Source organism: Lupinus angustifolius, chromosome LG04 (genome assembly GCF_001865875.1).
Source record: "Lupinus angustifolius cultivar Tanjil chromosome LG04, LupAngTanjil_v1.0, whole genome shotgun sequence".
NCBI lineage: Eukaryota > Viridiplantae > Streptophyta > Magnoliopsida > Fabales > Fabaceae > Lupinus > Lupinus angustifolius.
In genome coordinates this window covers 16,802,942-16,874,413 of record NC_032012.1, presented here as the reverse complement: position 1 = coordinate 16,874,413, position 71,472 = coordinate 16,802,942, and the positions used below count along the sequence as shown (strand labels likewise).

Genomic DNA, 71,472 nt, shown 5'->3' with positions numbered 1-71,472 from the left:
TCATTTTATTTCCTACAAAATACATAAAAAGGCAATACAAACACAAATATACCAAATTGTGATATTTTATACAAAAAGTATTTGTTTTAAGTTGGTTTTTCTCAATTATGCTTAAGATAAGTGTCATAAAAGTGTATGATTTTTAGGTATGTTTGGCACTTATCAGTAACCTCGATTGTCCTCTCGGCACCCATCTTCCTTTTATTCTAGGCCACTGGTCTAGTCCCCGGGTTTGTTGTTAGTCAGTGGCCAACGACTGACGGGTCGATTCCTGGCATGTCCGCAGCGGACCAGGCGAAGAGGTATTTCTTGGGTTTCAAACATTCAATTAACCTGGACCTTGGAGCCTCACTGAAAGTGCTGTCAATATACACCATATTTTCTTTTGAGGGGATAAGTTGAATAGAAGTTTTATCCCCGTCGGGCTGAGGGTGGAATTCTCCTTCATCTGCTCTAGCGTCCAATTCTACCAGGTGCACACCCCACTGTTGTTTCTTCGAGCGTGGTGTCTGCATTGAAGTGTGATTCAGGTGGAGGCTCATCTAATAACAAATCCTTGTGCTCTGTTGGTCTCCTTTGACAGTACATACCTAGAAGTCGGATGAGAGAAACTTCATGCACATATGTGGAGTGGAGACCACTACTTCGAGATGATTCAATGTTGGTCCGCTGAGGATGGCGTTATAGGCAAAGCTGCAATCAATGACCAGGAAATTTGCATGTATTGTCTTGGTTAGGGGTTACTCCCCGATAGTAAGTCAAATGTCAACATAGCCACGAGGAGTGATCCCTTGCCCAGTGAATCCGACTAGCTGCCCGCCATAAGGCAACAAGTCTCTATCTTTTAACTCCATTTTAGTGAATAAGTCGGAACATGATATCTTTTGAGCTGCCTCAATCGACGAATACCCTCCCAACCTTTTTACTGTTCTTTGTTGCGGTAATAACGAATGGATCATCATGACTACATGTGACACCTTCATAATCACGATCATTGAACGAGATCGGGGGTGGCACCCGATTCTCATGATAATGGCGATGGTTCTGAACAGTTGGTATTCTCTATGTTCAGATGATAGGCGGGTGGGATGGGTTTCCTTTAGATTAATGAACTGTTGGGCCTTGGATCGAAGATCTTACACAGTGAGGTCTGAGTACTTGGCCAATTATTGTCTGAACAGGCCGTCCTGCAGTCCTGTCACGAGCATATGTACCGCGACTTTTGGGCTCCAGGTACCGCGACTTCTGGGCTCAAGGTACCACCACTTCTGGGCTCAAGGTACATACTTGCATGGCTTTCGTGTTAAAATTATCTAGATAAGCCTAGAGAGGTTATCATGGTTCCTGCCGTATATCGGACAGGGTGCATGAAGAGTGGGGTTGTTCTTTGCTTGTTGTGAACTAGATACTGAATCTGTTAGCGAGAGTGGTCCACTAATCAATACTATTTGGTGCCAGTTGTGTAAACCACTATAGGGCAGCGCGTTTCAGAGTAAGAGGAAATGCTTGGCACATTATAAGGTTGGTCGCCCCGTGGAAAAGCGTAGAGGCCTTAAAAGTGTCTGAGTGATCTTGTGGGTCACTGGTCCCATCATACTGGTCGATGTTGTTTGGGTGGGTTAGATGTTTAGGGAGTGCGAAGACATGATTACTTTAGTGAAAGAGTGTTGTGCTCGTGAGGAGCTATAGTAAGAGGGATGAGTTATTTGATGGTTTTTGTGTTTGGGCGGCTATGAGCCTAGAAGCTTCGACGGACTCTGCGGAGTGCTCATTATCAACTAGTCGCGAGGGTCTGTTACTAGGTTCAGGTTTGTGTTGGCAAAATTGGGCTAACAGTTGGGCTTGTTGTTGGATGCTCTAGCCTTGAGATTGGATCATTTGGAGGAGTTGTTGGATAGTAGGTGCTTCTAGGGTGGGATTGGGGGGATGACTTTGTCTAGCTTGTTGAGATGATTGTACTAGTGCTCGAGGGTCAATGGAAGGAGTGTCGTGGTTTGGGGGAATGTTTGTGTTGAGTGGTTCTGCTTGGCTAAATTCCGTACACATCCAAGAATCCAACACCTTTGAAAGTGTTAATTTTTTGAAACTTATTGCTATCCCATAGACTTAAAATCCCCCTAGATCTTCTTGAAGAAGAATTGAAATCCCAAGCACAATTATTATTAGCCCATAATCCAAAACAAAGAGAATCATCATAAACCTCCAACTTAGTTTCTTGAATCCCAACAAAGTCAATAGCATTCTTCATGATAATACCCTTAACCCCTCTCTTTTTCAAACTGCTCCCTAGACCCCTAACATTTAGAGATAAACAAATCATGGATTACCTTCAACATCCCTTTGGTTGGTCTGAGCAAAACCAACCCTATGCCTTTCCTCCAATTCTTCAAATTTCGCAATCAAAGCCTCCTCAGAGCCATCATAAGACATTCCCATGTTCTTACCCAACCTCCATATTTTTCCAGCAGTATGCACACTATTTTCCAAATGTAACAAATTAACTGATGAAGCATTTGAATTGGTAATTGAGTTACTAACCGAAGAGTTTATTATCAGCTCCTCCCTATCACCCCCCTCTACACCTGGCAAAGAATGCATGAAAGGAGCAACTTTGTTTTTTTTTACAATTTTTAATACCTCCCTTTATTCCTTTATTTGGTTTAAACCTGGGCAAAAACTTTTTTGCATCTGTTGGTCGAATGGAAGAGAGCAAATGAGGATGGGGAATAATGGGAAGCTTGCACTTTTTCTTCTTAGAAAATTTAGAATAATTGAATTTAGAAGAAGAAGGCAAATTGCAATCCAATTCCTTGCAAGCAATAATAGAGCCTGGAGATTGTGAAGATCCATTCACCACTTGCTCTTTAAGACCCACGTGGGTCATTGCATTAGAGGGGAAAAATTGCAGCCAAGGTCCACTTGAGGTGCAACTTGGGCTGAAGCTGGGAGGCCCATTCCTTGAGACAGATCCACGTGCTCCCCACGTGTAGAACACAACTTTCCTTCCTTACCTCCAGCAATTTGGCACTATCCATTTTTTGTTTTTGTTTTTGTTTTTAATGAGCTTGGCAATGGGCTCATGTAACAAAAGGAACCCATCATCCAACAGTAATCCATTCAACACTCCTTTCCCTTTTCTATCTTTTTCTCTTTCCCACTCCCTCACCTTCTAACCGCTCCTCTCTCACCTCTTCACCCCTATTTTTAGACAAAATCACGGTTTGCTTTCCTGTCCCATTATTCAACTTAGCCAAATCAATGTTGTTTTCCTCTTTGTCCAATGTGTTTTCCAAAACTTCAACGAGAGAAGAGGATTTGTCATTATCACCTATTCCCCTACTCTGAATGATGTACTGTCCATGACTTTTTTTTACGACCAGCTCTCATATCACAAAAAAGGAAAGCCATGTCCACCTCCTCTTCAACTGAAGCTGCATCACTACCACCGCCTGAGGTACCTTCTGGCCACCACTCTCCATCTTCAGACTCAATTGATTCTGATCCTTCTTCTTTCAAACCCACCACAGTACCACGAACACAAGAGCAACACGCCTCTCTATGGTTCTCCTCAAACAGTTTTATTTCACACGGAGAACCTTCAATCAAGATCTCCAAAGTCATGTTGATTTTGTTCTTTGTTGTTGAAGCCATCAACACCCTTCCAACATCCAACCTTTCCATATTCAAGGTAGTTTCATCCACCTTAATAAAAACACCCACCGAGTCTGCCACCAGTTTGAAGAAGTCCATTGTCCAGACATGGATAGGAACTCCCACACATTTTACCCATGTTACCCTCTCCTTGGGAACTTATGAGAAATTCCATTTTCTAACTGATTTAAAGAACGAGATGCACCCTTTTTCCTCCTCATAGATCAATTTGTTGATGCCTTCCTCATCATCTCCCTTCAAAATGAATAACTTCCCCCCAATAGGAACTGCCTTGACAGAGAAAAAACTTCCTTGATTAGAACTTGTTGAATTTCATCCACATCTACCCAATTTTTCACTTCTCCAACAAACATATTTTTTAGGTAATCCAATCTACTTTGTGGAACCGCGAATTCCAGCATTTTCCTTTCCTCTAGTTCTGGTTGATTTGGGACATAATTCCCATTTAGGAGGACCTCCTTCCAAGATGCCAAACCAAAGTTTTTCATCTTTCCTTGGTTATGCGACAATACCCCTTCCTTAGAGAATTGATTTGGAAGGGAAGCATTCTGAACATTGTTGTGCTTCAGCATCTTGTATTTAGGTCTATTTATCTTCACTTTAAAGTTCCCAATCCATATTTGTTGAAGATCTGTCAATGATTTTTCTCCATCAGCTGTTTGTTTAAATCTAACAAACGCAAATCTATTGCCTCTTTTGTCTCTTTTCAAGGGATGATTACATCGCCCACACTTCCCCACTTTGCAAAGACAAACCACATCTCAACAATCCCATGGCTCTCAGGAAAGTTGGTGAAGAAGAAGGTGGTACTGTTGTTTTACAAAGCCTTCAAATAGCCTTTAGGTTGGAACAATTTTTGGTTTCCAATGTGAAATCCTTGAAACTATTGGAAGCCTCCTCTAAAATTAGACTCATTGATTATACTTTGAGTTTGAGGGGGTCCATAGCTTCTTCCTCTATTACCTTCTTGCCTCCAGCTTCTTCTTCCCTCTCTCTCCCTATTTCTCTGTCTCTCTCTGGCATACTTCCATGTCTCTTTGATGTGTACCACTCAATATAGTACTTAAGTTATGAAACTCTCACCTAATTGATTAGTCTCTTGGGTTGAGTTTTCCTCATGTATTTAAATTCTAACAATTGATGCTTTCATTGAGAGTTGTGCCACATAAAGTGTTACTTATAAGCTAGATTAAGGTATATTACTTAATACTGATAGGTGAGTGGAGCAGCAATGTTAGGAGTCCCATATTAGATAGTATAGCAAACTCAATATGACACTTAAACTATAAGGTTCTTCCACCTAATAGACTAGTCTTTTGGGTTTGAGTTCTATTCATATGTTTAAGTCAGACTCCTGGTCAAAGCCTTAGATACAGAAGATGATGCAGTTATGGGACAAAATCCACATGACAGTGAATATATTATTGTTAGATTTGTTGTTTATGTTAGAGATATCACATGGTGGTACAAACTAAGGATATAATTATTCTTGTCATGATAGTTCATTATATAAATGAGTGTAATATGCATTTACTCTTACTATAAAGATTTATATATAGTCAATAGATTATATATCATTCATTTGTATAATTTATATTTAAGAGTTAATGATTAAATATAAATAGTAGATAATGTAATGATAGTATAAAAAATTCGATACATAATTTGTTTTTTCCGTATAATTTATGTGAAACTTTCAACCATTAGTAGGTCACAAGCATGCTTCATCATTTAAAAAGAACATTATCACATGCTCTTTTTTCCTTTCCTCAGACTCACCTCACTGCTATAACTTAATGTTGGAATACATGCACAAGAGACTCATTATGTGTATATTAAAGAAATAAGATAACTATGTTATATGTTATGTCTACACCTAAAACAAACATCACTCATTTTGTGACATTTTGCTATAGTTATCTTATATTTTTCGTTGATGCCTTATTATGGTCTTTCTACTAATCTTACACAAAATGTCACAAACTGCGGTACTCCCAATTGATCTAAATGATCTACTGATTCATATAGAAGGAGAAATATCCAAATTATTTTAAGGTCTAAAGATTACATTTAGTGCCTGTGTAATTGAATTATCTAAACTCAAAAGTAACTTTCACACAATGTTGTAATGGAAGAATGTGGGTTTGGTTTCAAGAAATATTTTCTGTTTCTGTTTTCTTATTTTCAATTTCATAAAATAATTTTTATTTTCATTTTTTCATTTCTTGAAAACATATTGTTATTATCATTTTCATTTTCAAAATCATTCATTGTAAACTTTTCAAACTATGACACTTGCCTTTATAACTAGTTCAATTCTAAATTTTAATAACTAAAGTAGTAATACCAATTATTTCGTTGGATATCTTCATATTTGATATTGACATTTTCTTTTTCAACGAATTTTATGTCAACAATATATTAATCACCTTTAATAGCTGGACTTGGTCATTAGTTACCACAAAGGCATGTGAAATGTCATAACGAGCATCATGCAGTTGCAAGTGCTCTATAAAAAAATAAAAGCTAACATAAATTAGTAATACACAAATGTTATATTATTTAATTAAGGTTGCAGGAAATTCAAGAGAGATCAATTTTTATACCAAAATCATATATTATCATACTCACCGTCGAACTATTTCAACAATATCATAAAAGATACGAAAAAATTATTACGTTGAGAGATAAATAAATATTTTCTATTATGAGAATGCATGGTGGTTTAAAAGTACTTATCAATTGATTTTAGTGTTTTATTGATAAGTGAGAGAGTAAAATCATTTGATGTTTAAGATTGTATACATACTTTAAGAAATTATTAAATGATATAAAAATTCGATACAATTTGACTAAAATATTCATATTTAATGCACTTTGAAAATTTTATTAAAAAAAGAAATGAAGAAACGTGTAGTGGAAAGAGAAGTAATATATAAGGATAAATTGGAAAGTAAAATATAAATGTGTATTAAAATAAAAAGTCAAAAAATTCAATGATATGTCGTTGCTTCATTTTTGAAAATGTTGGAAATGAAATTTTCTCATTTTCAAAATTTCAGGAAATGAATGTTATGTTTTCTGAAATAAGAAATGAAAACAACAAGGCAAACATGTTTTTACACTCATTTTCTGATTTCATTGAAAATAAAAACAAAAAATGGTTAAAGCAAACACAACTTTTCATTTCCATTTCATCCAATTTCCTAGAATTCTTTTCCTTCATCATTAACTAATTATTACTAAAAAAGTCATAATTATCTATTAAAACTAACTCCAGGGACCATGGAGTATCTCTCATATCAAATAACTAATAATGGAATTCTATATGACTGGAACCATGTTGTCTGAATATATGTAGATACAAGTTATTAAAAACATAATTTTGAAATTCACTATTTCCCATCATGTTATTTCTACTTAATTTTTTCTTTAGATTTTTTTCTTTTCATTTTTTCCCATAAAAACAAAATATTAAATATTATCTCTAGACTTTAATCCTTTTTATAAGATACATTTGGATACTTTCATGTAATTAAGTAAATAAAAAAATATGGAAGTATAATTAAATTTGTTAGCACTAGTCACATTTACCAAAACTGATTTTTATTAGTAGAACTAAATTATTTTCTCTTTCTATTCAAATTCTTGAAGTAAACAAAAATATTTTGCCAACAAATTTATTGGTTATACATAAAACTAGAAAATTATTGTTTTTATAAATAAGATCAAAACAAAAGCCTCGAAAGGGTGAACTTAGTAGAGCAAAGAATTTCTTGTATAGCCTCCCACTAGTGACACAATAAGGACAGTTGAACAATAATTTGTTGTGACATTACCATCCAGAACCCAAGTTTGGGCCCAAACACATGTTCTCCAATATCAAAGTACCTATCAAATCTCTTCACTAGAACAAATTCATGCATTTCAATAAGTTGTTACAATGAATAAAATGTGACAACCCCTGACAATAAGGTTCCTAAAACACATGGAAACCGACAAATCAGCCATAACGAAATGTGTCCACGCTAAAGTTTCAAACACAAAGCACTGATTCAAGGCTTTCATCATAGTTTATGGTTGAAATATCATAACCAATAATTATATATCCTGCATCTGCATGTTCCTCCCTGGATAAATCTAGGTCGTTTCTAGCTTGCCTCGGGTATGAGGGCATCATCAAGTCATATTATGTTTACCTTCCTAAGACGGGTCAGACCCACGGCTAGTGTCATAAATATTTTTGACACATCATTAATGTCTATGACATATCATTAATACAACTCTGACCCCTCCATCAATGCGCCGCTGACTCGCCATTAATGTGAGCTGACATTCCACCTGACACCCCTCTTGCACATCCCATCTATCCCCGACAGTTCGACAACTACAGACTGTTAGATATCAGTGACAGAATATACCTAGAAGGGGGGTTGAATAGGTGTCGCGATTCCCAAATACCGCCATTCACAACAAAACCCTATTCTAGAAAACCACTCAGTTAATCAATTAAAGAACTGTCTTAATTGATTAAGTCGCACAGAATAGACAATTGCTGAATGGCTCGATTGCACAATCACTCACCAATTATACATAAATCATACAACAAATATATTTGAACAGAAATGATCTTTATATGACAGAATTACAATATTCAAATTATCAGCTAAAATAGACAATTAAAACAACTTTAAAAGATAAAGAGATAAGGGTAAGAAACAGCCTGTAACAAAGTTTTTATACTGGTTCGGTTTGCGGTCCACTGTAAAACTACATCCAGTCCTCTTCTTCCAATCTCGGGAGATTTTCTTCACTAAAACTGAAACCAATGTATATTGCATACACACTTCCAATTACAAGACCTTGGACGCTACCTTCTTGAAATCCTAGAACCCCTACCTTGGTTTGACCACACTTATCGCCTAGGAAAACATTTCCTACGATCCAGCCCTAGCCAAGAGTATGTTCTAAACTCAAGACCTCCAAGTCTTGGTGAAGACTCTCTGTATCTCGTTGGTGGTACGACACCAAGATATGACTTTCCTTGTTACAAAAACAACACAAAAAAACAGAGTAATGTGAAGCACAAAATGACTCAAATATTACAATTAAGAACAAACTATAACCCCTATACAAATCTCACAATTTATCAAGAATATGTATAAGATCAGAATCATGAAGAAACATGTAATTTCTACCCTAAGAAATCTCTAAAAGTAATGAAAGAATCATGCAAGAAAAGATAAAATGATGAACACATTTAATCACATGCAATGGATGACATTTTAATCCCTAAGCATGATACTATCTCTCACTATTCTCACATGCAATTCTCTATGCCTCTATGACATACAATGAGCACGAAAATATGCAACTTAGCAATTCTACAAATGAATGAATGAATGTATGAAGCATGGTGTAAAATCACAGTTTATATAGAAAAGTTGTTTTAATCTCAGTTAATCGATTAAGTGCCCTTTTAATCGATTAACAGACTGTTTAGAGTAACTGAATTTTGTTTTTCAATTATCTGTTGAAACTGATTAAAAATGATTTCACGTTAATCGATTAACGCCTTGCTTAATCGATTAACTAACATATTTTCAGTTAAGTGATTAAATGGTAAACTACCTATATATTGTGTTTATCAACTATACATGTTTTACCATTATGTTATGCCTAAAATGCACAAGTAGCATGTATGATTAATGCATGAATATATAATAATCTAGATGACATGTCTCGTGCAAATGATATGATAGTTTTTAGAACTTGTGAGATTTGCATATAGGTTTACCTAACCTAGACTCAATAACTAAGACACATATCTAATACTCTAGTTTAGACATGAAGCTCTTGAATCTTTGACATGTTGATTTGTTGAGTTATCTTTAAGCTTTCACTAAATCTTTTGTCTTCATCAAAACATAGGCAAGCTAATAGTGCTATCTTGACACTTTGCACTTTCACAGACCTGCAGCCTGAACAAGGACAATCCGGCAAACCTCCATTGTACCCACCATGTACTAACCAATGGTCAGACGCCACATCAGCAACCTCAAACTTTATAAATAGAGGATCCCACAAAAGGAGTATAATTAATTCTAATTTCCCTCATTTATTGCTACACTTATTGCTATTGCTCTAACTTCTCTCTTATTTATTCTCATTCTCTCTCTAAAACACTTTACTGACTTGATTGTCGGAGAACCTTTTCAGGTACCTCCCCTAGCGGGTCCAGACGATATTCCGACCAAGACTTCCGATCTCCTCCATTCTATCGGGCATCCGATACCAACCATCCCTTCTTAATAGCAAAGCACATTGGTGTCGTTTGTGGCTTACCTAAACCATGGTGACCACCCGTAACCAAGCTCTATCTTCACAAGTTACTTGTTGTATTGTGAATATTTACTCTCCTTGCATTTTTGCTCTGGAAAAAAAATGTGGGAAGAGTTAATTTGCTTGAAAAGAGCTGTTGGAAATGGTCTTTGGTGTTGTTTTGGGGATTTCGATGTTGTTAGAAGTGCTTTAGAAAGAAAGTGCGATGCAAGTTTGTTTTGTAGAAGAGAAGCCATTATTTTTAATGATTGGATTGGAGAGATGGAGTTTATTGATATTCCTTTAAGAGGAAGAAGTTTCTCTTGGTATCATCCAAGTAATGCTTCTATTAGCAGGTTTGGTCGTTTTCTCATTTCTCCTGAATGGATAACGGTGTGGCCTGATTCTTCTCAATGGGCTCTTACTAGAGAATTTTCGGATCATTGTCCTGTTGTTTTGAGATATAAAAAGTTAGATAGAGGACCTAGTCCTTTTAGATTCAATAATTGTTGGCTGCAACATCATAGTTTTGAGAATTTGGTTCTAACTAATTGGGATAATTTGACTGTCATGAGATGCAAAGCTTTTATAATCAAAGAGAAATGAAATTATAAAAGAGGCTATCAAATCTTAGAACATGGACACTTTTGGTTGTCTTGACACAAAGTTGGGTGATTTAGCTAGAGACATCCAAGCTCTTGATATTATTGGTGAGTCTACCTCTCTTGATGCAAACCAAGTCGTTGAGAAGATGTTGACTGCGGATTGGTGGAGAACAACAAACTAGAAGGATAGCATTTTGAGACAGAAGTCTCGGAACAAGTGGTTAAAAGAGGGGGATGCTAAGACTAGCTTCTTTCATGCTTGTATTAATAATAGAAGAAGGAGAAATCATATATTGGGGGTATGGATATATGGAGTTTGGTGTGAAGAGGAAAAGCTCATTAGGATCGGTGTGTCCAACTACTTCAAGAATTTGTTTACTCATGTTCCTTAGCCAAAACCTACTCTTGCTGGTGTTGAATTTTGTAGGTTATCTGATTCTCAAAGGGCAACGCTAGATGTAATTTTTCGGAGGAGGAAATTAGTTTGGCAGTGTGGAGTTGTGCTGGTGATCAAAGTCCTGGTCCTGACGGTTTCAACTTCAAATTCTTTCAGGCTTTTTGGGAAACTATCAAGTTGGATGTTTTCCTTTTTGTACGGGAATTTCAGCTTTCTGGAAAGCTTCCTATGGGGGTAAATGCTTCATTCATAGCATTGATCCCTAAGAATAACTGTCCTAGTAAGATCCAGGACTTTAGACCCATTTCTTTACTTGGCTCCTTATACAAGAATTTGGCAAACATTTTGGCAGGAAGATTGAAAGGGGTTATAGGTTCTATTATTAGTTCTTCTCAATCAGCTTTCATCCAAGACAGGAACATTCTGGATGTAACTGTGGTGGTCAATGAAATAATTCACTCAGCTAAGAAGAGTAAAGATGGGTGTCTTTTACCGAAGGTGGACTTTGAGAAAGCCTATGACTCTGTTGACTGGAGCTTTCTCGATTACATGCTGTCTAGGTTTGGTTTTTCTGATAAGTGGAGGAAACTGATAAATGCTTGTCTATGCTCTACTTCTATGTATGTGCTTATCAATGGTACCCCTTCAAAATAATTTTCTATGTCGAAAGGTATTAGACAAGAGGATCCTATGGCTCTCTTCCTTTTTCTTATGGTGGCAGAAGGATTTGCTGGCTTAGTTCGAAATGCTAAAAGGATAGGGTTGTTTGAAGGGTACAAAATTGGTAGTAGAGGGGTAGAAGTGTGTGACCTCCAATTTGCAGATGACACAATCCTGGTGTGCAAGCCCACTATTTCAAATCTTTGGTGCATCAAATCTATTCTAAAATGCTTGGAATTAGCTTCGGGTTTAAAATATGCGTATCTCATCCAAGTGGATCAAACTCACTCACCTTATGTAATTCTTTGAAAAATTGTTGGATTAATTGTGTCCCCTCACAAATTTGTTGTTTTGTTTGGAAGTTAATTAGACAAAGACTACCTTCAAAGGTAGAATTATTCAAAAGGAAGGTTATTCAGAGGATTGATGATATTAACTGCATTATTTGTAAGAATCATGTGGAATCTATTGAGCATCTGTTTCTCTCTTGTGACTTTGCCTCTACTATGTGGAAAGGATTCTATTCATGGTTACAAGTCTCAGCTCAATCACCTACTTCAATTGGTGAGTCCTTAGTTTTGCATGATGTGATCAGGCCGAATGCAAAAGGAACAAATTTATGGAGGATGTTATGATTTACTATGGTTTGGTCTATATGGATTATGAGGAATGACATAATATTCTCTGAAAAGGCTATCAGTTACGTGCATATTATAGATTTGATCCAAGCTAGGTCTTGGTTCCTATTCAAAGTTGCTCCAACTTCTTTGGTCTTTGCTAATTGGTGCAATGATCCAAAAACTTGTATTATCTTAGTTTTGAATAAGATCAATTCCTGATCTTTCCCCTATATTGAATTAACACTCCTTGTGCTGCTTTTAATACAATTTGCTTATAAAAAAACTATCTCAACCTAACCTGGGACTCCAAAAAGTCTTTTTGAGTTTTTTCACAAGATTCATGATTTGTTGTATCAGCAAAAATGAAATTATTCCTTTTCTAATTTTCTAAGCGGAATGTTATTCTAAGTTGATCTTAGCGTATAGATACATAAAATGCTTCTTGCATATTTATATGTTGTTCACATGTTTTACATTTTACTAGGTGAGAAAAGCAGATATAGCTAGTTAGCTACATAGAAAATGAGGTTAAACCAGTTAGGTTAGAAGAGTGTTTTGGTAAGGTTTCTTTTAAACAAACTTGTACTATATCATTTATGTACACAATTCTGACACCACAATCAAGAATCACAATCCTAGAATAAAAAGTGATTTCTTGAAGTAAAGATCCTACAATCTCAAATGTAACCAATGTAAAAAGAAGTAAAGACTTATTCTCTCAAATTTTTTATTTGTACCAATTTGGTCTCCGAAAAATTGGAAAATCTAAAATGATCATCAAAGATCTGAAGTATTTTTTTATTAACACTTTTTATGACTAATTTATGGGACATTTTAGTTCTCATCAAAGATTCGTAATGTTTAAAGCCTAATTTGTATTTTTACCTTTTTAGTGTCCAAATTGGTATACACAGAAATATTCACTCACCGAATGTGACGCTAAATTGAAATCTTAACATATTATACAATAAAAATGGAAGAACATTGAGAAAAAATATTAAGTATTAAGTATCACTCCAATGCTTTGGAATTGATCATAAATGACATACTCAAACAAGAGCAAATGCCAAATACAACTGATAGTGGAAATAAACACTCAAAGAACCACACAATTTGAATATCAACTTGATCCCTCAAGATGCATAAATGGTCAATAGAACTAAGCAATGCCTTCAAGTACAAGTCCATGTTACTTACCTTTCCTTTTGAATGGTCCTAACATGGAAATAAAACATTAGCTACTAATAAGAACTTGCTATCATTTCTTCTTCAATCCTGCAAAGGAAAAGATACAAACTTATAGCACAAGCAATGAAGCAAATACACTAAAGAATATGCAGAAAAAAGAAATTATTGGCCTGCTTTGTTAGATATTTTCTGTTTAATTAGAAAAATTAGTTCAAACTACAAAAGAAGTTAACAGCTGCTATTATAATTGAGCTGTCAAAACTGCCAAGGAATTCCAATTCAACCATGCCATGAATAGAAATGCAAGCTGGACTTAAATATAAGAGTGATGTTAATGATGTAAATGTTTCTAGTAATGAGTTGTGTAGAGTAGAAGCTAGCAATAGTAAAGTGAAGTAAGTTTGTTGGTTATTTGTGTTAGTTATTTTCAGTTAGTTAGTTGCTTGGGGGTTGCTACTTTTAGTATATAAACAGCTTTGTATTGTGATGTCAATTCAATGAGAATTATTCAGTGTATTCCTCCAAATTCTCTCTCTATATCCCTAACTTTCTTCTTCATCTCTTTCTCTCAATCTCGCTGCATTTCTTCGTGATTCTCATTCCCCAAACAGAGAAACAATAGCTTACTGATATTCTTCCTTCACTCACACCCTTATTCTTCAATTCTTCTCTACCATGGATGCTACCATTTTAAGATGGTATTAGAGCTTCTTTTAAATCATAAATCCTCTCAATGATCCTGCATCTCCTTTCTACATGCATCCCAACGAGAATCCAGGGGCTATGTTACTTTCACCTCCTCTAATTGGGACAAATTATCATTCCTGGAGTCGAGCTATGGCAATGACATTGAAGTCCAAGAACAAACTTGAATTCTCCCTTTGCTATATGGGACAGGTGTAACACTTTAGTGCTTTCTTGGATCAATCACTCTCTTGATCCAACAATATAGCAGAGAGTATTTTATGGCTTGAGACTGCCTTGGAGGTGTGGATGAATCATCGAGAACCTTACTATAAGGGAGATGTCTTCAGAATTTGTGATCTGCAAGAAGAGATTTATGGACACAAGCAAGGGAATATCTCAGTGTAAGTTCCTATTACACTCTATTAAAAGGATTATGACAAGAGCTGGATAATTTCAGATCTATCCCCTCTTGTAAATGTGAAATGCAATGCACTTGCACTCTTGTCCCTATTATAAAGTCTTACAGAGAAAGTGATTATGTGATAAGGTTTCTTAAAGGGTTAAATGAACGGTAAGTGCAGTGAGATCCCAAATAATGTTGATGGATTCACTACCTAACATCAATAAGGTTTTATCCTTATTGATGCAGCAAGAAAGACAGATGAATATGATCATGGATGAGCCCAAGATTCTTAATAACACTGTCCAAGATTCTTCTCCAGTAGGAGGTTATAGACGAGGAAGTGTTAGATATTTCCTGATGATTGGTGAAATATCAATCTTAGGATCACCGTAATTAGAAATTATGAATTTCTAACAGGAAGGTCTTCATCAATTGGAAGTGGTAGAGGACAATTTGGTAAGGGATACAATGTCAAGATGTGCACCTATTGTAATAAATCTGGTCACACGGTAATTGTTTGTTACAAGAAGCATGGTTTTCCTCCTCAATATAGGAAAACAAATGCTGCAAATAATGTGACCACTGATCACGGTGAATTTGAGGATGAAGAACTTGTGGATGAATCAGTCAAGAAGGGGGTTAGAGAAGGAAATCACTCAAGGTTCTTCACTCATGATCAACACCAAGCTATATTAGCCATGTTGAAACAGTCTAATTCACAAGGATCCAATACTCAGGGTATGCATAGTATCAACCAGTTAACTTCCAAAGATCATGAGGACTCCAAAGGTATAATTCTTTCTATGTCTTATGTCTCTAAATTGCTATCCAAATCAAAAGATTGGATTCTTGATACTAGTGCTACTGACCATGTATGCCATTCTCTATCTGTTTTTCAGTCCTTTAAGAGAATTCCTTCAATTCTTGTCAAACTACCTGATGGCAGTGAAGTTAATGCCACTGTCTCAGGAACTGTCATATTTTCTACACACTTCTTCTTGACCAATGTCCTCTACATACCTAGTTTCAGTTTTAATCTCATTTCAGTGTTTAAACTAACCTCTAATCTGGGCTGTCAGTTACTCTTTTCTAACCTGAAATGCTTAATTCGAGAAGAGTTTACTCTGAAGATGATTGGAGCAGCTGAAATCAGGGGAGGATTGTATGCTTTGTGTGGCAACTTGTCTCTGCAAACTCTTAATTGCTCCAATCATGTCATCACACATGGAAGGATCTTTGGCACAAAAGGCTTGGCCATCCTTCTTACCAGAAGCTTTTCATTTTAAGCAAAAATTTCCCTTTCATAAAGTGTAATCCCAATCTAATCCTTATAATGTTTGTCACTTTGCTGCACAAAGGAAACTACCTTATCAATTGAGCATTATTGAGTCTGTACATTGTTTTGATATAGTGCATATTGATGTTTGGGGTCCAACTTCTATTCCTTCTATTTTTGGCTACAAATATTTTTTAACCATAGTTGATGATAAATCTAGACACACTTGGGTATTCTTAATGAAGCTTAAATCAGAAGGTTCAATTCTTGTTAAGGAATTTGTGAATCTTGACAAAACACAATTTGGAGATTTTATAAATGTATTAGAACAAACAATGGTCCAGAATTCATGTTGTCTGAGTTTTATGCTTCTCATGGGATCATCCATCAAACAAGCTATGTTGAAACCCCCAAACAAAATGGAGTGGTTGAGACTTGAGAGAAAACACCAGCATATCTTAGGTGTCACTAGATCCTTATTGTTTGAATCCTGTTTGCCCAAATATCTGATAAACAGGCAACCTTCATTATATCTTAATAAACAATCTCCATACCAAGTGTTGTTTAATCATGAACCCAATCTTGTCATACTAAAAGTTTTTTTATCGCCTTTGTTTTGCCTCTACTTTGTTAAGACATAGAAAGAAACTTGATTCTAGAGCAAAAAGATGTGTCTTTCTTGGTTTCAAATCTGGGACAAAAGGGTATTTGGTGTTTGACATGAATTCAAGGGAAACATTCCTATCTAGAAATGTGGTGTTTTATGAGAATGTTTATCCTTTTTCTGAAACAAAAGAATCTGAGGACACAAGGATTTCTATACCTACTTCTGACTATAGCCATGATGATCAATTTTTGGATTACCCCTAACTTGATAATGAACAGCAGCAGCCTGTTGAGTCTCAAGCCAATGAACCACAAATTATTGAGTCTATGTCCAATAGTAATGCTGAAGACAGTGCTCTTAAGAGATCCAATAGAATCAGACAAACTCCTATTCATCTGCAGGATTATTATTGTCTGTTAAATTCCTCTAAATCCAAGTATCCCTAGTCTAGTTATCTTGGTTATTACACGTTTTATCACAAGCACAAACAATTCATTCTAGGTGTGTCTAGCAATGTTGAGCCAGTCTTATAAAGATGCTATGCAGAAGGAATTGGCAGCTTTGCATAAGAACAATACTTGGGTATTGACTCTTTTACCCCCTAATAAAAGGGCTATAGGATGTAAATGGGTATTCAAGGTTAAGCATCATGCAGATGGATCTATAGAGAGACTTAAGGCCACGTTGGTAGCAAAAGGGTATACCCAGGCAGCAGGAATTGATTACCTAGAGACTTTTAGCCAGTTGTGAAGATGACTGCCATTAGAGTAATATTGGACTTGACATCTATTCATCATTGGGTATACCCAGGCAGCAGGAATTGATTACCTAGAGACTTTTAGTCAGTTGTGAAGATGACTGCCATTAGAGTAATATTGGACTTGAGATCTATTCATCATTGGCATCTACATCAGCTTGATGTTAATACAGCCTTCCTACATGGAGATTTGATTTAGGAGGTGTACATGAAACCTCCACCTAGATTTGAAATAGTAGATCCATCTCTTATTTGCAAGTTGGAAAAGTCCCTCCATGGACTTAAACAGGCCAGCAGGCAATGGAATACAAAATTGACAGTTGTGCTGATAAACTTTGGGTATACTTAATCAAATATTTACTAAGACTAATTTGTTAAAGTTCACAACAATCTTGTTTATGTGGATGATTTGGTGTTGGCTTGGAATGATTTAGAAGAGATTGAATCCATCAAATGTCTTCTCCACAAGAAGTTTAGTATCAAGGATTTGGGTGTGTTGAAAATTTTCTTGGGCATGGAAGTGACTCGTTCCAATTCAGGGATATCTTTGTGTCAGAGAAAGTATGCCTTGGATTTACTTAAGGATACAGGACTCTTGGGTTTAAAACCTTGTTCTACTCCTATGGAAAATTTGGCTAGGATTCATTGCAAATCAGGCTCTCCTCTGCTCGAGCCAAACTCTTATTGGCAACTGATGGGAAGACTTGTGGATCTTACATACACAAGGCCTGATGTAGCTTATGTTGTTGGGCATTTAAGCCAGTTTCTGGCTGAACCAACCACTGCTCAATTTCAAGTTGGGCTTAGGATTCTGAAGTATGTTAAAAATGCTCCTGGTAATGGCTTGTTCTTCTCTGCTACATCAGAAATCTGCATAAAAAGGTATATTGATTCAGACTTGGGGTCTTGTCTTGACACTAGAAGATCAATCATTGATTTTTGCTTCTTTATGGGTGATTCTCTCATTTCCTAGAAGAGTAAAACACAGAAGACAGTGTCCAAGTCTTCTGCAGAGGCTGAGTATAGGGCATTATCCTTGGCTGGGTGTGAGGCACAATGGTTGACATATCTCTTGAAGGATTTGTATATAGTTCATAATAAGTGTTGTATTGTGATAATCAATCAGCACTTCATATTGTAGCAAATCCCATTTTTCATGAACGTACTAAGCATATAGAGATTGATTGCCACTCTATAAGAGAAAGGGTGATTGAAGGAATTGTTCATCTTTTGCCTATTGCTTCTCAGTCTCAAGTGGCAGATGTTCTTACCAAGCCTTTAGCACCTGGATTATTCAAATCAAGTATTCAAACTACAAAAGAAGTTAACAGCTGCTATTATAATTGAGCTGTCAAAACTGCCAAGGAATTCCAATTCAACCATGCCATGAATAGAAATGCAAGCTGGACTTAAAGATGAGAGTGATGTTAATGATGTAAACATTTCTAGTAATGAGTTGTGTAGAGTAGAAGCTAGCAATAGTAAAGTGAAGTAAGTTTGTTGGTTATTTGTGTTAGTTATTTTCAGTTAGTTAGTTGCTTTTGGGTTGCTACTTTTAGTACATAAACAGCTTTGTATTGTGATGTCAATTCAATGAGAATTATTCAGTGTATTCCTCCAAATTCTCTCTCTAAATCCCTAACTTTCTTCTTCATCTCTTTCTCTCAATCTCACTCCATTTCTTTGTGATTCTCATTCCCCAAACAGAGAAACAATGGCTTACTGGTATTCTTCCTTCACTGACACCTTTATTTTTCAATTCTTCTCTGCCACGGATGCTACCATTTTAAGAGTTTTAGAAAGTAGACTCATTTTTTAAAGAAAAAAAAATCATCTTTTAATAATAGATTGCATACAAGAAATTATTCACTAAATTTTATTCCCAGCTTTATGCCAGACAAGAATTGTAGTTTTGAATTAAAGGCTGAATTTTGTAGCAGCTAAAAATATTTACAGGTTATGGAACTTCATGTGGTGTATTATATGTTTTGCCATGATGATTAAGTTTCAGATAGAATAAGATATAGCCACAAGAATTTAAAAAATTTGTAGTCTCAGGGCACAAATGCAAGATAATAGTGAGTTGAAATGTAAAATGTTGATGATTGCCACAATTCATATTATCATGAATTCAGGATTGGGGCCTAACAACCTAAACATGCTTACAAGCTGAAGCATCAATATTTGGCCTATTAAATGTAGTTCTGAAAATGAAAATTTTCAGTATCAACAATCAAAACATAAACATAAACATAAATATGCATGCACAAAAACAAATAAGAAAGATTGTTCTATGTTATCCACTTTTGAAGGATTGGATTACACATATAACATATAAGCATGTAAAGACCATATACAAGCATACTAATATATAAATATAAGACATTATGATGCATAAAAGAACATAAACGAATTAGAGTAAATAAGAAACATAAAGAAAAGAAGTTAACAAACCTCATCGTCATCATCACCACCATCTTCAGTCTTCTTGAGACGGGTAGTACCACCTTCTTTGCTGATGGGCAATTTCATTGCCCCAAAGGGAGTGTCAACATCAATATGTCCTTTCATGGCATAAGCTGTTCCCCTTCCTCTAATCATGTCCCAAAGTGCAGAGCCGAAATCCTTAGGCCTGAAGGTAATTGGAATATCAATGGAACTGATCCCACTTTTCTCAAGTTTTGCAGATTTTGCAAGTTTTGCACCTCCAATTCTAACATCGCCAAGCCAGACCTCATAATCGAGTGCATTGAGGTCCAGGTCAAAATCATTCTTGTTGTCCAATTTCAAATGAAGAAGAGCAACAGTCTCTTCAAAAGAGAACCTCTCGAACTGAATTTTCTCAAGATCAATATCAGGCTTGTAAGGTATGGGGATTTCTCCGGTTTTCTCTAAAGGTATAGTGATCCTTCCAAAGACAGGAACATCAACAATGAGATCAACCTTCACTCTGTAAGGAATGATGCTCCCGGGTTTAATATCAGCATATGTGTTCTTTACGTCATCATAAATCAAAGTAACAGGAATTTTGACTGTCTCTTCTCCATGTGCATGGATTGTACCTGAATCCGGTATCAATCCTGAGACAAGTTTCCTCCCATCACTCTCAACCAAGTAGTTTATGTCAATTAGAGGGATTGGCACAGGATTGGGGTTCTTTATGAGAATTTCAACAACAAGGTCAGCCTTCTCAAGATTGATTGACGGAATGTGTATCGTTGTAACATCTGCAGTTGGCTTCCCAAACCCAACTGCTTCCTCGATCTTCTCGCCAATGTCTTGAATGAAACCCTTCACAGTACCAAGAAATCCACCCTTCCCATCTTCCTCGTGCTTTACGTCCTTAGCACCCCTTTCAACAACTTCTGGTTTATCAGATGTCGACATATCTAAATGGAAAATGGAAAAACAAATTAGCCTAGGCAAGAGAAAGCTCGAATCACAACAAATCAATGGCAACCAAAGTTACAAGTTAAGCTTGTACATAAATAATTTGTGAAGTCATGTTTTTTATTTTAAGATGTGGATCACATCAGGCTACAATATAAACCAAAACTGCAATTTAAAACCCTGTTGCAAATTGCAACAATCGGGATCACTAGCACTTAATAGTATACAAAAAAAAATATGGCCTAGTGCACGAGGCTCCACTTAGTAGTGTTTGTTGGCAGTCTTATCCTTGCAAGTGGAGAGGTTGTTTCGAAGATTTGAACCCGTGATGACATGATCACTAAGCAACAACCCTATAGTTGCCGTGAACTTGATAGTATACAGATACATATTATTACAACAAAAATTAAATCTTCAGATCACCATCACCGATCTCCAAAAAATAAAAAAAATACCCAAATCAGGAATAACACTTCACATTTCTAGGCATGTCCTTTCTCTTTTCTCCATGATTTCCCCCCAGTTCAGGGACAGATCCAGAAATATATACTATAATAAATTGCATAAAATACCTTAAAGGATGGACATAATGAGAATATGAAAATCTAATCAACGATCACAATGTAAGAGAAAAGAAAATAATAGAAAAAGGTCAAAACAAAAATAAGCATGGTGGAAATGGTGTATAAAGAGAATAGAGAAAAATAAAATAGTGAAATAATTGGAAAAATGAGAGAAAATAAAGTACCTGAGATTAATGAGGAATTGAAACTGAGAAAGAGAAATAAAGAGAGGAGGAGAGAGGTGTTTAATGGAAGTTGAAATTCCTTATTATGGCAGTTGGGGATCTTTCTTATGGATTTTTTTTTCCATACACAATACTCGAATCTAAGACCTCTTGTTTAAGAGGAATCAATCATTTACGACTTGAACCAACGGGCGTTGGTAGATCTTTCTTATCAATGTCATGACGTTATAATATTTTTATCATAAAAATACTGTGTTTATTTATAAAATGGTCATTGGTTTTTCTTTTATCTCTTCCAATAAATATTATATTTTCCAACTGATTTCTTAATTTTTTTAATCATTTATATTTAGTAGGGCCTTATCTCTAATATCAATAGAGAGTAACACTTAATTCTTTGCTTATCATTGATTTTTTTATCTAAATGAAACTAACTTAAATTTGATTTAGGATTCTACTACTCTCATCCACATATCTAAAAATCAACTACTAATTACTCCTCTATTATACACTATAAAACAGTATTGTGACAACCAAACTGCACTGAATATTCCAATCAGTTTGACCGCTGACTGGACTTGAAAACAGTTTTAGTTTACTGTCTTAACTGACTGAGGGTTGAACCGCTTTGAACTAGAGAAATTCTGGTCCGACTGTGTTAAAACGGATTAACCAGGGAAGTAAACCTGACATTTCACTCAAAAATTAAAAAAATTGAACACTACTTTACTATTTTGTTTTACTCTAATCCAAAAAGAGGTGAGGAAACCTTATTTTAATGTAATTATATATTTATAGATAAAATTATTAATTAAGTATGAAATCAACCAATCAAACCAATAATTTAACCATTTAAGTCAGTTAAACTTAATATGAGACATCTTCCGGTTTATTTTCCAGATGGAGTTTTATAACAATGCTACAAAGTAGCAATTATGTGGTTCTTGGTAAAAATTATAGTAGTCTTTCCATGAATGATAAATGATATATAGAGAAACATGTAAAAATATTAATTTTTTTATAAAAAATATATAATTAATGGTTTGAAAGTGTATAAAATAATTGGTCATGGAGCACGCAATAATTGAGAGACGCGTTAAGCACTTGCGTGTATGAATGATATAGTTAGAGGTGAGTGACGATCAAATATCCTACGTTTTATGGCTTATTATCAGTCCAATGAAAAATTATCATATATTTTAAAAGAAAATTAAAAAATATAAAATAACAATTTTATGCTATTTGGTAGAATATGATTGACTTGAGATACGAGGACATGAAGTTTTCGGAGAGGATCGTGGTTAATTAGAGGTCCACAATAGCAAACAAAATTTCTATTTTTATTTGGGTCTCATACATTGTTTTATAATTTATTTCAATTACTCGTAAAATAAGAACAATATATATATATTTTCTTACAATAGCAAACACCATTCTTATTCTTATTTAAATCTCATAACATCTATATTTTTCTCACAACATTTATCTCTCTCATCACTTTCCATTAGTTAAGAACAACAGAAAATTGTTCTTTTTTAAGAACAAAAAAACAGAAAATAAAAAATAACACAGTGAAAAACAGAATAAAAATATTCTTATTTCCTTAAAAATAATCTTAAGAACAACTACTATAGTTGCTCTTATATCGCAACTCAAATGATTTGAGTCCACCGTCATTACAAAATGCTCAATTCATTTCATTTTTAAGAATAAAACTGTGTCTGTTCAGATTAATTTTGCTTTATAAAAAGTTGTTCGGTTGTTCCAGGTCTAAATAAAAGTGATTAAATTTAGATCCAAATGAGACAATTTCTTTGATGCTTCCAAATGCAAAATGCACATCCTTCTCATCCTTGAGGAGGTAATATAGTTGTTGTCGAATAGCTCCTCCCTCAAGAGTTTCAAACTTTCAATATGATAATTAAATGAACTCGAATATGTAAACTTTAATATGGAAGATTAAGAATTAGAACCAATAAAGTTGATACTATGATAAAAGCAATTGTTGGATGATGCATTTTGATGTATTAAAAAGTGAACCTGAATCTGTTATTAAAAAAGTGATACTAAATTATACGCCTAACCTATGATTTTAGATGTAGAAATTCAGAGTGATTTCTGTCATGGGCACTTTTGGCAGCGTGAAAATATAATAATTTCGTACAGCACCTCAGAATTGAAGGTTTGTATAAAATTTAGATGGTCCTAATTGTTCTGACTCAAGTTCCACACGAACATAAAAATTGAACTAACCCAATGCAGTTGAACCAATTCTCATGCAATGCTGATATCAAAACTGGGGAAACAATTGTACAAGTTCTAAATTTTTTTCAACCTTATATGCATACAATACAATCAATTAATCAATTAAGAATTTACCAACAAAATTGAGGAAACAATTGTACAAGCTCATTTCACAAATTGTACAAGAGAATGCTCAAGTAAAGTGGACATGTATAGGTTTAGTGTGATATGTAAATTATATTATTATGGTTATGCTTACTGTTTTGGTTTAATTGGAAAAATTGAATGGTGTTGTTACCATTTTAAATGTGTTTGTGTTTACAAATTCTTTTAATGTTCGGTATTTGTTTAATTATTTCATTATGGGGTGATTAGGTCTATTGTGATTGCATTAGTGATAACCACTGACAAATCTAGGATCTGGGGGCAGAATGTGTAACATATGTTAAAAATTAAAATAATATATATCATCAATTATAAAAAGATAAAAATATTAATGTCAAAAATAAAAAAACTAAATATTTTTAATCAAAAAAATTACATATTTCATATTTAAGTCACTGTTGTTGAAATTATTGAATAATCAATTTATTATCACTGTTGTTGAACACTTCTCGCTAAATATAAGTCACTAGATAATCATTCATCCATACATCTCCTATTCGATTACTCAACCTATTTTTCACAAGAAAATAAACTAACAGATAATAATGTGTCTTCCACTTTCAATTAATTTATCTTAAAAATTATTGATTCCTTTCAAATAAACAAATTCAAATTGATATGCAAGTCAATGAGCAGGTCAGAAGTTGATTCAAACATCACTAAATCAGTTGAACAAGAAACACATAAATAAAACTTTACATATTCAATCAATTTTGTCATATCAAAAAATTAAGAAGAAATCAGGTAGACTAAAGCAAAACATACAAAGAAGCAATTGAATATTTGTTTCGGAGAAACAATTATAAAGTTCCTTAAGATGCATATCCATAATATTATAAAATAATTCAACACAATAATGATTATTTTTTTTTCTTGAAACATGTCATTTACAAAAAAAATTATTTTGAAGGGTTGTTACTATTTATGTTTTCTGTTATTTTCAAGAACACGTTAATCGATTAAGATTAAGTATAATCGATTAAATGCAGTTTAAAACAAAATAGCGTTTTAACCCAAATTTTTCATATTGCTTCACAATAACAATAATGGAGAAAACTTTTCATAGGGTTAGAACACGTTTACGAAATAAAGGGTTTACACATATTGCTCAAGAAATCTAAGGCTCTAACTTTCATATCTTAGAGAAATTTCAAAGCGTCAGATATCGTAATAAACTACGGTCATTCAACAGCGCAATTTTGAACGACGTTGTTGAAAACGGGGCGAAAGGATATTGACAATGCATACTAAAGCATGCGTTGTCAATGTGTGTAACTTCAACAGCGTATTCTGGATACAGGGCTGTTGAACATCAGTAACGTTAGTGTTGACTTGAATGAGTTATGTTTAACAACGTATTTGATAGAAAACGTTGTTAATGTTAATCAATGCCACAATGCATAAATAAGAAAGCGCTATTGAATATGACATAGTAACAACACTTTCTTAATTATGTGTTGTTGATTTTATACGACATTTAGTGTCAGAGATATTAATGGTTGAGTAGTTATGCGTCTCTTCATTTGTTGAAATAGTAATGGTTGAGTGGTTATGGGTCTCTTTGTCTGTTGAAATATTAATGGTTGAGTAGTTATGTGTCTCTTCGTTTGTTGAAATGTTAATGATTGCTCATCTATAAATATTGTGGTCCACTTCATGATATATTTCATCAGTAAGAGTATGTGTTTCTATAGGAGTATGTTCAAAATGTTAAAAGTGCTAAAGTTGTGTTTCTGTTTCAGAATCATGTCAAGGAGGTCTTAAACATCTTTTGATTTGGAAAAGGACCCAGATTTCAGAAGGAAACTGACTGTTATATGTGTTAGATGAAGATTTAATTTGTAAACTATTTAGTTTATTGATCTCTTTCAATTCATCCAGGTCATTGATTTCCCTCATTGAAATCTTTTTTATTTTCAAAAAGGGCCCAAATTTCAGAAGGAATGTGGCTGTTATACAAGATTTGTGTGAGATAAAGAATTAATTTGTAAATTATTTAGTTCATTGATTTCTCTCATTCAATCAGTTCATTAATTTCCTTTATTGAAATTTTGTCAAGGGGGTCTTTAACATCTTTTGATTTTCCAAAAGAGCCTAGATTTCAGAAGGAAAGTGGTTGTTGTACAATATTTGCGTGAGAAGAAGAATTAAATTGTAAATTATTTAGTTCATTGATTTTCTTCATTCAGTTCTTTATAATCTACCAAATCATTTAGTTCATTATAATGTATTTTGTCTATTTGAATGAAAAATGAACAATTATTTTAGATGTTAATTTTTTTGTTATTTATTTGAATTATTATTTTATTTAATATTTTTGCAGTTCCATATTAATAAACACAATAAATATATTAGCAAAACTTAATAAACACAAAAAAAAAATTATAAATTATTTAGTTCATCGATTTTCTTCATTCAGTTCTTTATAATCTACCAAATCATTTAGTTCATTATAATGTATTTTGTCTCTTTGAATGAAAAATGAACAATTATTTTGGATGTTAATTTTAATTTTTTTTGTTATTTATTTGAATTATTATTTTATTTAATATTTTTGCAGTTCCATATTAATAAACACAATAAATAAATTAGCAAAACTTAATAAACACAAAAAATAAATTAAAAAAACTTAACATTTAATATTTTTGCAGTTTCATCTATATCTATACTATATATAAAGGCAAAACATGATGTAACTTCCACTATGGTGTAATTTCTATTTCCTATTTTACCCTTCACATTATTTAATTTTTACAAAAAGACCATATAATCATAAATAAACATCACCAACATATTAATTAACTATATCTTTCACATTAAATTGAAATTATCATAAATACATAAAAATTATAACAAATACGTTCTAATTCTAAAAATAAAATATATAAAAATTGAATACGTAGTACCATATAATATTGACCGGCAGACACGAAGTGCCTGTACACACTAGTATTGATAAATACAATAATATAGTAATATAATTAATGCCAACTTCATGTTAATTATTAACGTACATTCATGTTGCATATACTGTGATTCGTAATATAAAATGTTAATTTAACAACACATAATTATGAATACACTGTTAATTTGGAAAATGAGTTATGTTTAACAGCACATAATTAATATAGCACTGTCAATATATTCTATTCAATAATGCATAGTTGAAATATTCCTGTCAATTAGATTCTAGTCAATGACGCATAGTTGAGATAACGCTGTCAATTATATTATATTCAACAACACATCATTCAGGAAGCGTTGTTGATGTGTTCTGAAAATGAATAGTAAACAGCTGGATACATAACAACAACGCAACCCTTAAGAAGCGTTGTTGAAGATATCAATATAACAATGTTATCATTAATATGCGTTGTTGAATATGTAAACACAACAACGCTATCTTTAATATGTGCTGTTAAATTGTTACTACAATTTAAATATCTAAAAATGAATCAGTTCCCTCTACGCTCTCAAACTTAATCGGAAAAAAATCCTCATACTCTCAGCAAACCCTCATACTATTAGATACCTCAAAAAACTTCATCAATGGCTTCCCAAAGTGGCGATCATGGTTCTCACAGTGGTGACGAAGCTACATCGACTCCACAAGAAAAGCAAATTGTTGTTTGAAAACGAACTCCACGTGGAATGACTTCCATGAAGAATGTCATTCGGTCAAGAAGTAAGGATGTGAAGATATATGTTAAATGGAACTCTAAAGGCCAACCATTAAACTCGAAGGGTGGAAACTCATTGGTTAGCTACATTAGGGTTGTGGTTTGGCAAAATATGAAGCTAACATTCAACAAATGGGGTGATGTAGGAAATGATGTGAAGGAGCATATTTGGAATGAAATAACATTAAGTTTAATTTTCAGTTTTTGTGTTTTTGTGTTTTCATGCATTGTACGTATATGTGTTATGTTTTCATGCAATGTACGTATATGCATGTGTTTGCATGCAATATAGTTAATGTATATGGGTTTTCAGAGCACTTTTGATGTTGGTGAGGAGCATAAGGATTATATCCTTAAATCAGCTGGCAGGGCTCTCCGGCAATTCCGAACTGATGCCAAAAATTTACTTAGAGATGCTGATGGCAATGTCAACCTAAAACCTCCAACTAAATATGTAAATATTGTTGATGAAGAGGATTGGAAGACTTTTGTCACCCCACGCACACAAGACGAGTCTTTCTTGGTAAAATCATATTCTTTATATTGACTTTTGTATATATGCTTTTATATATATATATACATATATATGATTATTGATATTAATGCTGTTTGTTTTTTCAGAAAATAAGTAATGAAAACCGCAAGAGGCCATCCAAGCCTTTATATCCATACCGAGCTTCTCGAGCGGGGTATAGATGAATTGATGAAAAAATTGTAAGTATTGTTAATTTATAAATACATTATTCGTTATGTTTTGTATGCATATATATCTAATTACATTATTATTGGTTATGTTTTGTTAGTTGGAGAACAAAAATGATACACCTATGACTCCACATGGAGTAGAACTCAATGTTCTATGGGTGGATGCACGTAAGAACAAGGATGGTGTCATCGACAATAAGCAAGTTCAAGAAGCGGCAAGACGTGTTGTAAGTGCTCATTTTGTGTATAATCGATTAAACAATGTATAATTTTGTGTTCTCTCGTTATTTATTGAGTGACGGTAATCATATACCGTATCACCTTCTCAGCCTCCCTCTAAGTGAGTGACAGAGACTTGTGGGACCCAACAGTCTATAATATTTACTAAGCAACCTTAGCTTCATAAGATAAGTGTAAATGTGGTCTTTAATAAGATTTAGATATAAATATCTAATATAAGCAAGTTAAACATTAAATGATGTCAATATAATTTTATTAAATATCTATTTTATTAAATGTGGGAATGTTTTTAGTCAAGTCAATGAAAAATAGTTTAATGTTTATGAACTGATTGTTAGTGTATAAGAGTTTTTACATTGTTAATACTTCTAATAAAATTAATACAAATGAATAGTAGTTAATGCACTAATACTCTAATTTTTTACATGATTATTAATAGATATTAAACTCTTTCACACATTTCTTTAATATCCAATGTGATTATAAGATGGCAACTAAGATGGAGAAATGGTCAATTTTCCTGCGAATATCAGAATGTAAGAGCAGCGAAAATTGTTGCAGAAATTAACCACGTTAAACTCGAAATGTAAACACAAGAATAGGGTAGAATAAGAGCATACAGAGAATTTTTATACTGGTTCCTCTTCTTGTTTACCGAAGGTTGCATCCAATACTCTTGCCGTATAAGAGATTTTCCCACTAGATACTTTGAGTTGCAATTACAATTTCTCTGAAATGCTCGTACCTTACATACTCACAAATATCTCAACCTTGGAAATCAATATTTCCAAGTCAATTCTTCCCCTTACCAACACACCCTTGTGTTGTCAAGTTTACAATGAGATGAAGAATAATAATATGGTTGAATTGCCTTTACAAGATATAACAATGATATAACTTGAAATTATTTGACTCTCAATATAATTAGTAAACAAATTCTTTTGAACAGAGTTTAAGAAACTTTAAGGACTTGCACATTAACTTTCTTTAGGATTATAGTTCTTTTCAAAAATACTTTTAACTTTCTTTGATTATTGTTACGAACTATACTTTAAGTTATAAGGATAGAAGTACCTAAGAAGACTTAGTATATGATTAATCATTGAAGCTTGATCATCTTGTCTTCATAGTCTTCTACCCTTTTCTTCTTTTGTGATCTTGGTGTCTTCATCAAAATCACACCAAGGTCAGGAGCAAGATCTTCTTCACAATCTCCCCTTATGATGATGATAAACCAATATCCTTTGAAAGTTGTTTTTTCTGATGTAGCATACTTCACAAGTAATTACTTTGAATATTTTCAGTATGCTCCCTTTATCTTGTAGAATTTCATTTGTTTTAATATATGTGTCTGAAAAGATATAACAGAAAAATACATAATCCAACTTTTCTCCCCATTTTGACTTCTTCGAAAAGAAGGAAAAGCGAAATTTCCAGCTCAATATATACATATAAGGTAACAACAAATAAGTATAAATTTGTTAAAATCCAAGGTTAGAATCTGATTTGATCATCCTTAACAATTGCGAATGCTATATAAGATGGATAAGATGTTGAAAACACAAAACATAACATTAATCATAAAATTCAGCATAATAACCACATGTTGAAAACCACAAACACATAACCATGTTCAAATGTTAACAACATAAAATGAAATTCAAATCCAACAAGTTTTAACAAAAAAACATAAAAACATCGATACTGATATAACAACTAATCCTAGACCACTACTCTAAGAATCTGGTGCAGGCTGCTCAACTTTCAAATTCATGTAATCCAAACGATTAGAAAGTCTATGAAGCTCTTCTTGGACTTGTCAATTTGAAGCATTAAGAGCATCCATCCTGGTAGAGATGTAGCCCCGAAGAGAAGAGAATTTTCCCATGATCATCTAGTTGGAACAAAATTAACTTGATGAGGATGAATTAGTTCAAGTAGGCAGATTAGAAGAAGGATTTTCAGAAGGAATGTCTCGAGTCTCTCCATGATGCTCAAAAATCATGTTAGAGGTGTCTCGAAAGAAACCCATTTTGTGGATAACATCCACATCAAATCGATTCCCCGAGCATCGAGTGGGAATTTGGACTCTCCAACAAAAGATACACCAAAATGCTCTAAAATGGCAGTGAGGTTGATGGCATAAGGCAATGGTCGGAAATCATCTCTAAAAGTCCAAATTTGCCTCATTATTGTCTTAGTCCACTTAATAGGAACATTATGCTTAATAGCATACAATAGTTGTAACTCCATATCACTAAGTTGCGAATGGTTTGAAAATTTTGGAATTACATCATAACTCAGAAAATAATGAATCAAACAACCTTCTAAGTTTAATTTTCCGAAGATAGGATATTGCGGTTTTTGACTGAGTCACCAACAACCTTTGGCTTACGCAATTCTAATTCCCTTTTGGAAAATCTAAACATAGATTGGTAGAATTCCTATTTGTCATACCCCTCTAAGTCACTTCGGAATCCTGACTCTACTATCATCCCTGTAAAGGGTATGTTACTATAAATAGAACTCAAGGTTTTTTAGTCTATGATAATGTCTTTGACTTTGATATATGAAAATATCATATTCTTCTTAAAACAAAGATTGTAGTAAAATACTCTAACCAGATCAGGATAATAACCACAGTGCATTCCACAGAAATCAAAAAGTTTTGGTTTTCTATGCCCTACCCTATTTAAGCAACAAAAACTTTTTGATTTATGTGGAATGCACTGTTGTTACTATCCTGAACTGATTAGAGTATTTTATAAACATGCTTAAGACATATATGCTTCATCAAGAATGCATAATTCACGTCTAATCTTACTGAAAGAATCTTTAACCAAAGGTTTAGTGAAGATATGAACTAATTGATTATGAGTATCAACAATTTCTAAGAGTACATCTTTATTTTGTACATGATCCCTAAAATAGTTATGTCTTATATCAATATGTTTGGTTTGGAAATGCATAATCGGATTCTTTGTGAGATTTATAGCACTAGTATTATCACATCTCAAGGGAATGCATCCTAGGTCCAATCCATAGTCTCGCAATTGTTACTTAAGCCAAAACACTTGGGCACAATAACTTCCCGTTGCTATATATTCTATCTCTACAGTACTTAGAGCAACATATGCTTGCTTCCTACAAGACTATAAGACTAGAGCATTTCCAAGGATATGACATGTACCACTTGTACTTTTCTTCTTAGTTTTGCATCTAGCAAAATCTGAATCCGAGTATTTCACCAAGTCATATAGACTTCCTTTAGGATACCACAATTCTACATCCATAGTGCCTTTAAGATATTTCATTATCCTTTTTACGACAGTTAGATGTGACTCTTTGGGTTTTGATTGATACTGAGCATATAGACATACAATAAACATGATATCAGGTCTACTTGTGGTAAGATAAAGAAGAGAACCAATCATACCTTGATACTTAGTGATGTCAATACACTTTCCAGTCTCATCAACATCAATGTATGTTCTGGAACCCATATGAGTGGAAATTGGTTTCCAGTCATCCATTTCAAATTGTGATAATAAATCCCTATAATATTTAGATTGACTAACAAATATACCATCATTGAGTTTTTTTATTTGAAGTCCAAGAAAGTAATTAAACTTTCCCATCATAAACATCTCAAACTCCCCTTGCATAATTTTACTAAACTCACTACACAAAAGATCATTAGTAGAACCGAAAATTATATCATCAACATAGATTTGAACAAGTAAAGTGTGTTGATCAATTTTCTTAATAAAAGGTGTAGTGTCGACCTTTCCTTTGGTAAATCTTTTTTCAATTAAAAATCTTCTTAGACGATCATACCGGGCACATGGAGCTTTCTTTTAGCCATATAGAGTTTTCTTAAGTTTATAGACATAAGAGAGATGTTTGTAATCTTCGAAACCCGGAGGTTTTTCGACATACGCATCTTCTTATATATAACCATTTAGAAAAGCACTCTTTTTGTCCATTTGATATAACTGAAAGTCTAATGAACATGCATATGCTAGCAATAATCTAATACCTTCAAGTCTAGCAACCGGAACGAAGGTTTCATCAAAGTCTATACTTTCTTCATGGTTATATCCTTGGACTACTAGTCTTGCTTTATTTCTTATGATAATACCATTTTCATCTCATTTATTTCTAAAGACCTAACGAGTGCCTATAACTTGTCTATCATTAGTTCTAGGAGAAAGTTCCCAAATTTGGTTTCTCTTAAACTGATTTAACTTTTCTTGCATTGCAAAAATCAAATGCTCATCCTCAATTGCATCATCAATTTTGGATGGTTCTATGTGAGAAACAAAAGTCATGTTAAGACAAACATGATTTAACTTCAGATGAGTTGAAATTCCTTTACTTATATCACCAATGATATTATCTATAGGGTGATCACGATGGTTCTCCATTCTTTAGGTAAATTAGAATAAATATGCTCATCTTGTGAATGTATAGTATCATTTATCTTCAGGTGCTCTATGTTGGTTGTTATTTCATAAATGGGTGAGTTAGGCAAATCATCATCATCATCAATATTAGACTTATCTTCCAAAGAGGAATTAGTCTCATCAAAAGTTACATGAATGGATTCTTCCAAGGCTAATATTCTCTTATTAAAAATTCTAAAAGCTTTGCTTGTAAGAGAGTAACCAAGAAAAATTTATTCATATGCTTTTGCATCAAATTTGTCTAGGTTATCCTTACCATTGTTAAGTACAAAAAATTTACAATCGAACACATTCAAGTGAGAGATATTTGGTTTTCTACCTTTGAAGAGTTCATATGGGGTTTCCTTTAGAATTGATCTTATGAGAACTCAGTTTGATATCTAGCAAGCAGTACTGACAACATCAACCCAAAAATACTTTGGAAGATTCGTCTAATTCAATATAGTATGTTCTAGTTCTTCCAAAAACCTATTTTTCTCTCTACAACACAATTTTGTTGTGGTGTTCTAGGAGCTGAGAAATTGTGAGTGATACCAAGATTATAAAAAAATTATTCAAAAGAAGCATTTTGAAATCCCCCCATGGTCACTTCTAATAGCAACAATTTTCAAGGATTTTTCATTTTGTACTCTTTTAGCATATTTTTTAAAAGTATTAAACGCCTCATTCTTGTGTACCAAGAATAGAGTCCAAATATATCTTGAGAAATCATCAACTATCACAAGAACATAGTAGTTACCACCAAAACTTTTGGGCCAATAGGGGCCAAATAAGTCCATATGTAATAACTGCAATGGTCTATTAGAAGAAACTATATGCTTTGGCTTGAAAGAAGTTTTTGTTTGCTTACCTTTTTGACAAGCACTATATAGTTTATATTTAACAAACTTCATGTTAGGTATGTAACGCCCTGAAAATCACTTCATAAATAATGTAATTAATCTCTTGGAAAAAATGGGTAAAATTTTTCTTCTTTTATGTAATATATAAATCACATGTTATTTTCCTTAAATCCATCCATTTTTCAAGATGTCACATTCTTATAAACTGCAGAAAGTAAATGACTTATATATAACGGTAATTAAAAATGGTACAACATTTTACTACATACTTTTCATTATAAAAGACTTGACCCTACAACATACACAACATGGTGTTGCTTGGTCCCGTACAACGTGTTCACAAAATACAAGGCGGAATCTAGTCATCATCTAAACTGAAACTATACAAAATAGGCTAAGTTATTCAGCACTACAAAAGTATCCTACACATATACCCTAACCCCAAAAGCAAAACAGAAAAGGAAATGGCTCCTAACGGCTAGCTCTAGTGCTAATGGGGTCACTAGAACCCTCACTCGGGTCCTCCTCCATCTCGGAGTCCAAAGAGAGATCTACCACTTCGATAGAGTCATCTATGTAGACCAATTCAACACAATCGTCCTCCTTATCTTCCATCTCCTCCATAGTGTCAAAGGCCAAACCTCGCGACCTAATCCATGTTCCAGCATTCGTCTGTGGTTCTAGCATGGTTCACCGAGCGGCTCTCCTTGATGGTGGGGAACAGATCACATCGTTCCAACTCCTTCGCTTTGTTGACAGCCCTGCAGCAGCTGGTCCATAAGGAGTCACAGACTAGGCGGATGATACGGTAGGTACCAGCCTCCAGTCTGGCAGAGTGAAAGAAGTCTCTATGTCCACATGATGAGATGGGAAGAGCATTGTGGTGTCGTCACACACCATCTCCAACTCCAAGGCACAAGGACCTGTGTAAGTGTAGTGATTCCCGTCAATCTTCCATGCCCCCTCCTAAGACATCGAGAATCAGTAGCTTTGAATCCTCACCGATTGGTCCATCTGGATGAGAACGCGTACCGAAAATAAGTAGAAAGAAAGAGAGTAAGACATTTAATGAATATTTTTCATCAACGGCGTGGAATTATACAGAATATCACATTCAAACATAACACACATAATATACATACTATGTTATCACATACATAAATGCAAATGATGAATGATGTTTATAACTCAAACTATATGGATTAATATCCACGAGTTCTATTTGTGAATGCTATGTTTAGTTCATCCATCCTTACACCAATATCCTCCCAATAAACTATTCGGAAATAACCGAGAGTATAGGTCCCATAACAAGCCGATTTGAACGCACCAACTTATTCCTTGCAAAGATATATGGTCGATATGTTCCAGTGGAACTGTCCATTTCAGGACAGTGTCGTATCAAACACTTTCTAGGCATATCGATCCTGATTACGAAGAGGGGTTGTCAGAGATCATCTAGTTTGTGATATGAGAATTGTCTGATCCAACAAAATACCTCATCCAGGAATACAGGGGACTCATCTGACCTACACTCCCCCTCAAGGCTTTGCTGATGCATCACTGCCATCACCGACCCTCCCAATATCTCGGGGCTCGTTCGTCTCCCATAATTTCCCTCTCCACTACTTCATTATTCGCAATGAGTATGCACACTACCTGAGGTTAGTAGATTAAAATTTTTAATAATTCTTTTATTAGGATCGACCCATCCTGAGACATCTCCCATCGGGAATTCTTCTAGTGGGACCCGATGTTAACATCAATAAAGGAAAACCTCATATCCACTACGAACCATCGCTTAATCACCCTGGACGGCCCAATAGCCAAGCCTCTTATTATCAGACGATCTCGCTATGTGGGAAAAACATAACCTTTCGGACCTCGCCCTTAACAATGAAATTGTTAGCACTAATTATTTTGGTTATGATGAATTTCTTGTACAAACTCTCAAGAATGTAATATGATTGTTCTTTCTTATGAAGTTTACATCTTTGCGGTACATTATCCCCAATGAAGGAGTTTTATAGGTTTTATTGAAGAAGAATGGGTTTGAGAAACTAGAACTTGAAGAAAAATGAAACCGTGGTAGAAAAGTTATGATTGGACTCTCTCCCAAGTGAGAGTTGACGCTCAAATGATAAAACTTATCCCATCTTCCTTTGACCTCTCGCCCAGGCAAGAGTTGTTACTCATGTGACACAGGCAAGCAAAAATTACTAGAGACCTCTCGCCCAAGCGAGAGTTGGCGCTCAAGTGAGGGCTCTGATAATCGATTATATCTAAACGTTAATCAATTATTACAGTTACAAGATAAAATTAATGGGACATCTCGCCCAAGCGAGAGCATGATGCTCAAGCGATGAAAACAAGTCAAAATTTACTGGGACCTCTTCGCCCAAGCTAAAGTTGTCGCTCAAGCGACAAATAGAGATAGCAAAACGGGCATTGCTCGCGGGCGCACACGCATAGCCTGTATTTTTTTGCGGGCATGGCATAATTTTTTTTTCCATTTTCCCATTTCGTCGGGCCCGTTTTGCCCACCAAGTTCGTGGACATTTCTGTTGGGCATGCGGGCGGCCCGCACATAAACATAATTTAAGGAAAAAGTAAGAAAATTTTAAATAAGTTATGTACTAATGTGGTTTTTAATCCCTAAAAAAATTGTAATCTAATGTGATTTGTTAAACTTCACATAAAATATAAAAAAATTTGTTAATTTTCTATCTTCAACTACTTGATTTAATTTTATTTATTATATGAATTTTTTAATTTTTTAACAATACCCGTGGTCGCCTGCATTCCTGTTAGCTCGTTTTCAAATGGGCAGGGCATTGTATTTTGTCTGTTAAACCAATATGGGCATGCCCGCGCTCGCTTAAATTTTTGTGGGCATTTGCGGACGCGGGCTAAGTGGGTTGGGCGACCCGTTTTTCCATATCTAGCGACAAAGGCATGCCCAACTTTCTTGAGACTTCTCACCTAAGCGAAAGTTGGCGCTCAAGCGAGGGCTCTAATAATCGATTATACCTAAACATTAATCGATTATCACAATTATAATTATTCGAGTAATGTTCATCCATGGATAACCACAAAATTACTCCACCATAGACATAACTTAAACGATATGGCTTAAGAAATCACACATACTTAATCAAAACCAACAGACAATTAATTAAGTACAGGATTTCTTAATATCCAAAACAACTCCAAACTTTTGAGGTAGTTTAGGAGGTTCGGATGTCATATTTTGACACACTATGTTCCGATGCATTCTCCCTCACCTTAGGTTGTCGAGTGAGTGATTCCATTTAAGTGTGAACGAGTAGGTTGTTCAACTTCGGAAGCTTCAGAAGTAAACACAAAAACAAATTAGTGGGTTTGCGAGTTAGATTTTTGTATGATAACCCTAAGGTAAAGACATCTTTTAACCTATCTTGGATTCAATCACTTCCATCCATCCGATCCAAGATTACATATTCTTGAACCATCCTTTATCATCGAAAGTCTTGTTTAAGAAAATAATCATTTTTAAAAAAAAAGACTTTAACAAAGCTTGTACCTTTAACTTTAACACCAATTAATACATTCATGAAATTTTTTTAAGGCATATTCACCGCCTTAAGGTAAGTTTCTTAATCAAAGTCAACACTTTAAGTCAATATCTCTTATGTTACACTTACTACTTTAAAGTAAGCTAACTCAAGTGGATTCAATAAAACTCTATGGTCATCTCAACACATTTCATTCTATAGTAACCACAAGGGTCAATAGTGATGATCACATAACCAAGATTAACATATCAAAAGTTAACATTTTAAATCAAGAATTCTTAAGTTAAACTTACCACTTTAAAGTAAGCTTATCTTAACAACGTACACACTATAACTAATCTACCATCCAAGACTTTATAACACTTTAAGTTTATAATGTCAAAACCTTTATAAGTCATCTTTTATCCCAAATCATAACTTGAACTTGGAAATCAAAAGATATCATTTACTAATCAAACCTTAAACACATAATACTTTAAAACAATACTTTTTCAACAAAAACCCATTCTTTTCCTTAATATGGTTCACAACTTCACTAATGTGCCTAAGGGGTGTCATCCAACAATATTTAATTCCAGGTAATCACATGGTTCTTTAGTGTTGATAACACACCCATTAAGCACACTAACAATACTACTTTACACTTAAACTCATAAACATTTTGGATTTCAAAAATAGAAAATAAACTTTTCCTAGACACATATAGGCCATGACTTTTACACCAAATGGCAAGGAAAAGTTTTGGTTTTTCAACTTATCATTAAACATATTAAAGGTTCATTTGATTTACAAATCATCACCTTTAAACACATTCAAACACCAACATTAAATTTTCTAGCATTTAAATAGAAAAATAAACTATTCTAAACTTGTCCAAGGCTATGGTTTTTCAAGCCAGAAGCAAGTGGAAAAATCCAAATTTTACATGGTTTAAAAACTCTTTAAATGTTCGTTTGATATACAAACCATCACCTTTAAACACATTCAGAAACCAACATTATATTTTCTAGCATTAAATAGAAAAGTAAATTATTCTACACTTGTTCAAGGCTATGGTTTTTCAAGCCAAAAACAAGTGGAAAAATCCAAGCCTTACATAGTTTAATAACAACAAAATACTTGGATAAAAAACATTAAAAATAAAACAGCCACATGGACAAACTTGGTATCTATTTAGGGTGAATTTGGGCCAGAAAGAGGCCCGAAGACTTTCAGTCTCAGAAAATTATGAAATTTTACCATAAATTAGGAAATAACAATACAATACTAAAACTCAACTTATGTTTAGCCTAAATCAATATCTATTAATTTATAAAATTAATCGCTTGTCAATTAAATAATTAATAAAACACGCGCAGAAAATCACGGTGTTACCAAGAATAAAGTCCAAATATATTTTGAGAAACCATCTACTATCACAAGATCATAATAGTTACCACCAAAACTTTTGGGCCAAGAGGAGCCAAATAAGTCCATATGTAATAACTGCAATGGTCTATCAGAAGAAAACTATATGCTTTGGCTTGAAAGATGTTTTTGTTTGCTTACCCTTTTGTCAAGCACTATATAGTCTGTCTTTAATAAACTTAATGTTAGGTAAGCCCACAGCCAAATCTTTTTTAATTAGTTTATTCAAATATTCCATATGAATATGAGCAATGTTTATATGCCCTAGTCATGCATCGTGATCATTTATAGCTACACACTTAATGGGAATGGAAGAATCATTTAATGCAATCGTGTAATTATTATTAATTCTCTGACCAATAAGTTTAGAGTTATTTGATATCTTTCTTTTAATGATACACTTGTCGGGGTAGAAAGCCACATGGACCCTTTATCACAAAGTTGTCTTATACTCAGAAGGTTGTGCTCGAGTCCCCAAACATATAGAACTCCTTCAATTGTAGTAGAAGGTGACTTCCCGACTCTACCAACTCCAAGAATTCTTCCTTTGTTGTTGTCATCATATGTGACATAGTCTTTGTCCCTTGGAGTAAGGACATAGAACTTCCATTTATCGCCCGTTATGAGTTTTGAGCAGCCGCTATCCAAATACCATAAAACATTGCAGGCAGCTCCCAAATATTCCTACAAAACAAGTCACATAATATCTGGTATCCAAGACTTTTTGGGTCCTAGGGGGTTATGACCTTACTCAACCCATTTAAAATTTCCTAAGGGTACACCATGTTTTCTAATCATACAAGTGTTTGGTGTATCCCATAATGATTACAATAAGTACAAATAGTTTGGTACTTATGTATCATTTCTTATATTTTTAAAATATGATGTGTATGAATACTTTTTTTTTGAAAATTAATTTTTGTTGACACTTCCTTTTTCTTAATAGAATAAGGTTTGAAAAACCGAGACCTTTACGGTCGGTGGAGTGTCTTGACATTTTCAGCATGTTATCCAAATTTATACTACTCTTGTTTAAACTTTTGAGTTCAAGACTGAAAGTAGAAATTTTTCTTCCAAGAGTGGTACATATTTGCCAAGAAGAAGAGAGGAATGTGTCGATCTCATTCTTTTTTTTCAAATAGAGTTTGGTCAGTTTGACATATTCATTATGTAATTCATTAAAAGCATTTTGTATTTCAGAAAATGATGGCTTGTCTAAAGGTTCAGTTTCACTAACCTTCTCATCATCAAAATGATGAGATGTCATTAGGGAAAGATGAGTTTGCTATTCATTTTCTGGTTCTGAAGTTGAACTTGTGTCATTATCTTCCTAAGCAATGTATGTCTATCTTCCAGTTCTCTTTTCTGGTTTGGCTTTAGGAAAACTCTTCTTTAATGTAGGACAATTCATCTTCATTTGACCAAGTTTTACACATTCAAAACAATTAAAGTTTTGATTTGAAGTGGAAGCTTCATTGAACTTCCTTGCTTGTCCAGCCTTAATTCCTTTATTTCATTTTAGAAACTTGTTGAACTTCTTGACTAACATGCTCATATCTTCCATGTTCTCATTTTTTGATTCATCTACCAAGGATTCATACAATTCTAATTTTTATTTAAGAGAAATATTCTTTCTCTACTTCTCTTGTTCTTCATACTGTTCAAGTTGGCTTAATTCTAACTCATGTTGTTGCAATTTTCTAAAGATAGACTTTTCTTTTCAGAGATGGCTATCACCTTCGATTTCCATCGTCTTGTAAGTGATCTTATAACTTTTAGGTTCAAGTTACTATTTGATAGTACCTTACCAAGTGTAATAAAATGATTCATGAGGTGAGTAAATCTCTTTTGGAGATCAAGTATTTTCTCTCTAGGCTTCATGTGAAACATGTCATACTTTTGGGAGAGAGTATTATGTCTAGACCTTTCTACTTCTTTTTATCTTCATCATTCGAAGAGAATTTTGGTTTAAATTCCCTTACACTTATTGACAATAGTGGAGGGTTCATAGGGTCATTCATCAATCGCATTCCATCTATCCAGGTCTTGAGACTCTATAAAGATTCTCATCCTGATTTTCAAAAAGTCATAGCATTCTACGACAAAGCTTGGAGGGTGATTGATGTTGGAACCTTCTCCCAAAAATAATTTGGAGGCCATCTATGAAGTTAGGATCTGTTTGGGAGTAAATTACTCAAAATAAGCTCTGATGCCAAATGTGAATTTAAGATGGCAACTAAGAGGGGTAGGGGTGAATTAGTTGATGGGAGAAATAGTCAATTTTTCTACGAATATCAGAATAAAAGAGTGGCGAAAATTGTTACAAAAATTAACCACATTAAACTAAAAATGTAAACACAAGAATAAGGTAGAAGAGTACACATAGAATTTTTATACTAATTTCCCTTCTTGTCCATCGAATGTTATATCCAGTACTCTTGCCGTACAAGAGATTTTTCCATTAGATACTTTGAGTTGCAATTACAATTTCTGTCCCAAGACCCTTGTACCTTATACACTCACAATATCTCACCCTTGAAAATCGACCTTTCACGGTCAACTCTGAAGATGCAAGCATGCATGAATGAGAGATTGAAGATACAAACATGCATCACATATGTTTTGATGAAGACAAAGGACACACATAGTTTGATGAAGACAAAAGATTGATAAAGACAAAGGATCAACAACATGGTTAATGTTCAAAGGCAAGCTTGAGGGGATGAGCAAATCAACAAAAAACAAGTATCAACTATAAAGTCCAAACTAAAGTTCATACAAGGCAAAGCATTCAAAAGAAGATCTAGGGGTTAAGTATTTTTATACCTTTATTAGGTCTTAAGATGCTTGCTTAGTAAGAGTCTAGGCTAGGATGAACCACAATGAAAGTCTCATAAACTAAAATAAATCATATCTAAAATGAGACTTACATGCATACATACATGATATACATACACATATATACATACATACATGATCATATGCTTTGAATGCATTTAAAAAGTGTTTTAAATCATACATCATCCAAAGACATGCATCATTAGGTTATAAATCATGTAGGAGGTTCACTCATCATTTCAACTATGTTTTAGAAAACCATTAATCAATTAACAGATGTGTTAATCGATTAATCATTAAATTCCTTGGAAACACGTTAATCGATTAAATGAGAGGTTAATCAATTAAGGTGGTTATTATTTCTGTTTTATGTTATTTTCAAAAAACCCGTTAATCGATTAAGGTTAAGTATAATCGATTAATTTCAGTTAAAAATAGAATAGTATTTTAATCCACGTTTTTCATATTGCTTAACAATGAATTAAGAGAGTTAGAACACATTTTCGAAACAAAGAGTTTTACACATTATTCAGGAGATCTTAAACTCAAACTTTCAAATATTTCGGAAAGACTTTCTAAGTGTTCTTTTGAGAAAAGAAAAGGGTAAATCTTTACAAGATACTCGTTGAGCTTTCATTGTCAAATCTTTGTGAAAAAGAAACCTTGCATCTCACGCATTTTATTCTGTAATTGTGAGATCTTTTAGAAGGGTTCTTAGATTATGAGATGAGTGTAAAATCTGCACATTTTAGGTGCAAAGGTAACTTGAATAAATTTGTTAGACTAAGGCATTAACACATTCTCTTGGTGTGTGGTATCATCATAGAAGGAGAATAGGTTTGGAAAACCCTAGTTGTGGTTAGGTAAGTGTCTTCACGAGAAACAAGAGGTCTTGGTAGTAAGCGATACGTAGGTTGGGGCTAGAGCCGCGAACGGTGAGGTATCCTAGTAGGCGAGTTTAGTAGTCAAACTGAAGTGGGGGCTTAACGGTTCCAAGAAAGGAGCATGTTGCGTCAAGTATTGGAATTGTGTTTGTAAGAAACATTGAATTTCCATAGTGAAGAAAAATCTCTCAAGATCAGAATGGGAGGCCTGGATGTAGTTTGCAAGTGGACCCGCAAACGAACCAGGATAAAAGTCGAGTCTCATTCTTATTTTCCCTTATCATTTTACATTTCCGCATTACTTGATTTACTTAACTCGACATGCATATAATTCTGTGATAATTGTATATTTTGTATTGTGCATTTACTGTTCTTAACTGTCTATAATAAGTGCATGTAAATGTAGTTGAATCTTGGTAATCTTGGAAGATCAAAAGAAAAAATTGTTTTCAGTGAAACTGAACTACATAATCGATTAAGTTATTTAGTTAATCAATTGATAACACATTGAGTCATTCGATTAAGTCTATCTATAATCGATTAAACAATGTGTAAATTTGTGTTTCCTCTTTGTTTATCGAGCGATGCTAATCATGTACCATATCATCTATTCACCCCCCTCTAGGTGAGTGACAAAGCCCTGTGGGACCCAACAAACTCTTCCTCTTACCACCACACCCTTGTGATGATAAGTTTACAATGAGATTAAGAATAATAATAATGGCTAGACTACCTTTAACTTGCAATCCTTTGACTATCAATATAATTAGTAAACAAATGCTCTTGAAAAGTGTTTAAGAAACTTTAAGTACTTGCACTTTAACAACTTCATAAAGCTTCTGAAAAATTAGAACAAAATATGAATGAAAGTGCCAAGAATTGTTTACAAAATTTGTACCAATTGAATGTAAATTGCATGTGTGAAAAAGATCTTGCTCCTGGCCTTGATACGATTTTGATGAAGACACCAATTTCATAAAAAGAACAAAAAAGAAGAAGACTATGAAGACATACAAGATTCAAGCTTCAAGAATTTATAGATTAAGTCTTCAATACATACTTCTATCTTTATGCTCAATTTATATATTAGTAGCAATGCTCAAAGAAATCAAAACTATTTTCAAAACAATTGGGTAAGCCTTGATAAAATGACAATAATGCTAAGTAATGAGTTACTTGACCTGAGTAACAGGTTACTAGGTCTGGGTAACAAGATACGTGAACTATATGACAGTTGGTAACAGGTTACTAAAACTACGTAATAAGTTTCCTAACTAAGAAAACAGTTACAAAGCATAACTGACACTGAGTAACCGATTATAAATAATATTAATCGATTACCACTTTAGAGAGAAACTTTTGGCAGTCGATTACATAGTCGTGACAATCGATTAACCATAGTTGTTGGTTACAAGATTTTCAAATTGAAATGAACAACTTTCATCCAAAGTGATTAGGTTTCATTCCAATAGTGTCTTCTCTTCATGGGAGGTTACCTTGGCTAAGTGGAAGCCTATTTAGAGGCATTGAGACATTCAATTCACAGCACAAGTGATACACGGAAATTTCATAACTTAGTGAAACAATTTTCTGCACTCTTTTGCAACTTTGTTCTCAAACTTTCAAATTTTATGAAGTTGATTTAAGTGCTTATGTTCTAAACTTTGAAAGATATAAGATAATTGTTTACTAAGTATATATTGGGAGAAAAAGGATTTCAAATTATAGTATTGTCAAAACTTGTAAAGGCAATCCTGTCATTGATACATTCTTCATCTTGTTGTAAACTTTTCATCACAAGGGTGTGATGAGATGGGGAAAAGAGTTCACTTGGAAATGTTGTTTTCCAAGGGTAGATAGTTGTGAGTGCATAAGTTACACGGGTCTCGGGGAGATAATTTGTAATTGCAACTCAAATTATCCAATGGAAAAATCACATATGTGACAAGACTACTCGATGTAACCTTCAATGGATAAGAAGGCGACCAATATAAAAAAATATGTGTACTCTTTTTCGTCTACTCTATTCTTGTGGTTTTATTATTGCTTTACTTTTTTGATTTCTGCATCAACATTCCCTTCCACAAACACTTTGATATTAAAGCAGAAAAATCGATCATTTCTCCCAACAACTAATTCACCCCTCCCCCTCTTTGTTGTCATATAAAACATCATACTTTTAAAAGAAAGAAGGACAAGAAGTGTAGAAGAACAAATGTCATATCAAAAGATAAAGATGATGGTTCAAATATATAACTCAGGATTAAGGAGCAAGCACATACTTCCTTGATGGCTTTAGACAATTCAAATGACGATTATGAGGTTAGTAACTCTGAACCAAATGATACATTTTCATATAATGAGTTACATAACGCTTTTTGTGAATTGCATGAACAATTTATCAGACTCTCTAAAGTATTCATTAAATAGAAAAACACTATAGAACTTCTTGAGAGTCAAAATCAAATTCTACAAAAAGATTTGGATGCCTTAAAATCCAAATCAAATGACATGTGCATTGAATGTCCAAAATGTGATACTCTTGAAACTAAAATTGTTTCATTAAATCAAGAAATGAATATGTTCAAGAAAAATACTCACAAGTTGGATAATATTTTAAATACTAAAAAACATACTAATGACTGAAGAGGTCAAGCTACACATATAGCCAAAAAACTAATGGTATGATAAAGAGTACATTTGTGAAAACTAAGAATGATTGCATGCATAATATTTCTAAAGAAAATCTTGATCAACATTCTTTCTTCAAGTCCGAACAAAAGATGCATCAACATCAACACACATGCTTTTATTGTAAAAATGTTGGTCATACTCCTAATTCATGTCATATTAGAAAAGTTGGTATTCCAATTGGCCAATATGTTTGGGTTGAGAAAGCTATTAACCTCATAGGACCCAAATCACATTCGGTACCTAAAATATATTTCATATGTTTTGCAGGAGTGCTTGAAAGTCATAAACAAAAAATGTGTTATCTTAACGGCTATTCAAAGCACATAGCACGAGAAGATTCAAAATATTCCTATTCAAGTAACAAAGGCCTTATTATCTATGCAGAGAACATCAAAAGAAAAATCCTTGGTATAGGTAATGTTGTTATTATATATATTTTATCTAAGTGCGTGGTATGACCTTCTAACAAGCTTTTTACTTGATAAAGGATTTACTAAAGGAAAGGTCAACACTATATTATTTATTAAGAAAATAGATCATCATACTCTACTTGTTTAAATCTATGTTGATGATATCATTTTCGGTTCTACTAATGATCTTTTGTATAGTGAGTTTGGTGAAATTATGCAAGGGGAGTTTGAGATGTCTATGATGGAAAAGTTGAACTATTTTTTTGGACTACAAATGAAACAACTTAAGGATGGTATCTTTGATTGTCAGTCTAAATATTGCAGGGATCTGCTGAAACGCTTTGACATGGATGACTGCAAACCTATCGTCACTCCTATGGATTCTGGAACATACATTGACGCTGATGAGACTGGAAAATGCATTGAAATCTCTAATTATCAAGGTATGATTGGTTCCCTTCTTTATCTTATTGCAAATAGACATGATATCATGTTTAGTGTATGTCTTTATGCATGTTATCAATAAAATCCCAAAGAGTCACATCTTACAATCGTGAAAAGGATATTAAAATATCTTAAAGGCACACTTGATGTAGGACTATGATATCCTAAAGGAAGTCTATGTGAATTGGTGGGATATTCGGGTTCAAATTTTGTTTGATGCAAAACTGGGAAGAAAAGTACAAGTGGTACTTGTCCCATTCTTGGAAATGCTCTAGTCTCATGGTCTTGTAAAAAGTAAGCTTATGTTGCTTTAAGTACTGCTGAGGCAAAATACATAGCATCATATAGTTGTTGTACCCAAATGTTGTGGCTCAAGCAACAATTGCGAGATTATGGATAAGACTTAGGATGCATTCCTTTAAGATTTGACAATACTAATGCTATAAACCTTACAAAGAATCAGATTATGCATTCCCAACCAAATATATTGATATAAGGCATCACTTCCTTAGGGACCATGTTCAAAAGAAAGATGTTCAATTGGAATTTGTTGATACACATGAACAATTATCATATATTTTTACTAAGCCTTTAGCTGAAGAACCTTTTTACAAATTTAGATGAGAATTAGGCATTCTTGATGAAGCATATATGTCCTACCATGTTTGTATATATTTTATGTGTTTCATTATATGTATTTCATGCCTACTTGTGTTTATATGTATGTTAATTTGCTTAAATTTCATTGTTATCGGGTGTGTAATTGATTGTTACTATAGGGTAACCCATACAAGGCATCAGATAGCTTAAATATTCAAACGCTGATCGATGCAATCGATTATTACCTCCTATTAACCGATTAATTGCCTGAACAATAGCTTTGAACAATCGATTACTCAAAATGTGGTAACTCATTACACTCTATACTATTTAAGGAAATAACTCTGATTTTTCAAACTTCATCTTCTCCATTTTACTCTCTCAATTGTGGTAACCCCACAACATTGAAAAACTAGTTTTAGAAACTATTTTGAGTGATTTTAGAGTTGATTCATACTACATTTTCAATCCTAAACACGTTCCAACCATCATTTTCATGTTTAGAAGCCAAAATAATAATAATAAAAAAAACCCCAAATCTCAAAACCTTCAAAACCTAAGTTTTCAAAAACTCAACTTCATGGCTTCATCATCTAGAACCAAGGAACAACGCACCAATGTGACTCAGGAAGGCAACAAACCTCTAATGAAGTCAACATATTGGATTTGGCGTGTCTTTTGGCTAATGAGGATCAACGCAAAACCTTCGAGGAACACTTCATGAAAAGACCCATTTTACTCCTAAGTCTGGTATGTTAAGTTCTTTTCAGAATAATGATTTCATTTTCCCTACCTTGTTTAAGCAACAAAGACTCTTTGAGTTTTGTGAAATGCATTGCTCTTACTATCTTGAACTTGTACGGGTATTTTACTGCAATCTAAATTTCAAGAAGAATAAAATCTTCTCTTTTGTCAAAGGCAAAGAAATTTCCATAGACTTCAGAACTCTAAGTTCTATTTGCGGTGATATGCTCTATATTAGGACGATAGTAAAGTCAAGCATTCAAATCGACTTAGAAGGATATAATAAGGTGTATTTCTACCACTCTATGTGTAGATATTCAAAAGGGAAAATTGAAATGTATAAAAAAAGATATGTCGGTGATTCTGTTAGGAACCAAAATATTTTACTTGTTGGAAATTTAAACCTAGAGTATCGTTTGCTTCATTACTTTTAGAGTTACATCGGAGTTACAAATATTTCAAATCATTCACAATTAAATGACATGGAACTACAATTGATGTACGCAATTAAACATAATGTACCAATTAATTGGAAATTAATGCTAATGAGACAAATGTGGACCTTTAGAGGTGATTTTGGACCCTTGCCTTATGTTATTCTCATAACTGCTATACTTGAGTATTCTAGCGTTTTTGTTGTTGTTGGAGAGTCTAAGATCTCACTTGATGCTCGTGATAACAACTTTTATGTGGACGTGATCCACAAGATGAGATTCTTTCGAGATACCATCGACATGATTTATAAGCATCATGATGATCAACAAGCTGCTAACCCAAAAAATGCTTATGTTGACCCTCATACTCGACCCTCATTTCATGTTGAATCATTTTCCTTCGACTCCACTCCTTCCAATCAAAGGATAATGGATGACATGTTTTTGCTTCGAGGCTACATAACAAATATGATGGATGCTCTTGATATGGAAAATAATTAAGTCCAAGAAGAGCTTCGACGTTGGTCAAACCGATTGGAATACATGAACTTGGATTCTCAGTGGGCTGATCCATATTCTTAGGAGTAGTGATCTAGTGGTCTAGGATTTTACTTAAGTCATTTGTTGTTGTTGTTGTTGTTTCAAAATTGCTGTTTTATGGTCGTTATTTGCTATCTTAACTCTTTGTTATATATGAACTACGTTTTAACTACTTTTAAATGCTATGTTATGACATGTTGATTATCTTTTTGCATTTGATATCATTCAAAAATTCATACTAATGTTTTTATAAAGAATTTTTTACCTTGGCTTTTCAATAAATCAACCTATATATATCTTGTTACCCTCTGCTATATATATATATATATCTGTCTATTGTGCTGGACTAACTAGCTTTTCTTGTTTTTGACGAAGTCAAAAGGGGGAGAAAAGTTGGATTTGTGTATTTTTCTATCAAAACTTTTCAAGTACATACAATAAAACAAAAGGGGAGCATAAAAGATAAGGGGAGCATGCTTCATATGCATACTTCATATGTTGAATCTTGGAAAAATTCAAAATCTCAAATTTAAAAGGATGTTGGTTTGTCATCATCAAAAATTGGGAGATTATGAAGAAGATCTTGCTCCTTACCTTGGTACGGTTTTGATGAAGATACCAAGATCACAAAAATAAGAAAAGGAAGAAGACTATGAAGACATAGAAGATTCAAGCTTCAAGAAATTATAGATTAAGTCTTCAATACATATTTCTATCTTTATTCTCAATTTATATATTAGTAGTAATGCTCAAAGAAATCAAAACTATTTTAAAAAGAATTGGGTAAGCCTTGATAAAATGTCAATAATGCTAAGTAATGAGTTACTTGACCTGAGTAACAGGTTACTAGGTATGGGTAACAGGTTTCTAGGTCTAGGTAACATGTTACCTGAACAGTGTGGTAGTTGGTAACAAGTTAGTGGAACTACGTAACAGGTTACCTGACTAAGAAAATAGTTACAAAGCATAATTGACACTGAGTAACCGATTATTATGTATTAATCGATTACCACTTTGGACCGAAAATTTTGGCAATCGATTACACGGTCATGACAATCAATTAACCATAGTTGTTGGAAACAAGATTTTCAAATTTGAATGATTAGCTTTCATCCAAAGTGAATGAGTTTCATTCCAATTGTGTCTTCTCTTCATGGAAGGTTATCTTGGCTGATTGGAAGCCTATTTAAAGGTATTGAGACATTCAATTCCTCACACAAGTGATACACGAAATTTTCATAACTTAGTGAAACAATTTTCTGCACTCTTTTGCAACTTTGTTTTCAAACTTTTAGATTTTCTACCAACGGGCGTTGGTTCAAGTGATACATGCTTGATTTCCCTTAAGCAAGGTCTCGGGTTCGAGTCTTGTGGATGAAAAAAATTCCCACTGGGAGAGTTAGCCCCACGTACCTGTGGATGTTCCTAGCTCGGACACGATTGCCTCCAGTGCGAGGATACCTGTGGGAAACCAAAAAAAACTTTCAGATTTTCTGAAGTTGCTTTAAGTGCTTATGTTCTAAACTTTCAAAGATATAAGAGCATTGTTTACTAAAGTATATATTGTGAGAAAAATGATTGCAAGTTATCGTATTATCAAAATTTGTAAAGGCAGTCATGTCATTAATATATTCTTCATCTTGTTGTAAACTTTTCATCACGAGAGTGTGTTGAGATGAGGAAAAAAGTTCATTTGAAATGTTGTTTTCCAAGGGTAGATAGTTGTGAGTGTGTAAGGTACAAGGGTCCTAGGGAGAGAATTTGTAATTGCAACTCATATTATCTAGTGGAAAAATCCCTTGAGTGACAAAAGATGTAACCTTTGGTGGATAAGAAGGCGGCTAGTATAAAATAATATTTGTACTCTTTTTCGTCTACTCTATTCTTGTGGTTTTATTATTGATTTACTTGGTTGATTTCTGCATCAATATTCAGCTGCACAAACACTCTGATATTAAAGCAGAAAAATTGGCCATTTCTCCCAACAACTAAATTCTCCCCCCTCCCCCCCCCCCTTCTCTTAGTTGCCATCTAATACTTACAATATGTTGATTGTACGTTCTCAAGTTAGTGTGTCAAAGCCTTTAAATAGACTTTCAATCAACCATGGTATCCTTCCAATGGTAAGGACATGATTGGAATGAAACCCATTGAGTTTGAATGAAACATTTCATTTCAAATTTGAAAATCTGGTTTAACAGTATAGTGTAATAGGTTACATCAATGATGTAATCGATTACCAAAATCTTCTGCCTTTTGAAATAACTGGTTACCCTATTTGGATAACTGATTATCCTAGTTGTTATTTTCAAAACTGTTTTCTTAGTTAGGTAATCTGTTACGTAATCCTAGTAACATGTTACCAACTATCACACAATACTTGTAACTTGTTATTCTAATCAAGTAACACATTACTTGGCATATGAAATATTTTTCAAAGAGATTCTAGTTCTTTTCAAAAAAATATTTTTAACTTTCTTTGAGCATTGTTACTCTCTTTCTCATATATTTTCTTTGAGCATTTTTAGCTTGATCATCTTGTTTTCATAGTCTTCTTTCTTTTTCTTCTTTTTGTGATCTTGGTATCTTCATCAAAATCGCGACAAGATCAGGAGTAAAATCTTCTTCACATCCAAAAGATAGTTTTTAAAATTTTCAATAATTAGATTAGAATCCGAATATAAAAAATACATGTGAAATAAAAACAATCCATTTAATACATTTAAAAATATGTTAAAAATTGGACTATTAACTAAAGTAATTGTTGATGTTGCAACCCTTACCATATATGACATATGCTAAGGGGTGGAGAAGCACCAAGAACTTAGCAAAGTCAATAAAGTATATTTTAAATATGTGCTCAAGAAAATATATGAGAAAGAGCTGACTGAAGATATACACCATAAGCATGAAGAAGATTAAATTATTTTATCCAAAATAAATTTATTTATTTTTAGTATCATAAAGGGTATTTCTTTACTTTTTTTGGTAAGGAGCTAATCCATTTTGAGGTTTGTGGTTATTCCTTTTAACAAATGTCGCTCCCAAGAATCGAACTCTCAATTTTGGGGATTTAGTGATACCTTACACCACTAGATATTAAGGTTTTTGAAAAATAAAATTAATCCCAAAAACATAATTTTTTATTCATAAATTAGATTAAATCAAAATGTGATACAATTGTATATCAAAATATAAAATAGTATAATATTTATGCATTGATAATGTAGAAATTTGTATACAGTTATTGTATCATCCAACATTCATTTGCATTACTTTTATTTAAAAGACAGCAATTATTAAAAATGAATAGTGAAGGATGCAGTAACAGTGTAAAAAGTTATAACGGTGTATAAATATTTGTCTGAGTATAAAAACATATTTTGTAACATAAATTGAGGATGAATAAATATTATTATTGATATTGATACTGGTATTTGAGTCCATCTTAAATTCTTAATATGATAAAAGAGAGTTAGGATCCTTTTAATTACAATAACACATTTTTCCTTTTAATTATAATGAAATTATAGTTTTGTCATTAAAAACAAAGATAGAAACAAACACTTAATGGAGAGGAACATTGCTGACAAAATATACCAAGAGTTGAAATGTTGAGTTAGGTAAGAGTAGGACCGTAACAAATTGGATTGATTTGAAGGTTCGATTTCTGGGAGTGACATTCGTTGGCAAGACAGTTCTATATTTTAAAATGGATTAGTTTCTTACCCAATAGGTGAGGGATACAAAAAAATGGATTTATTTGGTTTTGGATGAAGTTGAAAACCAGAGTCATCAAACTTATATAAATTGGTTCAGTTTGAGTTTAGTTGCATTTAGGTATAAAAGCCGAACCAAACAACCAAAAAAGTTCAGGTTAAATTGGTTCGGATAAGTATGCGGAAATAGAAAATATTCAGGCGGGTAATATATTTTGATGGACAAAATTGAAATATCAAAAGTACATTCTTCGTTCACGAGAATATCACACAAAATATAAAGACAATACAGAAAATGAAGGCGACTAACTAAGCTTCCCTTTCCTTTGTTGTAATACTTATTCTCATTTCAACTAGTTCTTTGTGCTCTTAACCTAGCCAAAAAAGATTTAAAAAAAGTAACACAATAATATAACTCAATAGGATGCATTCAATACTCAAAACATAGTTATTTGGAGGTTCTAGTTTGAATGGCTATAGGTGACGGTCATAAACAAGTTAGTGAGTCTTTATATTAGTTCCTTGAATTAGCGTACGAGTGAGCATGAGTTGGGTAATGACTTGTTCCTTATCCGGTCCTAAATGTTGGTTGAGTCATTTTTTGAATCTAAATCCGACTCTAGAATCGAAGGTAACTCGACCCTAAATGATGATTGGGTCAGCCTTTGAACCCGAATCTAGACCCGATTAAATATAATGTATAACTATTTTGGATAAAGTCTTCTCATTATCATTGATATGTAATTTGACATTTGAAATGATATATATATATATATATATATATATATATATATATTTATATTATTAATCAGGTATATATCATGAAAAAATTAGAAAATGGAAGTTACTTTCGACCAAAGAGGTGTCATTACATGATACACAATTGAATAGAGACACAAAACATGATGAGTGAGTGACCATGAGGTAGGTCGGGTTGGATTATGCCTGTCCCCTTTTAAACCCTGAATATTGATTGTGTCTAATTTTTTAATCTAAACTTGACCCCTGGACCAATGAGACCCGACCCTAGATCCGATGTGACCAGATTCTGACATTTATTAAAAAAATTAAGTGATGGGAATTAAGGTTTAAATTATATGTTATTTTTATTATGTATCAAAATATGATTGGATGACATAGATTTGGGAACACAATTTGGGGACAGTTGATCTTCATTCACGGCTAGGAGGCTGAAGAGATAGAAGTTAAAGCAATTTGTAAATGTAGACCTGCTAAAATGAGTTATCTAAACGAGTTTGAGTTAGCGCGCATATAGTCTAGGTTAATTTGGATCAAACTAAAAAATTAGATACAATTTATGTGTATGAAATTGCAAGCCAAAACCGGCCTAAGCGAGCTACAAGCTATGACAAACCGACTTGCATAATATTAAAAAACTTATTTCAATATTAACCTATTTAATCTATTTTTAAGAAAATATATACCATTTGATATTAATGTATAAACTTTTTAACAAGTTTGTTATAGCCAATTTAACCAAACTTAAATCTAAGGCTTATGTTTGAGTTAAGATGTACTGTGAAATTCACTTATATGTTTTTTTTTAGCATAACTCATTTATTAAAATTCTCATTTTTATTAAATTTTCACTTCCTTACATAATATAATCTGTGACTTTACTTTATAACATATAAACCTTTGGACTATATCAAGAATAATATCATGTTGCTTCAATTCATAGTAATGGTTATATAGGCTCAAATTTAAAAGGAATTATATATATCAAAGTATAACTATCATTACCAATAGGTGTTGGTTCAAGTGGTATATGTTTGGTTCCCCTTAAGTGCCTCAAGTGCAAAGATACATGTGGGAAACAAAAAAAAATATAACTATCATTGTAATATGTGATCACTATTCTTTACTTTCTGTATGAAGTCCCTTATATGCTCATTATCAATATCTTCATTGTGAACATGTGCAAGTTGAATTTAGTTGTTGGAACTCTTTATGGTAAATAATTATGTTGCCTTTTAGTTTTATTATAAAAGTTAATTTTCTTTATTATATTTTTGTTATAAAAGATAAATCTAATAAAATACATAATTAAAAAGGAAAAGTTTAATCTTATACACCTCTTTAGTATTTATTATTGTACTTAATATAACTACAAAATATGACAATGATATCATGTTTGACTTTATGAACATTATTGTAATTTGTAAGTATTTATGATATATACATTAGTTTTTTTTGTTCAATATTCATAACACTAATATTTATTATATATTTTTATGGGAGAAAATCCACTTACTTCAAGAGTAAGTTTGAAAAACTTACTTAGTCCACATCGTATCTATCCATTCTAGGGAAATCAAGTGATTTGAATTAATAAGTAGATCTAAATTATTATACTTCCCTAGAATTGAATCAATTGATAACTAAGATATAGAATAAGTTTTTCCTAGAATTCTTGAAGTGGATCATTTCTCTATTTTTATTCTAAGTTTATAATATCATTATATTGTACAAAATCTTCACTTAAGGCTTATTAAGTCCAAAAAATGAAAAAAAGAAGTAAAATTGAGTAGCCCAAAGCGATCGCTATAAGCCCAGCTTGAATTTCGTTTTAAAATAGTGATTGGTCCAAGCAAAACGCCCAAATTCAATAAAAATAGATAATATAGTACCACAAACCCTATGAATATTTGGGCTTTGGTGATCCGACTCGACCAGTATCATCCATTTTTACAGATCTATGTAGCTGTGCATCAGATGAGAGTGAAACAAAGCGTTAGTCAATGATTAGGAACTTTGCGGTGCATAAATTTAAAAATAATTTGGACTGGCCAATTTGGTTTGACCAATTCTCATATTAGCCCAAACCCGAACCAAACTCCATCGGATTAAGATATAAATAAAACCCAATTCAATCCAATCCGTTGAATTGATCGGAATAAATATGGTTTGGTTTGGTTGGGATTGGTCGATTTTATGGACTAACCCAAATCAACTTACACGCCTAGCTAAGAGAGTACAGTAAAGAATTGATGGCATGACAACCAGTGCCTTACATGGTGTATGGTAAAGGATGGAGATATTGTAAGGTTAGGCATTGCTTCTATAAATGTAAGTATTATTTTATAAAGTCTTATCATGAAGCTAATTCATGACTTTAGTCTGTTTACAAAATAGTCTAGTCTAATCTAAAAACCCATTTGGAGGATTTTCTCATATGCCAGATTATATTTTCCTGTTAATTTTCAACTAGACATACTTGTAATAAAATTATGAAATTTATATAAAATAAGTAGTCAATTATGCACACAAAAAAATTACTAATTCATAACTATACATAAATAGATGTGAAATAAATAGGCTAGCCTAATAGGCCAAATAGATTTTTTTCCTTCAAAAACTCAAGATTGAAGATGCACAATTAAATAGGCTTTCCAGCACCAACAAGATATTGTTCTAGTGGTACAAAGCCCCATTAGATCTCCGGGATGACCAAAATGTCAATGGTTCAATTCCTGGGAGCGATGCTAGTTGAAAGGGGCAACCACACACCCCGAAAAGGGATTAGTTTCTTGCCCAAAAGAGTGAGGAGGATACCATTAGTAGTACATAGGTTTTTCAAGATGCCTAAGACTGATATGTTTATTAAAAAGGTTAAGCTTATATAGACAGAAAAGAGGCTAAGCCATAGGCCCCAACGATTCACCTAACCTATTCCCATCACTAGGTCTAGAACACTACACATATGAGAAGTTTTGCTTACAAGGCAAGTAATCATAGACAAATACAGCAAATAGAATTGTGACAGTAATTGGATCACTCGAATACAATCAATTAGCACCTCAGACAGTGAACATGGCTTCCATCAATTCCATAATATAAGAATTAAAACATTTATAATCTGCTCACTCACGAAGGCAAAAAGGGCGGCTCAGTGCATGAGGTTTCCACCTAGTGGATTCCGGCGAGGGGAGATGTACGCAGCCTTTTCGGGATATGAACCCATGACCTCCAGATCACAAGGCAAACAAAAAAAATGCCCTGGTGTTGGTGATAAAAAAAACTGTAAAAATGAACTCACATCACAAGGTATGAGTCCATAGCACAATATAATGCCATATTACACTATCACACACTTACAACACAAGTTAGGAGAACTCAAATAATTACAGTTCAAAAAAATATTGTTCAAGTAGGAGCCATCACTTAACTAAAGGAGCTCTAGGATCTGGTCCAGCAAGAATAATCTGCATTTTTAGGCATTGCAAATGAGGGAAAACGAATGTAAAACAGTGATGAATGCTCAAATTCTAACAGATTAGTTTTAGCATAAATCTATTGTAACTAGTCCAGAAAGACTTACATTACAGTCAAATGCAAACCTCCTTGCAAGCATGATAGCTGCATTCCTTTCTCGCTCTGATTCAAAAGCTAACACAAAAGATAGCCCTTGCTTTGGTTGCCAAAATATTGCCTGTGCCGCAGCATTGCCACCTCCCCGAACTCCACAAAGCTAAAGAAAACAAATAACAAAGTAATGGGTTGACTTCATTCAGGTTTATAACGAGAGACAATAGAGGCTTTGATACCATTCTAACAAGTGGTTCTTGACATGGTATCAGAGCCTCTACGTCCATGTAGTCTAATGTCAACCCTTGCTGCTCCGGTTTTTCTAAATAAAAATTAAATTTGAGCACATGATAAAGATGGTCAGTGCATTTTTCATGCTTCAAGTTGAAAGGGGGCTTGCATTAAGGGGAACCTTAAACTTTTGGTACAGGTGGCTCTTGACAGTCACCAAGAATTTTTTATAACTGAGAGGACCCAAAATTTTAAATACCTGCATTGAACTTGAATAGTATTCTTTTGCAATTGTTGTTTTTCCTTTATTGAGCTTCACCCTCATCTTTCCAACATGAAGTACATGAATAGATTCCGCTGGATGATGTGAGCCATTCGTCTGAGTTAAAACCACCTGCAAATATTAAATATAGTTGTTATTGTCACTGAATCTGACCAGATTTTCTAGAACTCATTATATTGAAATGTTAATAAAGTGCAATGTTCAATTGTAATTTACTAAAAACTAAGCACAACTGTATTGAAATTTTGTTTACAAGCATGGAGAGACATGCATGGAACCATAGACACTTGGACCATGTGAATGAGCTTCTAGACCTGATAGCTTAAGCATGCGATAATTCTCAAACTCGTAGACCAACCTGGTCAATCAAACTTCAACGCAATGTGTAGTAGCAACTAGCCACAAACTTAGAAGGTTAAACATAGAGCATGGATCCAAAAATTATAGATCATACAACACTACCCAGAAAACTAATAATTGCCCATTTAGCCTTCTACTATTATGAGTACCAAGAAAATACCAATTCTTCTGTTAGTAAAAGCCACAAATATATGTTTTACACATGTTGCAACATAAATGTAATTTTGGTTACTCGTCAAATCCCATTACAAGCATCAGAATCTGTTGTTTGTATACGTATTATTTTATGGCCTTTTGTATTTGGGTAAGGATTAGTAGTACTGGGCTGGTTTGTATGTACTACATTTAACAAAATCCTAATATGTCAGTGTATCCCCTTTATAAACTATGGCTCACCCTTTCTCTTCTGAGTTCTGACAACTCAAAAGCACTTTTATCATAGCGAATAGCATGATGAAATGAGCTATAAAATAGACATGAAAAGTGACAAATGATAAGCTTATATAACAATTCAATGAAAGTTATAAGGATCATAATGACATACATTGAATTCAGTATCATGTTTTCGCACAAGTGCCTCTACATAGGTTCCCAAACCAGCAGCTGAAGAAAAGAATAAAAATCAACTTAAGGTCAATTTGATTGGGCAATGAAACATGTTGATCTCTTTAAATTGAAAGCACAACTTTATAGTTAAAAAAAAAGCAAGTCAAGCAACTAGAAACCATTCCTGTGGATGACTACCGGAAACATGATTTAGAAATTGAACCATACCTGGTTCTATTGGACCAGTAGTTGACAACGTGATCTGCAGGCCTTCTGAAATAATATCAACTTGCAATGTGCGTCCAACATCAAAGGGTTCCGGGGCATAAACTGATTTGGTAGCTCCTGAGAACATGGAAATCGTATAACATGATAGACAAGGATAAAAATGACAAACCTACTGAATGAGATGTTGTCAGTTGTCACCAAAATGTTGTGTTAATAGTTAAAACTTATTTTGAGATGTCACTGTTAGACCTCCTATCAGATGTGTGTACAAGAGAAGAAAGAAGAATGGTGCAAAACTTAGTAGACCGGGAGCTAATTCATTTAGTAGTTAGTTAGCATAACTCACTGTGTTAGTTGAGAGTTAGAAGATATAAATAGGAGTAGGAGGGAAGAAGGGGGAGTTAGTTGGAAACTGGGCAAGTAGTTGGGAGAGACCAGGGACTCTCAAATATTCCTGGAGGGTTAGGCAATAACTGCAATGTATAAAAATCCATTCCCCGGTTTAGAATTCATGAATGAAACTATTTCTTTCTTTTTCTGTTATCAATTCTTCAATTGCTCCAGTTTCTATCAACTGCTATCAAAGCAATCGATCCTAGGGTGCAATTTTAATGGTTCAGAGGAGAATGGAAGCAAGACTAGATTCAGTGGGGTGCAAATTCAAGAGTATTTTTAAGAGGACGGATGAAGATAGACAAGAGACTCAGAAAAGGCTCGATAAAATGAGACAAGTGACATGGAAGATGTTTGAAGTAGTAATGGATAAATTCGCATGCAAATCGCAGAATAAAGGACCTCGTAGGCATAGCTCTGGAAGCTCGAAGGGAGAACATCAACATGAAGGTGAATCGCAATGCAGAAATTGTTCGCGACATAGAAAGGGATCTAATAGGAGAGAAGATTCAAAGCAAAGGGAAGAATACCAGAGTTGGGATTTGCATTGGTCATTGGGATTTGCAGGCCCTCAAAGTTCTGCAACATCGCATGTAATTTGGGAGATTTCCCTGTTTCTAAGCAATAGAATACCAGAGTTCCATCCATCACGAATGATCAATACCCAACCACTCTATACCGAAGTAGATAAATGTGTGAATCATGAGTCAACTGACTTGCATGCTCAACATTAAAATATCATTTAAAAAATAACCATAAATGTTAGCTTAAAAAAGTATTCATCATGCTAAGTGCTAAATTTTGAAAGACGTACCTGAAATAAGTTCCTTTTTCTCACTTTCTGGTGATACACGATACCACTGAATTGAACATTTTGAAACTTCAGGGGGATTATCAGAGCAAGGTTGAATTTGCAAATATGAACCTAGTGTTTCAGTCCCTTCTAATTCGTATAATTGGGGAACATTTTCATCCCCTTTCTTCATCCTTGATAACTGAAAAGTGAAATGGAAGATAATCAGTGAAAACTTACAATGGAAAACAAACAAATTTTTCCACAATTTAATCAATGAAATGTATCATTCAGTCAGACCTTAACAACTAAGCTCAAACAATAACCATGTAAGACCTTCTCCAAAGATCTCCCACTCTATATCTCACATTATTATAGTCTCAGGAAGGAGATTCATTTTAATTTTTATTCTATTCGTTATTGCTAATAAGTGATGTTGATTAGTTTTGAGAATTGAAGTATGATACACCAACATATATGCAATTATGCAGTGCTAATTGTCCATTATGATTTAAACAATAACATACAATTATAGCAAATACATAAAGGAAACAGTACATGCTTACCTATAGCCTACAGTTGTGGTTTACACCACAATACTTCATAGAGTATGTCATCCCCACAATTGACAACATAGACTCCACTTATAAGCTCAAATTGTGATAAAAATTACAAATAAAGTATCCCAAGCACCCAAGTGCCCAATCATAAACCAAAGTATAGAGCCAAATTAAAGTAACCCAAGATTGAGGAAAATATGGAATATATAAAATATTGCAGAAAATGGTCTGGCCATGTGAGAAGAAAACCAATGAAAGCCCTCGCAAGAGTTGGTCAGAAGGAGAATAATCCAAAAATTAGAGGTAAAGACCATGAAAAAACTTAAGTGAGACCATTAAAAAGGACTTAGATCTAAATGGCCTTTCTGAAGACTAGGATTAAGAATGGCAATTGGCAACGTTTGATTAATGGTGTCAACCTCACCTAGTGAGAAAAGGCTTCTTTTTTTTGTTGTTGAAAATTACCCAATATGATTCAATATAGCATACATCTGAATGAACCAATAACTTTCTAAAAACTACAAGTATTTCAATATAACAACTCAAGGACATTATTTATATTACAACCTCTTCAAAATGACATGATAACAAGCATACCTCCTTTTGAAGACGAAGATAATGTCTAGACTTCTCAGCAAGTTGAGCCCTCAAAGCTTGAAGCTCATGTTCCATATCCATTACCTAAAATCAATCAACAATTAATGTATTCATTTCCTTAAAGTAATGTTAATTAATAAATGTCAATAATATGGAAACTCTATATAGTTTTGCTTGCATTGCAAACTCATTCCTGGAGAGAGCTTGACTACCCTACACTTGGATTTAATATCTTGCACTTATTCAAACTCTATATTTGGCAAGATAGCAGTATTTACTCATCATTGGTACTTAATAGAACAACATATTAATTCGTTATTCGTGAAAATCAACAGGACAAACAAATCAACAGTATAATATATATACACACATCAAATAATTATGGCACTCGAGGATTGTGATAAATCAAGCTTCTTCGACAAAATACAGTCAGAGAAAAACTAGAAAAAACTAAAATTTAATGTACTTCAAATACTACATGTAAGTGTATACTACTTTTCTCAAATTTTTAAGATGAATAACAAAATTAAGAAGGCAAGCTCACAAATGTAGGGCTTTAAGCGTAAATTTGGAGCAGATTTTGGGATAATTTATTGTCAGAACCAGTTAAACTTTATTGGATAGGATAAGATTGCATGCAACCCAAACTGAACCAATCTGATTAATTCCAGGTTGGTTTGGATCTGATCATTGGATCAACATATTTTAAAATTAATTAAATTTTTCGAAAAAAATTCTTTTGAAAGAAAACTGAAGCATGTAAAAAGTAGCTTGGGAAATAAAATAAAAAAGTAATACTAATAGAAAACAAAAAAAGAATCACAACAAAGAAAATCACAAGGCAAGGGGAAATGAAGAAAGGAACCAACTGAACAGTGAGTGGTGTACCTCGTGGGCGGTTTAGAGGGATTCTATTTCACTTTTGTATTTAAAAAATACTATGTATGCATAGTTTGGGTTGGTTCAGATTGCTCAGGTTCAAGTTTTTTGGAGCCGAGAACTGAACCAATTACCATTGGATTCCACATTTTAAATATTATTCAAACCGATGAATGGGTCCAATCCGTCAAAATCAGTTTGGATCTTTTGATCAATTCAGATTAGTTGGATTTGGGAATTGGTTTGGTTTAAGTATGGAGGAGAGCAATAGAACATAAAAAAATCTACTGCCAATGAGTATGGAAGAGAACATAAAAAATAAGGGTGGGTTAGGGACTACACAACAACGACTACCAAGCCTTAGTCTCACTAAGTGGAGTCGACATGGAATGAACAACGCCATAATGCTCAATTATATATTTTATCCATTAACAAAATATTGGTCTCTATATCTTTCTAATCGTTTCGCCTAAGTTTTTTCTTGGCCTTCCTAGGCCTCTAGAAATTATACGAGGATAATCTCCTTATTGGGGTTTCTAACGGTCTCCTCCAAATAGCCTAAGCCGCGATTCTACCATCTTTTTTACCATAGGAGTTAGGGAACTATATCTAAGAAAAAGAGCCCATTTAAACAGTAACAGTTGATCTATGATGAGAGACGAAATAAGGACAGGTGTACAATATATACCTTGCTTGGTTTATGCAGCATCTTGATTCTTCTAGCCTCTTGGACCTCCTTCATTAGCTGTTCCAGGTCCTAAAGTTCCCATAGTAGCAAATTTAGTTAAAATGAAAGTTACTTAGTTGACAAAAATCTGCAATCCCCACCTAGCTGGAAAAGCAGCATCAACAGTTACACATTCTATACAGGCAAACATTGATTTGGTAACTAGTATTTCTTCCTTTAACATCTTTTCTATAGTAAATGAAATTTTATTACAGAAAATGAGTAAATTATAACTAGAGGGAGGATAAGATATACTCTGAAATGATCATAAACACCTTTGAAACAGTCATGAGCAAAGCACCAACAAGAAGACATAAACACAACCCTTAAAGCAAATATCGGGCCAGAATGAAAAATGAAAGATCCAAATCCCTCTGTTGCAAAAGTCAATCACTATAAATGATAAGCAAATGCCACAAACCTGCTTCCCAGAAGCTTGAGACATTCTCTCGTGTTCCTGAAGGGCCTCCTCCACTCTCTGAACTGCTGCTCTGGCATTATCTATTTCGGAACGAGCAAAAGCTCTTTCCTCATCTACAAGTTTCTTAGCATCTGCAGAAGCCTACAAATGAATCTAAAATATCAACATAGGGAAAAGACATTTCTTTATGAAGGCAATTACAATTAAAAAAAAGGGTGGGCAGCCCAAATCACGAGACTCCCACTTAGTGAGGTCCGGGAATGGTAGATGTATGCAATCTTATCCCGTAAGTGATGAGGTTGTTTCCAGAAACTATTTTGCAACATAGGAACTAATATTTTTTGGTACCAATTTTAAATAACAAATTAACAGTAAAATTAGATAACATGATGTCATAACAAAAAAGAAAATGACAGTTCCACAATAATGAACGTCACAAGTAAAAGCCACCCTTCATTATTATGAAGGTTATAAAATTTTAAAATTAAAAAAATTGTGCCCACTCTCTTACAATAGATTTTAGTAACGTCGCAAAAATCTGTATAATAAAAAAATAGAATCTTGGAACTATCAGACTATCAGAGCAAGGTTCTCTGTGTATGCATTTTGTAATAATTAAAAATTTGTTGTGTTCATTAATGAGACTTCAAATACTCTCGATTCCTGCAATATTCCAGTCATTCTCATCTAGGGATGGCAACGGGCACGGACAGGCACGGGTACTACTACTTGTTTCGAAATAGGAGAGCAATACCCATGCCTACCCATACTCGTACGGGTACCCGCGTGCGAATTTTTCGCGGCTATTTCTGTGTACCCGCGGGTAAAACGCTTACGCTTATCTATGGGTTTTCTATATTTTCATTGAATTTCTAATGTCGTACTTCTATTATGTTTTAAATGAGATGAAATTTAATTATTTTTGTGTATTTTGGCAAAAATGCTAAATCTACTGAAATTTTCTATTTTTGTGATTTGCTATTCTCATTTACTTAACAAAAAATATATTTTTTTTTTGTAAGACATGTGTATTTTTACACATGTAATAATATTTGTAGGGTGTTTCACCACTAAATTCAATAAAAGATTTAAACAAGGTAAAAAGATGTAAACAAAGTAAAAGGAAAAGATGTACATAGTGTAATGAAAGGTATGATAGTGTATTTTTTATTTTAATTAAAAATAATATAGTAATCATATACATAACGGGTACCCACGGGTACGGATACCATAATACTCATACCCAACTACAGGTATTTTTTGAAAATCCGTTTTTAAAACCCGCAGGTACCCGTTTGTAACATGTACCCATGCCCGTATGGGTTATACCGGCAAGTACTCACGGGTATAGGTTTTTTTGCCATCCCTATTCTCATCAACAACAATAACTAAGTCTTAATCCTACTAGGCGGGGTCGGCAACATGGATCAAACAAAACCATAATGCTCTATCATCAATCTTTATGCGGAGCAAACCTTATGCAGTCCTTTTATGTCTTTTGGTAGACGCAGAGTGCATGGAAGTTTAAGGAATTTTTGTGCTCAACTTGGTGCTTAGAACAGAAGTTTAATCCCATTGTTGGTCTTGTTCTACTCCTTTGTAGCAGATCATAGAAAGGATGTACTATTCTGCTTCTCTATATTCCCTTTTTTCAATTTCAAATAAAATTTATGTTTCCTTCACTTAAAAAAAAATCAAAGAAGTTTGCATCACCTGCTTAAGAAAATTTGTAAGCTTCTTGACCTCAGTCTTCTCTTGTATTAGTTCCCCTTCCCTTTGGGTCAATTGAACTGCTAGAGCTTCAACCTGCAGAATGCATCAAATAAGTTATAGTTCTTAAAAATTATATATGCACAAATAAACTGGTGCAAGAATAAATGTTCCATAAATATTGATTTTTTTGATGCTGGAAGAGAGAGGGTTGGAGCAATGAAAGTATTATATAAATTTGAAAATGTACCTCTAAAATATGATTCAAATCCTAAGAAAACTATGTCAGTTTATTCTCTAAGTCTCACCATTCATTTATTCACTCTCCATCCCTCTCTCCCTCCCTCTGTATGTGCTTTTTTTACTAATCTATCTCGACAGAACAAAAAGGAAATTAAGATATATAAGAGCTGTAGAATCAAGTTTGATAATTAACTTTTGGTACTACCAAGGGAACTAATCCCTTTCAGGGTGCGTGCATGCCCCTCCCAACAAGTATTACTCACAGGAATCGAACCCTTCACCTTTTGGTCATCCTGAGGATCTAACGGGTCCTTACACTACTGATCAATGCCTTGTTGGTAGTTTGATAATTAATTAAGAAATACTAAAAGGTGATTACTCTCATGTTACCAAAAAAATTACCCAATCTCGAAATGAATATTATGTATAAATTATTTCCTAAGCCACCAACCACAACATACAATGGCACTTTTTTACTCTTGAGAGGTTTCTAATACACAAAAATGATTCAACTCCAAAATCAATCGGCTAACTTACTGTATGCTAAAGTTTTAAATAATTGATTGTAAATATTTTATGCAACCAAGCAATGCTAACGAAAAGGCCATGACAGCTAGGCCTCCAGTGACATGCCATTGGTATATTAAGTGCTACCAATTATCAAACAAAAGCCCTGAGCTTAAAAGGAATTCAACCTTCTAAAGAATATTGACAATACAGAAAAAGTATTTACATGCATGTGCAGAATCAAGGAACTCCAGAACAAATTAGCAAGGAGATATATGTATCACCCAACTATCCCAAATCCAAAAACTCATGTTCATGCCTCCAAACAAATAAATGGCTTATCTTCTCAAGCTAAAATAATTCACATGCTAACTTCATTACCCACCTTCAACTACCCATCACCCACAAATGCCTCTACAAATCAATTACGAGACAGTCTTTATTGATTGTGTGGCTGGTCTTTTGTGCATAAATGTATACCATGGCGAACACAGGGCACCTATGGAAGGTCTACAAGACTTGCCAACCAGCTGACCTAGAGATATGAATCTAATCATTTTATGTTATGTCGATAAAGTTATTTTCATGAGGATGTGAAAAGGGTCATGCACTCACGCATAATAAACAGGACTTGACGATCGTACTGTCAGCTTCATAGGAATTCTTTTAACACAACGGAATAAAGAAGAAAATATATTTGATAGGTATAAATATGTTAAGATCCAAGTGTGAGGTATGGGATTTGATTCCCACATCAAAACTATGAGATTCTGATGTGTGGTTTATGTGTCCTTGGGCTCTCGAGCAACAAGGGCTAGCGTTTGTGGTGTGGTTCTCTCAAGCTCCGCGTATATATATATATATATATATAAACTAAGTGCATATCTTTCAACTTTAAAAAATGAACTAACCATAGCAATAGCTTCCTCTACATCATCCATGTTTCTTCCTGCCACTCGCCCTTTTAAAGATTGTAGTGCATCTCTAAGCTTCTTCAAGAGAACATGCTTTTCCAGTGATGTTGCCTCTCTTAGTCTAGCCTGAATTTCACCAGTATGTGATAATCTAGTTATGATCACTTGTTATTTCAATTGATAACACTAAAAAACAAATTACATGATAAAAAACTCGAGCTGAAATACCCTCCAAAAGGAAGCAAACATCGATATAACAGAAAGAAAGTTTGATTTAAACAGAAAGAAGGACAACCTCTTCTGACAACTTAGCTGCAGCAGCCAAACCCTTTTCGAACTTACTAGCAAGGTCACGAACGGACATTCGTTTCTGCTGTTCCAACAGCTGTGCAGTCTCGCGTGCAACAACCTCCTTCATAGACAGTACTTTCGGATCACCCTTTGTCTCCATGATCTGATCATTAGCTCCAATCTTATAATTAGGAAATCGAAGAGAAGCAAATATCACATCGGCTGATACAGCTGGCACTGCATCTTTCTGCATAGTATCACCAAGATCACGAGTCACCCTCGTCATTTCGACAAGCTATAACCTCTGTCAATCATAAAAATACATTTTTTAGCAAGATAATTGAGAAAATTATAGTCCAGTTAAGAGTAAAGACAATAAATGATTCTGAAAAAGGGATATCCATTCAAATCTATGCATAAACAGAAGATAGTAAACAAAAGCATACCCTAATAAATTAACATACCAGTAATTTATTTCCCATGAAGCTAATAGAAATCAAAGCAAAATCTGAGAACTTTTATTTAACAATCAAACTATACCTTAATTTTCCATCTTTTTAAACTGTTTTTTTCCTTGTTTTTTGAGTTGAAGCTATCAGGTATAAAAAATCTCAGATAAAAAAATGACAAAAACAAAACTTGAACTTACAGATCATGGGATAACAAAAAATGGGTAGTTGAGGTTTGAATTGTTTGGATGAGATGCAAAAATGGTTTCTCTAATTTGGTAAGTGAGAGAGAAAATGGGAAATGAATAAAGATGGTAGCTTACTAGCTTTGCTTTTTCAAAGGGAAAGAGAACTTGGACCCTCCCTCTCTGCTAAATTGTGTGAACTTCACTGTTAAAACAAACAATATATATATATATATATATAAATAAAGTATTTAGGAATAATAAATTATCTCCTCCTAGCTATTAAAATTATGACATATATGATATTTTTTTATTTTTTAAAAAGTAATTAAATATGATATATATCATATTTTTATTGGTTGAATGATAATTTATTTCCTAATATCATAAAATATTTTATTCTTATACATATATTATTAAATTGTCAATGGATCTTGCACATTCATATTAGATAATTATTCATTATTAAGTATAAATAATAAGGTGAATTATTTATTGTTTGTGTGTTAAAATAAGCGAAATATTTATTTATGATGAATGAAAATTTATAGGAGATTTCATACATAATGTAATTTCGGATAATGTGTTGTTGTCATTTGTTGCCCTTACATTATTTATGCTTTTAACTGAAAAAACTTTTGCGGGTCCCAAGTTTTTGGTGCACTTTACAGCACTCTTAACTCACTTTTTTAAAAAAAATTGTCTTGGGGTTTTCTTTTTGCTGCAAATAACATAATCATGACCTTTTTATTTACTTATTATTTTATCTATTCTTATCTAATAACTGAAGCACTTTGCTTTTTTTCTTATTTGACTTGGTCTTGTTAGGTGATTTGAATTATTTCCGTGACAGATGATTATAATATGAAAATAAGAATTTTTTATATCATCAATATAATATCTACCATTTATTTTTAATCGTCATTTACATTTATATAAATAATATAAATGAATAGTATTCGATAAATTAAACCTGCATAAATCATTATATTACTGTACATAAGTAATACACTCGTGATAATAATGTTTAGGAAACTTGTCAAATTTAATGGTTTTTTTATTAATGATTATGGGTTGTTTTTTTATTGTTCACTCAAACCTCATTGAACTTTATTTTCTTCTACCATTATATATTCCGTAACTTTGTAGCATGCTACGTTAGTTTTCAGGTAATAATTGTAACCATTGGATGTAGTAGCCATACATTAAATAGCCACTTTTTATCTTAGTTAGTTGTGAGGATACACTAAGAATTGAAGGAAGTGGAGAAGGAGGTTGGTGATGAAGAAGATTTTGCAAAAGATGCAAGACCAATCAAAGAAGTGTAGACATGTCTATACAAAAAGATCCATAAGTTAGTAGCAAAAATTGAGAAAAGGAATCAAATAAATTATGGGTTGGCCAAGAAGACATTGGTATAGTGGTATAAGGCTTTATCGGATCCTCAAGGTCGAGAATTTAATTTTTGGGAGCGTCACTTGTTGGCAGGGACAACCCCGAACCTAAAAAAAAATTAAATTTTTTACCTAAAAAGGTAAAAAAATACACTTAATAGTACAAAAAAACTAAATTATGGATTGGATGACTTGCATCATTGCCTATTAGAACCAGGACACCATTTAATATACATTAGGATTTGTGATCACAATAAAGCTTTAAGCATGTTGAACTTGGAATACATCAAGGTGGACGGTAGCAAATATGTTATCCCACAAAGGTGTGTTATTTCCTATGTAATTGTTTATGATTGGTTAAAAAAATATTTAAGTTAAAATTTAATAATTAAATATTTTTCCGACCATTCATAAGTAGTGACAAATGAAATGATATATATTTTAGGGCAGAAAATGTACACCTTTTGTAGACCCAATATTAATGCGATAAATAGTTATTTATCTCATATCTATTTACGGAAAAATTAATTATTTATTCTCCTAAGATAATGAAATTAATGATATACATCCTTAAGATATGCTTACATCTTATGTTAATTAGCTTCATCCATTAAAAGATAAAGTAAATCACGCTAAGATACTAAATGATATGACTAGCCTATACACTCTTTCTCACTAAGAACTAAAATGGCATGTAAATGGTCGTCCCCTTTCATTATATTTGAATTTGAAAGTGTTCCACCCAGATAAATTTGGGCTACTCTAAGCTTGTCTCGGGTGCACAATCAAATTGAACATCCATCGTTCACTCACCAGGAGCGGACCGAGCTCACTACAAGTGCCATTAATATCTCTAATTCACCATGAATGGATCTATGACTCACCATTAATGTGCCCATGGCTCGCCATTAATGTGCTGTTGATATTTCACCTACCATGCCGCCTGCAAGTTCCGCCTGCCCTCCCCCTCCCAACCCCGATAGATTGACAGTAGCAGACATGGATATTGTTTAAGGACAACCCAACATACACCTTCCATACCCACCAAGTACTAGCCAATAGTCGGACGCCACGTCAACCACTTCAAACCCGGGGACCTTACATAGGAAGTATCAATTAATTCTCATTCTCCTCGTTTATTGCTTACATTCATTATTATATGCTCTCACTTCCCTCTTATTTACTCTCATTTTCTCTTTAAACTCACATACTGACGTGATCATTGGATAACCTTTTCAGGTACCTCCCTCGGTGGGTCCAAACAACATTCCGACCAAGGCTCTTAACTTCTGTTACTTAACCGGGTACTCGATTCCAACAATATCCGATCACCATAAAAGAACATTGATGTCATCTGTGGCTTACCTACAACTTAGTGACCACTCGTAACCAAGCTCAGTCCCTCAGCCAAGTAGAACTAATCACTACAAACATACCTTTGAACCATGATACTCCTTCCATTGACCCTCTAGCAGTAGTACAACCATCCCAACAAGCAAGCCTAAGTCACCCCCAAACCCAACACTAGAAGCACCTACCACTCAGCAACTCCTTCAAATGATCCAAACCCAAGGCCAAATTATCCAGCAACAAGCCCAGCTGTTAGCCAAACTCCGCCAACAAAAACCTAAGTCTAGTAATAGACCCCTTGATAAGTGCCAAACATACCTAAAAATCATACACTTTTATGGCACTTATCTTAAGCATAATTGAGAAAAACCAACTTAAAACAATACTTTTTCGTATAAAATATCACAATTTGGTATATTTGTGTTTGTATTGCCTTTTTATGTATTTTGTAGGAAATAAAATGATGAAAACAAGAGAAAAGATTCATGGTCAAAAAGCAACAAAAGTCAAGAAAATCAAGGTGCTCAACCAGGCAGCTGAGCGGACCTGCTTAGCCGCTCAGCCTAGTACCAGACTAGGTATAGCACGGTCAGAAATATGCTTGACACGGTCATACACGAGCTTGGCACAAGCCAAGCTGCTGTACAAGCTGCTCAGTGGTCAAACCAAGCTGCTCAACGGAGAACCAGACTCCTGGCCAGATCAGCAAACGTCCCATTCAACACGGTCAGAAGCTGCTGAACAAGCAGCTCAACGGTGAAGCAGGTGCGCTGAGCGGTGCTTACCAGACTTGACATAACCTTCAAGCAAACCATGAAGTCATCCATGACCTCACCTCAAGTAGCCCACCATAGGCTTTTCAGAAGTAGCTCACAATAGCTAGGTCTCAAAGCCCACAACTAGCTTTGGTGATTCATACACAAATGTGACTAAGCTACTTGGTCAAGGGACCAAACCCATGCTGAAGGGTTTGGTCAGCTGCTGAGCGGTCCAGCTCAGCGGTCTGGAGTGGAGCCTTTAAATAGAGGCCATTTCTTTCGAGCAAAACATATTGCAACACACCATTTCTTCATAAAATTCTCTCATTTAGGAATTCTTTCTTAGCTTAGAGTTTTCATTTTCAAGTAAGTTTTGTAATTTGTAGTTTAGAATTCAAGAGCAGAAAAGGAGAAGGCAAATGAGTTGCAAAAATCAAAAAGGAGAAGGCAAATGAGATACAAAAATCAATTTTGTATTCTCATTTGGTACTCAAAAGCATCCAATCTTTGGATGGATAGCTCATGCTCCTAAACATTTTCTTTTGAACAAGGTTATGTATTTTCTACTTCTTCTTAAACTTACAAAAGTTTGAATTTTAATCAATTGTTTGAGAAGTACTTAATGCTCTTTTTAGATTGATCACCTAAAAAATGATTTCAAGTCAAAACTACTTGTCTCAAACACTTAATACATAAACTTTGGAGTAGTTGTACTACTTAGTTTATTTTCCAAGTTAAGCATGCTTTTCTTAAGATCTTATATTCATCACTCATTCAATATTAGAGTCACCAATGGTTAGGGCGTGACAACCTAATCTTTTTTATGGTCGTAGTATTGTTTAAGTGATGAATATAAGTGTTTATCATTCTACCATTTTAGGATATACACTAAAAGGAGGATTTCAGACCTTGGTGTTTGGGTTAACCAAAGTAAAACATAAGAACTTGTCTAAGTAGTTCAAACTCAGAAGAAGATGAGAAACATATTTTCCTTATTCAAAAAGATTTTGTCTCCTCAAGAATTTGTGTATACTTAGTTTATTTTTCTTGTTGATTTATCTATGTGCAAATCAAACCGAAAAACAATCAAAATATGTTTAAATCATTATTTGTGCTTTGACATGTTTACATGATTTATTTTACTAGGCAATTCCTTGTGGTTCGACATAACCTTATACTATACTGCAGTTGAATCTTGAAAGAGGTGTAAATTGTAAAATAGTAAAGTGTTACCAATAAATTTATTTGTTGAAAACACCTTTTAATATACAAAAGTGAAGAAGCTAACTTACTAACTTTTATTTCCTGTTATTTACTTTCCGCATTTTATTTATTCTTTAATACCAACCTTCCTTAAGGAAGAAGTTTGGTTTGTTAATAAAA

General features: G+C 33.7%; 2 protein-coding genes across 5 annotated transcripts; both read right to left on the bottom strand.

Moving 5' to 3' along the window:
- LOC109346036 lies at positions 13,210–21,413 on the bottom strand. 2 transcript variants are annotated; one of them, XM_019585390.1, is made up of 4 exons: positions 21,332–21,413; positions 19,648–20,582; positions 13,527–13,550; positions 13,210–13,399 (listed from the first exon to the last, which is right to left on the bottom strand). In XM_019585390.1, exons 2-3 carry the CDS (start codon positions 20,578–20,580, stop codon positions 13,545–13,547), a joined length of 939 nt encoding a protein of 312 aa, XP_019440935.1. In that variant the 5' UTR covers positions 20,581–20,582; positions 21,332–21,413; the 3' UTR covers positions 13,210–13,399; positions 13,527–13,544. The 2 variants fall into 2 exon arrangements, with proteins under 2 accessions (XP_019440935.1, XP_019440934.1); XM_019585389.1 differs by having other exon boundaries at positions 13,210–13,550.
- On the bottom strand, positions 55,720–66,785 carry LOC109346035 (stomatal closure-related actin-binding protein 1-like). 3 transcript variants are annotated; one of them, XM_019585386.1, is made up of 13 exons: positions 66,599–66,785; positions 65,958–66,255; positions 65,660–65,788; positions 64,002–64,094; positions 62,289–62,429; positions 61,829–61,897; positions 60,262–60,345; positions 59,126–59,306; positions 57,919–58,035; positions 57,689–57,747; positions 56,761–56,895; positions 56,284–56,433; positions 55,720–56,167 (listed from the first exon to the last, which is right to left on the bottom strand). In XM_019585386.1, the coding sequence occupies exons 2-13, from the start codon at positions 66,237–66,239 to the stop codon at positions 56,123–56,125; spliced, it is 1,485 nt and encodes a 494-aa protein (XP_019440931.1). In that variant the 5' UTR covers positions 66,240–66,255; positions 66,599–66,785; the 3' UTR covers positions 55,720–56,122. The 3 variants fall into 3 exon arrangements, with proteins under 3 accessions (XP_019440931.1, XP_019440930.1, XP_019440933.1); XM_019585385.1 differs by having other exon boundaries at positions 65,958–66,257; positions 66,603–66,785; XM_019585388.1 differs by having other exon boundaries at positions 65,958–66,257; positions 66,726–66,773.

What these genes read in the sequence shown, in the direction of transcription:
- LOC109346036 (XM_019585389.1), bottom strand. Translation starts at nt 20,580, where the DNA reads ATGTCGACATCTGATAAACCAGAAGTTGTTGAAAGGGGTGCTAAGGAC.
- LOC109346035 (XM_019585386.1), bottom strand. Translation starts at nt 66,239, where the DNA reads ATGACGAGGGTGACTCGTGATCTTGGTGATACTATGCAGAAAGATGCA. An exon ending in TGCTGCATAAACCAAGCAAG is followed by an intron (nt 60,346 to 61,828) that starts GTATATATTGTA and finishes GATTGATTTTAG; the next exon opens with GTAATGGATATGGAACATGA. An exon ending in ATCTTCGTCTTCAAAAGGAG is followed by an intron (nt 59,307 to 60,261) that starts GTATGCTTGTTA and finishes TTCACTTTTCAG; the next exon opens with TTATCAAGGATGAAGAAAGG.